The sequence below is a fragment of the Homarus americanus genome, unplaced genomic scaffold (genome assembly GCF_018991925.1).
Source record: "Homarus americanus isolate GMGI-L3 unplaced genomic scaffold, GMGI_Hamer_2.0 scaffold19318, whole genome shotgun sequence".
Lineage (NCBI taxonomy): Eukaryota > Metazoa > Arthropoda > Malacostraca > Decapoda > Nephropidae > Homarus > Homarus americanus.
Window position 1 is genome coordinate 8,009,390 of NW_024732238.1, and position 57,421 is coordinate 8,066,810.

General features: G+C 39.2%; 1 protein-coding gene across 1 annotated transcript; it reads left to right on the plus strand.

Annotated features, from left to right (window-relative positions):
- Positions 1-21,373: 21,373 nt before the first annotated feature.
- On the plus strand, positions 21,374-28,768 carry LOC121868230 (endoribonuclease LACTB2-like). Its single transcript, XM_042368541.1, has 3 exons — positions 21,374-21,478; positions 21,865-22,092; positions 28,125-28,768. Exons 1-3 carry the CDS (start codon positions 21,374-21,376, stop codon positions 28,254-28,256), a joined length of 465 nt encoding a protein of 154 aa, XP_042224475.1. The 3' UTR covers positions 28,257-28,768.
- Positions 28,769-57,421: the final 28,653 nt, after the last annotated feature.

Here is a 57,421-nt window from a genome sequence, read left to right on the forward strand (position 1 = left end):
GACCAAATTTTTGGCAAAAGTTGGGGGTCAATTTCATACGGTAATAGTTTCGTTTAGGGTTGAAAAATATTTACTAAATTCACTTCAGTAAACAATGGAAACGACGCACCAAATTAATTCACCCGCCAGAGTGTCGGTACAGTTACAGGGCACCCTTTATGTAATCATAGCAAGCCTGAAAGTAGCCAAATGCATGGTATGGTATGCACAGGAGCATGTAAAACATAAAGTATTCATTTTAAAAAGTTTATTTATAGATACATAAATTTGTTAATTAAATTTGAAACATCAATCTTTTATTAATTAAATTTGAAACAAAAGAAAAATACGAGCATTTTATTTATAAATATTTTCAATAAAATATTACATCACAAGTATATTTTTACCTAACTGTGCCTGAATGAATAGATTCTCGGTGAAATAAATATGGAAATGCACATTTTAAGGAAATGACGAGATTACAGTGGAAAGTGGATAAAATTCAGATTTAAAAACAATGACTTTCTACTTTTTGCTCTTTGCTCAAAAAGATTTTACCGTAATCGCTTAATGGCTTCAGTTAAAAACTGTTGTATTACAACAATAAGCTCCCATCCTAATTGATCGAATAAATACTACTTATACCATATTTCTGAATATTTTCATTAAAATCCATCAAAATCATTTTCCTTTATCATCTGCAGCAGCACCAAACAGCTCCTCCCAGTCCTCTCCTTGAACACATCGCTATATGGATCAACACCATCATCAGCCATAGATCATCAATATCTTCATCCTCATTCACACGCCTCATTAGCTCCTTACATAATCCCACAAGTCAAGCTTCGCCTTCTGTCTCCATCATATATTCAAACTCTACATTTCATAAAAAGATTTCACCACAATTTCTTGGTCTGATTTCGTATCCCAGGCCTCTACAATCCATTCATATATAATGTTGCTAGTGATGAGCTTGGATGTTGCCTCCTTGTGTAAGTCTTATCGCCTCTACTATCCAGTTGGTTCCACTTCACTCCACTGCAGATTCAATTGGTTTGTTTATGGAAATGGATCCAGTGGTTGGACAAGACTTGTTAATCCACCAGGAATCACAGCTGTATCAGTGTTTTTCCCTTCCTAATCCCAGCAGTAACACTGTCAACAAGATGTGACCGAAACATATCCTGGCATACAAGAAGATTCTATTTTCTTTGGCAAGAGTCCCCTGGTCTAAAGTTCCAGACTTTTGGTCATATTTTATGTCTCTTCATCCATCCATCCTCGTGCACATGGATGATTAAAAAATGCTGTCTGACTTGGTAACACTGTTGGTGGGGGGCAGGTGGTTCCCACAGCACCTGCCACAGGACCCGTAATCAAATTTATAACAGTGTCTAACCTCAATTACTGTAGTTTATCTGATGTAGGCAATATGAAGTAAAAATAACAACAAAGTGAGAAATCAGAAGAGAATAAAAACAAGAAAGATGTTGTTGGGCTATTTTTGGTAGGGTTGAGGAGAGAGTACCAGCTGTTTGGTCTTTTTTATATGGAGAGCTAAATAAATCGTGAGTACTGCTATTTGTTTAGTGTCTTCTGTATTTTAAAAATGAATACTTGTAAATTAAAAGTAATTTGCACATTGTATTATATACAAACTTGTCATATTTCTGGAAAATAAGAATATAATGCAAAACACACCAACGGTGACGCTAAAATTATTAAAAGTTGCTGAAGAAGCGGGCCGATGCAAACACAAAGCCTCCGCGACCAGCTCTCTGTCAGATTGCTTAGACGGTACACGTTGTTTTTCTAATCAAGCCAGTTAAAAACTGTTACATCTCATGATAATATTGTAACAGTTTTTTATTCGAAATTTCAGTTTATTACGTGTAATATCTTTTCAACGAAGAAAAGTTTAAGTAATTGTTTTCGTTTTCAAGCAGATTTTATTCCACTTTCCACTATAATATGCACGCTATTTCAGCAAAAAATATTACATTTCCATATTCTTTAGAAATAAATAGTAGTTTTGCCGAAATGATGTATTTCAATGTAAATTAGATAAACTATACATGATGAAAAAACAAAAGACTTTTACCAAACCTTCCGATGTTCAAGATATAAGTTATCGCTTTTTTTAATAGTTTTCAGTTAAAATACTGTTATATTAGTGATATTCTATTTATACTGTGGTTGATATAATACATTCACGGAAAATGTAATATTTTTTATGAAATGACATACGACACAGTGAAAGTGGATAAAATTGTGACTAAAACTTTTGCTTTCTTTCGCTCAAAAATATGTTACCGTAATCGCTGAATGGTTGTTTTCAGTTAAAAACTATTGTATTACAATAATATTCCTCCTAATTGACTTCTGAATAAATACTTGAATGAAATATACAATATTTTTGTTGAAACTACCGCAAGCAGTGTAAAGTGTCGTAATAATAAATGGTAAAACAAGTTTATAGGATGTAGTGTTTTTTCAAAGGTTTGTTTGTTCCTTTACCCTCAAATACAGTCAATCCTCACTTTACGTGGTTAATGTAACCCACAGGGTACCGCGGAAAGTGAGAAACGCGTAAAGTGAATAACATAACATATGGGATTAAATGAAATAGAGACCAGCTGACCCCCAAACTCCACTTTTTCCAACACAATACCTATGTTCTAGTAAAAATAACATCTTAATTTTATGATGGTACATGCACACAATTAATACTTAAGAGAAATAGAGAAATACAGTCGCCAAGCTAATGTCCATTCAAATAATGGACTCAACTCCCTCCCCCTCTTCTCACACTACACTCGCTGGCTCTTCCCTCTCTGAGAAATTTTGGGGGGAAAACCAGGTATAGTAATAAATAATACCTCAAAGTAAAGTTAGGATAATATAATTGACATTGCTGGATTCCTTGTAAGACCAGGAATATTTTGAATATAAATGTCATATATTTTTCACAAAAGATAACATATTTACTCAGAGTTAACATTACATCTAAAATTTGTATGTGTAATGCAAAATCTATGATGTTTATATTCAAAATGATCATCAAATTGTAAGAATTCCAGCAATGTAAATTATATTCTGGCCGGGTAATTTGTATGAATTTTATGAGCTAAAACAAATATCTTGTTAATAAAAAAAAAATATTCTTCACGACACTATCTGTCAATCAAAGTACCCCACCTTGCCTCCCCCCTCTTCCAACGAGCCAGATGGTCAGTCTGTCCCAACCCTCCCCCCCACCTCCCACCAACCCTCCCTTCAAGAGAAAGAGTGGGTGAAAAAACTAGATTTTAACATTTAGTATTAAATAATACCTCAGATTAAAGTTAGGATAATATAATTGACATTGCTGGATTCCTTGTAAGACCAGGAATATTTTGAATATAAATGTCATATATTTTGCACAAAAGCTAACATATTTACTCAGAGTAAACATTATATCTAAAAATTTTATGTCTAATGCAAAATCTATGATGTTTATATTCAAAATGATCATCAAATTGTAAGAATTCCAGCAATGTAAATTACATTCTGGCCGGATAATTTGTATGAATTTTATGAGCTAAATAAAAAAATTATACTTCACCCGTGTAAAGGGGTACACCCACTGCGGAATGTGAGCATCCTGGGTTCTGGCAGGGCACCGTCCATGTAAACATGGAAACGCGGAATGTGGGACCACGTAAAGTGAGGGTTGACTGTATATATATATATATATATATATATATATATATATATATATATATATATATATATATATATATATATATATATATATATATATATATATATATATATTTATTTATTTATTTATTTATATACAAGTAAATCACTGTGATGCGTGATCTAGGTATATGCTGATATAGGAAAGAGAAAGACAGAAGTTTAGGCTTTTTGTTTCACATCTTCAGGTGAGTACAGACTAGTCTGTACTCACCCTGATTTTCGCTTTTATATATATATATATATATATATATATATATATATATATATATATATATATATATATATATATATATATATATATATATATATATATATATATATATATATATATATATATGTATATATATAACACAGGTGTACCCACTTAACGCGGTCAATTGAACGAGGGGTCCTGCGTTAAGTGAACAACTTAACATATGGGATTAATTCCAATAGAAACCGGCCCGACCCCCAAACTCCACTTTTGAAGGCACATACCTATGTTGTAGTAAAAATAACATCTTAATTTTATGATGGTACATGCACACACAATTGATACTTAAGAAAATAGAGAAATACAGTCGTAAGTTAATGTCCATTCAAATAATGGACTGACTCCCCTCTCCCTCTTCTCCACACTACACTCGCTGGCTCTTCCCTCTGAGAAATTTTGGGAAAACCAGGTATAGTAATAAATAATACCTCAAACTAAGGTTAGGATATTATAATTGACATTGCTGGGATTCCTTGTAAGACCAGGAATATTTTGAATATAAATGTCATATATTTTTTCACAAAAGATAACATATTTACTCAGAGTAAACATTACATCTAAAATTTGTATAATGTAATGCAAAATCTATGATGTTTATATTCAAAATGATCATCAAATTGTAAGAATTCCAGCAATGTAAATTATATTCTGGCTTGGTAATTTGTATGAATTTTATGAGCTAAAACAAATATCTTCAGTTAATAAAAAAAAAATATTCTTCATGACACTATCTGTCAATCAAAGTACCCCCTGCCTCCCCCCTCTTCCACACTAGACCAGATGGTCAGTCTGTCCCAACCCTCCCCCCACCCCCACCAACCCTCCCTTCAAGAAAGGGTGGGTGGAAACAGATTTTAACATTTAGTATTAAATAATACCTCGAATTAAAGTTAGCATAATATAATTGACATTTCTGGATTCCTTGTAAAACCAGGAATATTTTGAATATAAATGTCATATATTTTGCTAAATGATAACATATTTACTCAGAGTAAAGTATATCTAAAAATTTATGTCTAATGCAAAATATATGATGTTTATATTCAAAATGATCATCAAATTGTAAGAATTCCAGCAATGTAAATTATATTCTGACCGGATAATTTGTATGGATTTTATGAGCTAAATAAAAAATTATACTTCACCGGCGTGAGAATTTCCACCTAGCGGAATGTGAGCATCCTGGGTCCGGCAGGGCACCGTGGCGATGAAGCGAATGTGGGACGCGTGAAAGTGAGGTTGACTGTGTATATATATATATATATATATATATATATATATATATATATATATATATATATATATATATATATATATATATATATATATATATATATATATATATATATATATATATATATATACAAGTAAATCAATTGTAGGTGCGCTATAATTACAGTGCTGTGTTCACACCAGGTGAGGTACAGTCTGCACCACCCTGGTTGTAATTACATCTTTGGGAACTTGCAGGTTTTCTTCTTTCCTTTGTGATTAACATAGTTATATATATATATATATATATATATATATATATATATATATATATATATATATATATATATATATATATATATATATATATATATATATATATATATATATATATATATATATATATATATATATATATATATATATATATATATATATATATATATATATATATATATATATAACGTTGTGTCTTTCACTCTTAACGCTGTCAATTGAGCGAGAGGGTCGCGTTATGAGATGCAATAGAACATATGATTAATTCCAATAGAAACCGCCCACCCCCAAACTCCACTTTTTGAAGGCACATACCTATGTTGTAGTAAAAATAACATCTTAATTTTATGATGGTACATGCACACAATTAATACTTAAGAGAAATAGGAGAAATACAGTCGTTAAGTTAATGTCCATTCAAATAATGGACTCAACTCCTCCCTCTCTCACACTACAATTCCCTGGTTTTTCCTCTGAGAGAAATTTTGGGGAAAACCACTAAATTTTAATAAATAATAATTTAAACTAGTTAGGATAATACAATTGACATTGCTGATTCTTAAGACCAGGAATATTTTGAATATAAATGTCATATATTTTGGACAAAAGATAACATAGTTTGCCTAGAAACAATTTATCTAAAATTTGTATGTTTAATGCAAAATATATGATGTTTATATTCAAAATGATCACTAAATTATAAGAATTCCAGCAATGTAAATTATATTCTGACCGGTTATTTGTATGAATTTTATGAGCTAAAACAAATATCTTCAGTTAATAAAAAATAATTCTTCACATAATTATTTGTCAATCAAAGTACCCCACCTTGCCTCTTCCAACCGCGCGGTCAGTCCCAACCCCCCAACCCCCACCAATCTCTCCCTTCAAGAGTTTTAACATTGTATTAAATAATACCTCAGATTAAAGTTAGATAATATAATTGACATTGCTGGATTCCTTGTAAGACCAGGGAATATTTGAATATAAATGCATATTTTGCACAAAAGATAACATAGTTACTTTGAGAAAATTTTTATTCTAAAAATTGTATGTTTAATGCAAAATATATGATGTTTATATTCAAAAAGATCACCAAATTATAAGAATTCAGCAATGAAAATTATATTCTGACCGGGTAATTTGTATGAATTTTATGAGCTAAAACAAATATCTTCAGTTAATAAAAAAAATAACTTCAGGGGTAACAGATGGTTGTCGGTCCTCTCTCCCCCACCCCCACCAACGGTTCCAAGGAGATGTGGGAAAACCACTAAATTTTAATAAATAATACCTCAAACTAGTTAGATAATATAATTGACATTGCTGATTCTTTGTGTGAGGACTAGAATATTTTGAAAAATGTCATATATTTTGCACAAAAGATAAATATAGTTAATTTTAGGAGAACAATTTTATCTAAAAATTGGTTGTTTAATAAAATATATATGTTTATATTCAAAATGTCACCAAATTATAAGAATTCCAGCAATGTAAATTATATTCTGGCCGGGTAATTTGTATGAATTTTATGAGCTAAAACAGGCAGGGTGGCGGTGGGGCAAATCTAAAAATAGCGTCTCGAGGACACCACCACGGATATGTGGAAAAAAATCCGTGTTAAGTGAAAGTTCAGCTCTCAGGCACGCGATATGATAAAAACGCTGTTATGAAACCGTAGGCGGTATCAATAATGTGTGTTTTTTTTTTTTTTTTTTTTTTTTTTTTTTTTTTTTTTTTTTATATATGTGTGTGTATATATATATATATATATATATATATATATAGTCAATTCTCATTTCACGCTGTCCTGCTGGGGACTTCTACATACAATCAACACCTCAACCCGCCAGGATTCGAATCCCACGGCCCACAAGCCTATGATCAGGATCAGAACGCTAACTGCTGGACCACCAGGATACTAAAAGCAGTCCTAGACTTTGTTATTTTTAAAGCCTGTTCAACGAGCTTATGGCGCCGTGAAACTCTAATGGGGACCACCCGTATCACGAGGTGGTCAGAGTAACGCTTACCAACCGGGTCAAACACGAGGATCCATATAAATTTATTAGGCCCAATAAACGCTGGACTTCTACATACAATCAACACCTCAACCCGCCAGGATTCGGAACTCCACGGCCCACTAAGCCTATGACTGTGTTATTCAATATTTTGTTGCTGCTGGACAACGCGACCAGGACACTCGCCCTACTGTTAGATCGTTCCAGAAGGTCGTTTCGTTAACGAAACCATTGTTTCAATGGGTTTTGGGTAATGGTTCCAGCTCACCGAAAATTTCTAAATTCAAACAAAATGTAGAAAAGTTCACTTACTTGAGGTGTGTATGTAGAAGGCTCCTGGATGATGATGATGATGGGATTTTGAATGGGGGTGGAGGAGAAGGAGAGGAGAAGGCATTGGTGGAAGAGAAGTCACCCCATGGCGTATTTCACCCATAAAATTTTAGCTCTCTGGGTAATTCAAGATTATTTTTTTAAATCAACACTGCACTGCATTATATTGTCAATATGTAAAATATATTTCAAAATGACCAATAATTGCTTTGAAAACACAGAAAAAAGCGTTTAGTTGAAGAGAGTCTCAAGCAAGATGTCATTCCAGTGAAAACATGGAGAGACTAACTCTGTTTGCTGTGTTAAGAGGCTGACCGAAAATTAAACTAGTCATTTTATCTTCAATTATGTTCAATAATTGTTAAAATGACTAAAAATTGAATATTAAACTTTTAAAATTATTGAATAGTATAAACTCTTGATATTTACTAAAATAGTAAGGAATTTAAGCCCTAGAACCGATTAATGGCATGACTGATACTAAAGCTGGTTGCCCGGTCAGTGCAAGCGAAAAATGTTGAGGTCGGGTTCAAGAACTGTTAACGAATTTTTTTTCGCTAACCGAATTGAAGATCCCTTATGGGAAAGCAGTTCGTTAATCGAAATTACATTAACCGAGGTGTTAGTTAAGCTAGGGTTACTGTATATATATATATATATATATATATATATATATATATATATATATATATATATATATATATATATATATATATATATATATATATATATTTTTTTTTTTTTTTATGTATAAAGTCCAAAAATCCGGACTGCTTGGGGATTGGGTCGGTCCGGATTTTCGGATTTTCCGGATTCTCAGGCAGTACTTTTAAAATTAAAATTTAAGGAGGAATAAAGAAGAGATGAACAGGTACATTTTGATAGTTTATTCATTAGCAAATATAGCATGCTTCATTTATCAAAACGAGCAGTTTTAATGAAAAAGCTGTGAATTCTAGAATTTTATTCTTTGCCTTTTTGATATCATAAATTGTAGACTTTCCAATGTTGTATTTTCCATTAGAACAGTATTGCTCACACCACGTACTAGTTTCTTAATTATTTCAAGTTTGTCACTCAATTTCAACGTGTTCTTCTTTCTCTTCACACAACGAAGTTTATCTACTTTAGGAGCCATTATTATGGGCTTGTACAGTAATCTGTAAATGGAAAGAGTAAGACTCAAAATATTGTTCTATTCATACTGTGCTTGATATAATGCATTCACGGAAATGTAATATTTTTGCTAAAATGACGTACGTATTACAGTGGAAAGTGGGATCAAATCGTGACGAAAACAATGACTTTCGCTTTCTTTCGTTCAAAAGATGTTACCGTAATCACTTTTCGAATGGTTTAGTTAAAAAACTGTTGTATTGTATTACAATAATATCCTAATTGACTTGAATAAATATTACGATACCATATTTCTGAATATTTTCATTAAAATCCATCAAAATAATTTTCTTTGTCATCGTCTGCAGCACCAAACAGCTTCTTCTCCCAGTCCTCTCCTTGTACAGGGCTAGAGGGTACGTGTTTTTCGAATCGTTTTCAGTTAAAAAACTATTACACCACACGTATATTTTACCTAAACTGCGCCTGAATGAATATATTCTCGGAAATAAATAGTAGTTTTGCTGAAACGTGATGTATTTCAATGTAAAATAGGATAAAATACATGTCGAAAACAAAAGACTTTACCTTAGCTTCCGATGTTCTTGAGATGTTACTCGTTTTTTTAATAGTTTTCGGTTAAAATTCTGTTATATTACAATGATATTCTATTCATACTGTGCTTGATATAATACATTCACGGAAATGTAATATTTTTGCTGAAATGACGTACGTATTAAAGTGGAAAGTGGGATAAAATCGTGACGAAAACAATGACTTTGGCTTTCTTTCCTTCAAAAGATGTTACCGTAATCACTTTTCGAATGGTTTAGTTAAAAAACTGTTGTATTACAATAATATTCCCTCCTAATTGACTTGAATAAATACTTGAATGGAAATATACAATATTTTTGTTGAAACTACCCGCGTGTCAGTGTAAAGTGTTGTAATAATAAATGGTAAACAATTTGCCTTCGGCACTCGTGTTTCAGTTTATAGGACGTAGAGCGTTTTTACTGAAGGTTTTGTTGTTCGCTTACCCTCAAAAACGTGGGTCGAACTATAAACGAGGAATATCATAAATTAACGATTTCTTGGTCAAAAAATCAGGGTCGACAGATAAACGAGGGGGGGTTTATAGATGAGTATATACGGTATGTTGTCACAGTTTGATTGCTCGTTTTAAAGTGGAGACCACGTGGTCGCTTGTTGTCGCTGTGGCGCTCACGCATGCGCACATACACACAAAAGCCCGCTAAAAAAAAATAATAATAATTAGTTTTCCAAAAGTCCGGATTCTCGGGTGGTCCGGATTTTTGGCATCCGGATTTTTGGACTTTTACTGCACATACATACACATAGATACATACATACATACATACATACATATATATATATATATATACATATATATATATATATATATATATATATATATATATATATATATATATATATATATATATATATATATATATATATATATATTTATATTATATATATATATATATAAATATATATATATATTTATATATATATATATATTTTTTTTTATATATATTTTTATATATATATTTATATATATATCTATATATATATTTTTATATATATATTTTTATATATATATTTATATCTATATTTATATCAATATATATATCTATATATATATCTATATCTATATCTATATATCCATATCTATATCTATATCTATATCAATATCTATATATATATATATATATATATATATATATAGAGTTAACCCTCACTTTACGCGTTAATGTAACCCGGAGGGTACCGTGAAAGTAGAAACGCAAAGTGAATAACATAACATATGGGATTAATTGAATGGAGTCCTGCGATCCCCAAACTCCACTTTTGACTCTACAACTATGTTGTAGTAAAATATTATCTTAACTTTATGATGGTATGCACACACAATTAATAATTAAGAGAAATACCAATAATATTAGGTTTTTTAACACTTACATTAGAAAATGGCTGGGCACACGGGATGGGCGGTTGGTTCCGAGGTAGAGGGCAGATTATTGGCCCTCACCTGTCACTGGTATCAATTGTATCACTATCCACCACAGAGGCTTGCAGGGCCTCTTTGTCAAATCCCAAAGTCCATATAAGTCCATATCCTCACCATAATTATCACTATCACTGACTTGGGGGCTGTGGTAGGTGGGGGTGAAGAACTGGTAATGTTTTGATGACTGGGCGACCTTGTGCGCACCATGTTTATAGCTTACACAACATAGCGGATGGCGAGGTTTGGATCCATAAACATGCTGCTCGGCCAGCCTCCAAGGTAGTGGGGGTACACCACCATGCGGAATGTGAGATCCTGGGTTCGGGAGGGCAATCACAGAACGGGAAACGCGGAATGTGGGAATAGCTATATATATATATATATATATATATATATATATATATATATATATATATATATATATATATATATATATATATATATATATATATATATATATATATATATATATATATATATATATATATATATATATATATATATATATATATATATATATATATATTGATTTAAGGGCGATTTAGGGGAATTTTAGGGGTGTTTCTGACTTTATGCATTTTTGGCTTTACTTTGTATATGCTTTTCTGTGAGCTGGAACCAATTACAATGGTTTCGGTTAACGAAATTTTTGGTTAACGGACGACCCTCTTGAACGAACTGAGTTCGTTAACCGAGGGACCAGTGTATGTTTTAAATAATATGTATGAATGTAAAACTAAAATTCTATTCACCAATGCCGGTAAAATCTAAAACATAAGGACAGCCAATGAATATTGTGTGAGTTTTTACTCAGATGACGAAGTCATCAGGTTCAACTCTGGCTGAAGCTGTAGTTTTCCGTAAAGCTGTTGCTGAAACTGTTACTGAACCTGAAGTTGATGTTGAAGCTACTTATGATGCTGAATTTGATGGTGTAGTTGAAGTTGATGGATTAGGCCTTCGAATAATAAAGCTCTCGAAAGAACCTTGCACAGCTGCTTTCTTTTCTCATTATACATCTTTATGTAGAGGTAATTTGCATTTATTAAATTTTAAGGCTTTGTTCTGTTAATGGATCCACTTCAGAAAATATGTTCATTGCTTGCTCCATATAATATCCACAGACCTCTCGCCTTTTTCATATCGTTTTAACACATGTACGTAGTTTCTCAACTAAGCTTAGACACTTCTATTAGCTTTTGAAACAACACTACCATCACTTGCTCATGTTGAATAGGGATACATAAATGCTGTAAGAAACCTGAGAAAGTTTTTCTCCTGTTCCTGTTGAGATGTGTGAAAACAACAGGCCCGCCAAGCTCCGACTGTTGTTTACTGGTGATGCGCATTACCACTCATTAGCCAGGCAGCTTCTTTGCACAAGGCGCTCTTCATTTTTTTTTTCTTTTTTTTATAATACATATCGGGATTTAGTTATTATATGAAAACAATTTTATTTTATTTTTATTATATTTTGGTTGTAAATATGAATGAGATAAGGATGTAAATTGAATTGGGTCCTAAATTAACTAGGATCTTAAATATGAAAAGTTGTTGGTCGAACCGTTGTTATCGGAGGCTTTACTGTAGTGATTAATTTGAGTACAAATATCCCATAGTTTCCACTCGACAAAAATTTTAGTAATTAACTTTGTACATTTGAGTACAGGTTTGCCCTAAGGACAATTATTTCTTTTACTTTTTCACAAGATGTATTTAGGATGGTGTGTGCATGTAAATGAGTAAAAATAAATGAAGAAAGTTACGTATATCTACCTGAAATTACAATTTGAAAAACAAAAATAACGCGTCACAGCTGTGACTAGTCTAACTTATTTACAGTGTTCCTCAGTTTACCTAGCTGAGTAGAGGAAACAAGGTTTTGACTTGGTCTGTGATGTCTCTTGTTACATAGATGTGCAGAGACGTGTTTGTGAGCCACTCAGCCTGGCCGTGCACCCGTCCCCTACCTCCCTACTGTCCTTCCCCCAGCCATATGTACAGAGACATGTTTGTAAGCCACTCAGGCCAGGTCACACACCCCTCCCTACCATCCTCCCTCAGCCACCCTCTCCCTTCTCCAATGTTTGAACCTGCTATTGCATTTATTTACTGTCATCACTATACTCGGTGCTCGGGAATGCATCCCTATTTAACCCATGTATTATTCCCTCCTTTATACGAGTTTTCACTAAACAAGCAGAGTTCAAGGAATGTATCTACTCATATCATAGAGATTTTACTGCAATTTCAAAATTCCATAAGGGCAAAATTTTTTAACCATGGATTCCATAACACTGGGGATTCCTGTACTCTAATATGGCTTAGAAGTAAAAAAAAGTATGAAATAAAACTAAAATAAAAAATGTAGAGTATAGCTGTACATGTGTGGAGGCAGTGAGCTGTACTGCATTGCTGAGGACTGCCAATTTACCCGTGTCCCTCCCCCCATTGTGATGTCATAACATACACACACACACACACACACACCTACTACTACTACTGCTAATAATAATAATAATAATAATAATAATAATAATGATAATGATAATAATAACAATAATAATAATACTTTAACGTGGCCTCCATCCTCCCCCTATAGCCACACCTTCGCTGCCATTTTATTACCTTAAAATTAAATTTCCTAATATACATAAGTAGCTATCCTAGCTGTGTTGAGTTAGTTGAGCCGCAGATCTATGCGGCATTCGGTGACTGTTGCCTCATAGTCAATATCTGCAACTGTTGTCGGCTTTGGGGCCGATGCTCTCGTTCCCCTGAGGCAGAGCAAAGCCGACCTAAGGAGAGAGAAGGACAGTCGACATCTCATCCAGGCTGTAACATAACTTCTGGGCTGCTGCTTCTGTTCGGAAATCACCTCCGCGAGTCTGGCGTAGAAACATCTTGCACTTAGTCCCATCCCACCAGAGGTTGTGAACACTAGAGGGGTGAAGCTGCCTTGATCAACGTTTTGAATTCTCTCCCCATATGCCCTTATCTTGTCATTCTCGTTCCTCCTGTGTGCAGCATCGAGAGCTAGGTTACGGTGACATGCGGCCATGGGATAAAAAATCCTGATGTCGAGGAAGGCTCGCTGTCCCCGCGTCCAGAATCCTTGAGCACTGACATCAACACGGGCTTCGTTGGATGTGTTTGAAGTCCTATGTTGGAAATTCTCACCGTCCAATGGATGGAGGATCGGTTCTACCCTGACATCACGGCAAATTTCCTTCAACATATTTGCTGTGAGATCCCTTACTTCGTCATGCCTCATGCATATGAAACCCCCTTTCTTGCACACCATGGCATGATCGACGTCATAGGAAGAGCCACACACGCATTGGGAGGGCAAACTTTCTACTGGCCTACTGTACCTTAGAGCATTGGCATCTGTAAATTCATGTTTATTGAGACTGAAACCATTTGCCCTTATCGGTAACGTAGTTAACCAGTTCGAGGCGCCCTTCTTTTAAATCATCTCTTAAAAAATATCTATTGTCTAGGTATTAATATTTCTTGTAACACCTACTATATTTACAGTACCTGCTTTTATTGTACCATCAAAACCGTTTTATCGGAAATTATCATGTAAATAGATAAGTAATTACCATTGCAATAAACATAATTGCCAACTAGACATAATCCTGACAGCTCTGTCCTCTTGTTCAACCTTATTACTGCACAACCCATGTTTTACTGCTCCCCCATTATGCTTATGTTTTTCTATTCCACTGTAATTTATGTATACAGTGGTCCCTCGGTTAACATAACTTCTGGGCTGCTGCTTCTGTTCGGAGATCACCTCCGCAAGTCTGGCATAGAAACATCTTGCACTTGGTCCCTTCCCACCAGAGGTTGTGAACCCTAGAGGAGTGAAGCTGCCTTGATCAACGTTTTGAATTCTCTCCCCATATGCCCTTCTCTTGTCGTTCTCGTTCCTCCTGTGTGCAGCATCGAGAGCTAGGTTACGGTGACATGCGGCCATGGGATAAAAAATCCTGATGTCGAAGAAAGCTCGCTGTCCCTGCGTCCAGAATCCTTGAGCACTGACATCAACACGGGCTTCGTACTACTACTACTACTACTACTACAACTACTACTACTTTGCTGTCATTCGGAATCGAGTATGACGATCATCCAGCCATGATACAATGATATGAGTTATTATGGATGTCACCTAGGTTGGTGAGTTTTGAGGAGACAAAAGAGGCTGATACGGGACCAGCAGAGTCGTTCACATTCGTTGCACATGTGGAGGGCTGCATCTTGTGCGGGAGGGGCGGCAGCAGCGTTCCTATGGCATTGGCGCTTGTCTGCCTCAGTTTGCAGTCGGGCTAACTCGAAAGTATTGACACCTTCTTGTGTGGTGCTCCTCCAAGCGTTACGGTGTGGAGTAATTGACTGCCAGATGAGGGGGTCGATTTGGCACACTTTCAGGTTTGTCTGAAGACTATCCTTATACCTTTTCAATTGCCTGCCTGCTTTACGTTTACTATTCGTTATGTGACTGTAAAGTAGCTGCTTTGGCACTCTACTGATGTCCATGTGGGTAACATGGCCAGTCCAGTGTAGTTGTTTGTGGATAATGGTAGCCTTGATGCTCCTACAGTTGGTGTCAGCAAGAATACTGGCATTTGTTTTCTTGTCTTCCCAGCAAACATGGAGGATGGAATGAAGACTCTGTTGGTAAAAGTTTCCAATTGCCTTGAGGTGCCTCCTCTATGTGAACTATGTCTCTGCCATATTGCAGGGTGGGGAGGACCACTGCTTGATATACGTACAGCTTTCTAGATAATTTCAGCTCCCTGCAGGTGAAGACACGGTTTTGGAGTTTGCCAAAGCCTTGAGATGCACATCTGATTCGATGCTAAATCTCTTCATCAATGTCTGTGGTGATGGACAGATGGGAGTCAAGATACCGAAAGTGAGTAACATTAGAGAGGGTAGTACTGTTAAGCTGGATGGATGGTGGAGGTGTGGCTGAACCAGGAGCAGGTTGAAAGATAATCTGAGTCTTATGTACATTCACTTCAAAGCCGAAGTGTGCATACGCATCTGCGTATGTGTTCAGGATTTCCTGTAGGTCGTGTTCAGTGTTTGCAACAAGGGTGAGGTCGTCTGCATACTGTAGCTCAGTAATGGAAGCTGTCGACACCTTTGTTTTTGCCTGGACTCGTTTTATGTTGAAAAGACCCCCCTTCACCTGGTACTCAATGTTAACCCCGCCGGCTAAATTGGCACTGGCACGAGTAAGGAAGGCAGCCTAGAAAATGGAAAAGAGAGTTGGTGCCAGTCCACACCCTTGTCTAACCCCTGTTTGGATGGGGAAAACTCAGACTGGGTGCCATTGTGCAGGACACTGCCGTTCATGCCACAGTGGAGTTTTTTATTTACAGGAATTAGCCTACCCGGGCACAGGTCGAACGACCCACAGCGGGGCCTGGGGGAAAAAATTAAGAATAGAAAAAAATATAAATAGAAAAGAAAAAGGTTATATTAATCTACACCACGAAGATGCTGGAAAACCAGCTTTTTAAAGTGAGACAGATTGTATGAGTGTGGAAACAGAAGAAGGCAGAGCATTCCACAGTTTGGCTTTGTAATGAAAGAAGGAGGTACTATAACGGGTTATTCTCGTGTGACCGACATCCACAGAAAAACGGTGGGCACCGCGGGCAAGACGTGTGTTACGAGCCCACGGCCTTGCCGGCGGTACACGGGATGCCAAATCCACCGAACATTGCCCATTAAAGTACCTGTAAAAGAGAGAGTGAAGCAACATTGTGGCGAAGAGAAAGGGAAGAGAGATTATCAATAAAAGAAGGAGAGTTAATAAGACAAAATGCCTTTGATTCCACCCTATTTAACAGTTGGACAAGAAGAGCCACCCCAGATATGAGAGCAGCACTGCAAGTTAGGACAAATGAATCCCTTATAAACTTGAAGCAACTGCTCAGGAGTGAAGTAGCTACGGCATCTGTACAGCATTCCCAACTTTCGGGAGGCAGCTTTAGCTACAGTATGTTGAGGTTGTGTGGCTTCCATGACATATTAGAGGAAATGGTAAGGCCTAGCATATCTATTTTAGAATTTGGCAGAATTATAGCGTCCTGCAATGTAATTGGTGGGAGATCATCTAATTTAGAAAGTGTAGTTGGTAAATACTGAGTTTTATTACAATTGAATTTAACCAAGTTTCTACTTCCCCATTCGGAGATGCTGCACAGATCCGCATTGATAGATGTAATGATATCAGCTCTAGAAACAGATCTAGTTTGAGAGTTAGGAGGAAGGGGAAAATGTGAAGAAGAGTGAAGAGTAGAATTATCAGCATAAGAATGGATAGAATTAGTTATAGTGTGAAGTAAATCATTGATAAAAAGAAGGAAGAGAGTAGGTGATAGAACAGAACCCTGTAGGACACCACTATTGGTAGGGAAAGAGAGAGAGAGAGATCCCTCGACAACAACAGCCATGGCTCTGTTCTCAGGGAAGCTAGAGCTTAGAGAACAAAGTGGGGGAGAGAAACCATAAGAGGGAAGTTTAGAAAGCAAAGACTTGTGCCATACCCTGTCAAATGCTTTGGAGATGTTGAGGGCCACGACAAAAGTTTCCCCATAATTCCTAAGAGAGGATGACCAAAGATGGGTGCAGTAGGAGAGCAGATCACCACTAGATCTCGCCTGGCGATAGCCATATTGGTGATCCGACAAGAGAGAATGGCGAGTGGAGATTATAGGAAAGTGCATAGGTTCAGCAGGAGGAGCAGGAGGGATTGATTTGGAATCGTCTAAGGCGGAGTTAGAAGAGAATAAAGTGCCAAAGTGATTGGCTTTATTAGGGGAAGAGTTGGCTATAGATTTATCAGGTCGGAAGAGAGGAGGAAAAGAGGGAGTGAAGAAGTTATTACAGATGTTTTTGGTTAAGGACCAGAAGGATTTACTAGAGGAAGAATTAGTCAGGACAGTGATCTTTCTTTTTATAAAATTCCGCTTGGCCCTACGAAGAATAGCCTTACAACGATTCCTAGCTTGATATGCCCTATCTCTCACTCTGCATGCAAGATAACAGGAGCACTCAAGCCATGATTATAAAGTGAAAGTTTTGGTAGAAGATGGGATAAATGCACTCCTACCACCCAGTATAACCCCAGCAATGCAGTCAGTACATACCGAGGCATTCCAAGTGGAAAAGCAACATTCATCCCAAGGAAAGTCGGTGAAGAATTCTCGCAAGGATTGACAGTTTGCCCTACGATAGAGCCATAGTTGACGTTTAGAGGGGGGTGAGGGAGGTGGTCGTGCCCAGTTTGATTTAATAGAAATAAGATTGTGATCAGCAGATCCTAAGGGGGCAGAAATTGAGTATGAATAGTGTGAGGAGTTAGAGGTAAAATAAGGATCAAGAATGTTAGCAAGTTGATCGTGTCGATCAGGAACGAGTGGAAGGTGTTTGATTATTTGTTCCAAATCATTAAGTAAGGAAAAGGAGAGTGCCTCAGCCCCACCTGAGTCATCCCTTGCAGAGCCAAGTCACTCTCTGTGATGTACATTGAAATCCCATAAATAGAGGATCTCGGTGTTGGGGTGTGTGGATAGCACCGACTCATGGCAAGAAGTAGTAAGGGGTCGGGGGAAGAGGTTAATAGATGGTGCTCCATAGAAGGAAAATTGGATCTCAGGCCGTGAATGTTGAAAAAATTAAGTGTGAAAAAAGCCAATCCTCCAACAACTGCGGTGGTGTCAGTTGCGGCCCCATTTGTTTGATGATGATCAGATCAGCCTTGAGGTCCACAACCTTTCCGACCAGTGGGACCCATCCAAGAAGGCCCCGCTTCAATATTAATATCAACTGACACTGGAGACTAAAATAGAATGAATAAAACAGATCAAGAGTGTGTACGGTTATATTTGTTGTGTTGTCAATAGTAGGAGAGACAATTGAGACCCTGCAATTGTGTATAAATGTGGCGGAAAGATAAATCAGCAACGTGGGACTTGATCACAATTTTTGTGATGCCAAATGGTAGCAGGGTCTATCATTAGACAACACGTTATGCTTTCAATATTTTCCCAGGCGGTAGTACCTCCCTGTTTTGTAGCTGCCTACTACCTATGGCGATGAATTTTGGTGGGCAGCCAAAACGGCTGAAAGTTCACCAGAGGGCTTCCCTGTTGACTGAATCGAAGGCCTTGGTTAAGTCGATGAAAGTCATGTACAGGTCACGACACTGTTCTCTGCACTTTTCCTGTATCTAACGGGCAGTAAAGATCACGTCAGTGGTGCCACGTGATGGTCTAAAACCACATTGAAATTCTGGGAGGAAGTTTTCCGCCTCAGGAAGGTGTCTGTATAAGAGGACTCGGGCGATAATCTTGCCAGCAATGGAGAGCCCTGAGATCCCACGGTAGTTGCCACAGTCTGACCGGTCTCCCTTGTTCTTATAAATATTGACAAAGGTGGCCTCTTTAAGGGTTTGGGGGATTTCCTCCTTTTCCCATATATTCTCCAGGAGAGAGTGGAGACGGTTGGTAAGCAGAGGTCCTCCTGCTTTATACACCTCGGCTGGGATTCCATCAGGCCCTGAGGCTTTGTTATTTTTCATCTGTATGATGGCAGTAGCTACCTCATCCAGGGAATGAGGATAGCTGAGGTGGGTCTGCTCTGGATGCTGAGGGACATGCTGGGTAGTTAGGACATCCACATCGGTGTTTCGATTGAGCAGTGAATGGTAGTGCTCTTACCAGCACTGAAGGGGGCCTTTATCGTCTTTAAATATGAAGTTACTGTCAGATGGGCGGAAGGAGGCTGCGCCACAATTGATTGACCCAGAAATCATTTTATTGGAATTTTTAAATTTTTGCATCTTGTGCTGATCTGCATAATTTTGTATTTCACATGCTTAATTTTTAAGCCAGTCGTTCTTTAGATTGTGAAGTTCCTGCTGGGCCACCGCTTTCTTCTTGCGGAAGGTATCAGCTTTGGTCCGAGGCTGAGGGTTGCTCTTCCAGTCAGGAAATGCAGCACGTTTATCATCGATGAGTACATTGATTGCCGGGTCATTTTCATCAAACCAGATGTGGTGTATTCTGTCGATCTAGCCGGGGGTCTCTCTGCAGGTTTTTGTCATGAGTGTTGAGAATATCCTATTCAGCACTGGGAATTGCATTGTTTGCTGTTGGGTTGTTTATAAGCAACACTTTGTATTAAAACCTCTTCTGGAAGCTTGCTGCCTTTGTCTTTTGGGGTAATGTGAAGTGAGAGCTTGGCTCTGACAAGTCGACGATCAGTGTCACAGTGGTCTGAGCCACGCATGGCACGGGTGATCAGGACATCTTAGCGATCTCTTTCTCTGACAATGATGTAGTCAATGAGATGCCACTGTTTGGATCGTGGGTGTTGCCACGAACCCTTAAACTTGTCGGCCTGCCTAAACAAGGTATTGGTGATAGTGAGGTTGTGTGCAGCACACTTGCTGAAGAGGGTCAGGCTGTTGAGATTACACTTGCCTAGTCCATTTTCCCTATGGTTCCCTGCCAAATGTTAGGATCTCTATCAACTCTGGCATTGAAGTCGCCAAAGAGCACATCCTTGTCTTCTCTGGGAATAGAGGTTAGCACTCTGTCAAGGTTGGCATAAAAGGCCTCCTTGATGTCATCCTCTGTATCCAGTGTTGGGGCATATGCGCTGATGAAAAGGGCATGATGTGAGTGATTCAGTGGGACTCAGAGCATCATGAGGCCTTCGCTGATCCCAATAGGCATTTCAATTAGCCTGTGTAGGATGCGTTGGCGGATGGCAAAGCCAACTCCATAAATCTGATTTCTCTCCGCAGCAGGCTTACCCTTCCAGAAGAAGGTGTAGCCAGACCCCTGTTCTGTGAGTTGACCCTCATCTGGGAGCCGGGACTCACTAATGGCTGCTTGTCGATGTTATACCACACACACACACACACACATGCACACACACACACACACACACATGCGCACAAGCATCTTGGAGTCAACTGGTTGACTGCTTGGCTGAACTGTGTGGTGTCCCCCAGATGATGGTTTGAGTGTGGAAGGAGCTATATTTATTTTACATAAAATATGTGCTTTTATATTTTATGATATGCTATGTATCAATTTTATTGTTTCTCCTAGCAATTTATGTTAATAAAGTAGTTATAGCGCTACTGGTGGCAAACACATGAATGAATGAATTCAATTGCATTTGGATTGTTGGACTAAATTAAAATTTTTACTGAACAAAACCAAAGGGGACAAAGTTCAGATACTGTACCTGGATGATTCAGATAGTTGGAATTTGGATAAGATGAATTGCATTGTAAATTAAATAAAGTCTATGCTATTGGATTTACTGTAAAATTGTAGATGTTCTGCATACAGTGGTCTGGCATGAATGGGGGTAGTTGTTGGGGGCTACTGGCTCAATACCGCCATATCCAAATTTTACCAGGGAATGCTGAATATTAATTCTGGTTCCCTAGATACTCTGTGGTGCAATGTATACTGTCTTTTACCCACAATATTGAGGTGCTACAGTCCCCTCCCTTCCAACGTCCATGTACCTAGTAGAGTGAGAGGGGTAGGACGGTGTGGCACACACGAGAGATCTGACAAACCTCAGAGTGTGTGCGGGAGATGCTCATCTGCCAATGGTCGGTCAAAAAATTGTAATAGCCTCACGGATAGCTGAATTTTGATCGCGAATCATGAATAATGGTGTTACTAATATTTTTTTTGTGGATAGGTGAATTTGCAAATACGTGGGGTAAGTGTACAGTATATGAAACTTCGTGCAAGTCATGGTGATGAACATTTCTCAAGATGGTTTTGCTCCATCCACATTCTGCAGTTATAACTTTTTCTTATGTAACAACCAACAGGTAGGGGCAGTGTCTTCATTGGGTGAATCCTCCTCTATTTTTTCAGCTAATCTTGGACTTGCAACCAAAAGTGCTCTACCCTGGACATGGGCCATTGATAGATGATCCTGTGCCCAGAATTCAGCATTATATTGACCACCGTAATGAAAGAGAGCGCCAGATCCTTAAGGTTCTTAGTGACAATCCCAAGAAAAATATGACGTCCATGGAATTAGTCAAGATAATATACAAGGTAAGTGGAACAGTTAAAAAAATATAACTACAGTAATACTGTACCTCTCTGTACCAAAATAATTGGTCAGCCAGTTCCATATAGAGAGTTTTTCAGTATAAAATTAATAAGAAAAACAACCCCACCTACCTACCTACCTTCTTTCCACACAACCACCCCACCTACTTACCTTCTCCCCCACACAGAATTCATTTTCCACTCTTTATTTTTCCTAATCTGTGGTTTTTGTTAAATTTTCTTAATTTCAAGTTTCATTACAGCTTTGTACTACAATATTATACAGTGAACCCTCACTTTACGCGGTTAATTCAACCCACAGGGTACCGCGGAAAGTGAGAAATGCGTAAAGTGAACAACATAACATATGGGATTAATTGAAATAGAGACCGGGCCGACCCCCAAACTCCACTTTTTCAGACACAATACCTACGTTGTAGTAAAAATAACTTCTTAATTTTATGATGGTATGCACACACAATTAAGAAATATCAATAATATTAGGTTTTTAACACTTACATTAGTAGAAAAGATGGCTGGGCACACGGGGATGGGGGGTTGGTTCCGAGGCAGAGGGCAGATTATTGGCCCTCACCTGTATCACTTGCATCAATTGTATCACTATCCACCACAGAGGCTTGCAGGGCCTCTTTGTCAAACTCCTCAAAGTCCATATAAGTCCATATCCTCACTATAATTATCACTATCACTGACTTGGGCCGGCTGTGGTGGGTGGCAGGTGAAGAACTCGGTAATGTTTTGATGACTGGGCGACCTTGTGCGCACCATGCTCGCGCCGCATACACAACATGACAGATGGCGGGACAGGGCGGGAGAGATGGTGGGAGGTTTGGATCCAAAAATGGCGCGGCTCACCAGCCGCTCTCCGCGTAAAGGGGTACACGCACCGCGGAATGTGAGCATTCCGGTTTCGGCAGGGTACCGCGTAAGCGTGGAAACGCGGAATGTGGGACCGCGTAAAGCGAGGGTTGACTGTATATGAATAGGGGGTCCCCGGGTTACGAACGGGTAGCATTCCTGAGAACTTTCTGAAGTCGGATTTATACATAAGTCTGAACACATGCTGTGTGCATACCATACTTACAGAGCAATGCTTAAAATCCCACTATAACATAGAATAAGTCTTGCATACAGCTGTACAGTAAACGCTCGATAACTCGGCATTTGATTACTCAGAATTTCATGTAACGCAGCATGGATATTGTCAGGGCTGTAACGAGCAGGATGGTTGTCCGCTGCTCATTTTCTACTTCGCGACCCCCACTTGGGGGGGTAGACGGAGGTGAGAACGTGACTGCTGCCTCGACACACAAATCAGACACTACCCAGCCGTCAGCACTGCTATACTTGCACCTCGCTGCTCATTCAAATTCTGGTTGTGTTCTCATCTGAGGCTCTGGACTCGTGGGCTGTTTCCCCAGACCTTCACAAATCGACTGTCAATCTCCGGACACCTACCCCAGCTACTACCGTGGCTGCCTTGTCATCGCCACTTCATCCACGCCGTCTGTGCCATGGCGACTCTCCTGTGTGGCAAATCCTCGCCCACCAACGCCGACACCAATTGAGAAAGCTGCCTTGACCTTCCCCTTGAGAGGGGATCCCCGCTCTACGGAACCTTCCACCAGACCACCGCCGTAGGAATTATTCTATATATTGTTTGATTCTCGTAATTATTTGACACCATTAATTGTTGACTCCAGTAATTGTTTGATTCCCTTAATTGTTTGACTCCCGTTAATAAATTGATTCCCTTAATTGTTGGCTCCATTAATTGTTTGATTCCCTTAATTGTTTGACTCCATTAATTGTTGACTCCGTAATTTTTATTTGATGTTTGTGTGAGTGGTGTCAGAGTCTTGTGTTATTTTCATAGTAAAGAGATGTCAATCTCGAACGGTTGTTTGTTATCCCTCAGAAAACCATGGTTCTTGACTTTCCTCTAATAAGATCCTCATTAGGCTGGCAAGGGATTTCTATCCCTAAGTCCCAGGTCTTTACAGATATGGTCTCGGAATGCATTAGTGTAACTCGGGAAATGCCGAGATATGTAAAATTATCTGGGAAAATCTCAGCATATATGGCCACCTGTATCACCTACCACAGCTCTGTGTCACCTACCATGGCTCTGTGTCAACTACCATTCCTCTGTGTTACCTACCATACATCTATGTCACCTATCATGCATCTGTGTCACCTACCATGGTTGTTACCTACCATGGCTCTGTCACCTACCATGCATCTATGCCACCTACCATACATCTGTCACCTACCATGGCTCTGTGTCACCTACCATACATCTATGTCACCTATCATGCATCTATGTCACCTACCATGGTTGTCACCTACCATGGCTCTGTCACGTACCATGCATCTATGCCACCTACCATACATCTGTCACCTACCATAGCTCTGTGTCACCTACCATACCTCTGTGTCACCTACCATGCATCTGTCACCTACCATGCATCTATATCACCTACCATGGCTCTGTGTCACCTACCATGGCTCTGTCACCTACCATGCATCTATGTCACCTACCATGGCTTTGTCACCTACCATGCATCTATGTCACCTACCATGGCTTTGTCACCTACCATGCATCTATGTTACCTACTATGCATCTGTCACCTACTATACATCTATGTTACCTACTATGCATCTATGTCACCTACCATGGCTCTGTATCACCTACCATGCATCTATGTTACCTACCATGCATCAATGTTACCTACTATGCATCTATGTTACCTACCATGGCTCTGTCACCTACCATGCATCTGTGTTACCTACTATGCATCTGTCACCTATCATGGCTCTGTCACCTACCATGCATCTATGTCACCTACCATGGCTATGTCACCTACTATGCATCTGTCACCTACCATGCATCTGTCACCTTCCATGCATCTGTCACCTACCATGCATCTATGTCACCTATCATATCTCTGTCACCTACCATGCATCTATGTTACCTACAATGCATCTATGTCACCTACCATGCATCTATGTCATTTACCATGGCTCTGTCACCTACCATGGCTCGGTCACCTAAAATGGCTCTGTCACCTAAAATGGCTGTCACCTACCATGCATCTGTCATCTACCATGCATCTATGTCACCTATCATGGCTCTGTCACCTACCATGCATCTATGTTACCTACTATGTATCTGTCACCTACCATGGCTCTGTCACCTACCATGGCTCTGTCACCTACCATGTATCTATATCACCTACCATGCCTCTGTCACCTACCGGGAGGGGTGTAACTGACGCGGGTAGGTCAAGGGGCTTCATTGCTCCCGCGGCAGGGCACGTCATATTACATTAAACCAATCACAGCTAGCGTGGAGGGAGGTAAGGATGCGTGGCCCAATCACAGTCCGATACGTCATATGACGTCACCGATAACGCAACGAAGACATACACTGCGCAACCTACTTGTGCCGCTTACTCAACATGGCGGGAGGTTTAAATCCAAAAATGGCGCGGCGCGAGATGACCGCAAGCCGCTCTCCGCGTATATGAGTAGATGCACCGCGTAAAGTGAACATTCCGGTTCTGGCGGGGTACCGCGTAAATGTAGAAACGAGTAAAAATGAAACACGTAAAGCGGGGTATTACTGTATAGTCTTTTAAGCCTTAATTTTAATTTGGCGACATATGTCCTAAGCTGTTGCATTGCAAGGGATGTAATTACTGCAATGAATCAATCCTGAAATGAGGGAGGAAGGAGTGGTGGTCGAGATCTTAGCTGCTACAGTTTCCCTCATCTAGTAAAACTATTCCCAAAATACAGTGCTGTATTTTTATTTTATTTTATTTATTCCTCACATTTATTGGTACAGTACTACAGTATACACAAGAACCTAGTCCCGAACAGCCTCGGGTCATGAGGAGTATACAGTACAGTATATCGAAAAATATGTAGTGAAAGTTGCAAGCTGGGAATCCACCCCCCCCCCCACCATCTATTTACATTAATCCTTATGAAGATTGATTTAATGTTTGTGGTAATTATACCCCTAGCGATGCAACAGGTTAGGTAATATGCCGTTGAATTAAACTAAAGCTTAGAAGGCTAAAAAAAATAATGCAAGGCCAAAAAAAAACATAAATAATATAAAACATAGAACTTATAAAAACATTTAAACATTAATAGATAAAACTCAAAGCTTGAATAGAAGGCCGGCAACCTCCACGAAGGAGAGGACGCCCCCTCCCATGCTACCCACTCCCCCCAGCACCAAAGACAGATGGTAAGGTGCGTCTCCCCTCCCCCCCTCCAGCACCTGGAGAAGTGGTTACGACGAAGGTCTCTAAGACTGGGACACTCCCACAGGAGGTGTTGAACAGTCAATGTGGCCAGAAAAGTCATCACAATGGGGAGAGGGTGCCCTCTCCATTAAAAAACCATGAGTGAGCCGTGTGTGGCCAATACCATGGCTGGCCAGAGTAGTCTTCCAGCAGCCTGGGGATATCAGGGACTGATATCCCCAGGCACCCAAAGCAGGGTGGATGCCATGGAGCATGTTTGTTCCAACGGCATCCCATCAGCATTGCCAACTCGAGTGGATGGCAGCTCTGACTATTAGCTTCATAATCCCATCTTCTACGTCATCGTTGCACAGACATGTTTATTGGGGTAAGGATCTGGGGATTTGGGAGGATGAAGCAGTAGCAAAATTTTGGGGTGATTCCAAAACCATGCAATAACAGTGTGACAGGTGTGGATGGGGCTGTTGTCTTGCACCAATGTAAAATGGTGTGGGCTTAGGAAAAATCATTGCACTCACCAAGGGTAGCAGGACTTACTCTACAATTTCCATAGATTTCAAGTCGGTTAACCAGCCCAGCCTGACATAAGCCAGCTCCTTGATACATCTTGCATGCATCCATCCAAACAAACTAACACTAATTCTTCCACTCCTTTAGCTACCAAACACATGCTCTGATGCATATCAGAAAAACAAAAAAGGAAAAAGGACTATTTTTCAATTAGTAAACTTACTGTGTGCTCTTATTGACACTTGAAAACATAATTTAACTAGGAGAGAGAATTACCTTGTATTCATTTTGCACCACACTTTAGTAGTCATAGACCATTTGTTTTGAACCGCTTCTTGTCGCAGAAGATTACTTGGTCCCAGAATCTATCTTTGTCTGCATACTCAAGAGCATACGTCATTCTCTTTTCCATGTTAGCTTCACTTGGCTCGGATTACCTCGATGGCCTGTTGCTATTGAGGTTAATGGAGTGCAGTCACTTGTAAATTGTCTGCTTACAACACCTTATACTGCTAACATCCAAGAGTGAAGGGATCTATTAACAGCAGCTACTGTGGTCTGATCCAGGGTTGTAAAAAATCAGTATAGTACAGTATTTAATGTAATATTGGAAAATTATCATCTAAAAAGATAAATTTTCACAATACGTATCCTGATTTTATGAGTTGTGCAATGAGGGTGGCCACTCCTTGGTTTGTCATCAGTGGCACCAGTGTATTCTTAACACCTAGTCTACAGACTTACCATGGGCTTAGAGATGTCTGCTCACTTAGCAATTTCACAGTTGCTGAGGCCAAGACTGTAGAGCGTAATTGCAGCTGCTCTGGTTGTTTCAGAAATCTTCATAGTGAGTGACCAGGTCATGATAGAAGTTTACACCATCAACTCTTGATATTAATCTCATGTATAACAAGATTTCTTACAAAGACAAACTTCCTACCTGATTATTTTATAAATTGACCTTTTTAATTTTTTCTTCTAATTTTTCAAAGAGGAATTTGTCCTATTTGGAGTTGTACAAAATATGATTCTTATGTTTTGAAAAACAAAGATAAGGGAAATGATGTTGCAGTCATACTTACTAACCCTATCAAGACAACAGGAAAGGTAGTGTTCAGTTTGAAATCCATCTCACCCAGATGTAAAAGTAATTTATGGTCTGACTGTACCACACAAGATTGCTTGAGTTTTCATGTAAAACAGTAACATTTGATTTCTCAACAGGATGTTCCTGGGCATCTACACCTTGCAGCTGAGGGTAATGTGAACCACCATCTTCAGAAACTTTTCAAAGACCATTTAGTTCATAGGCAAGAAGGCAGTTGGTGTTTGAACAATATGAAGAATCGGTTGTAATGCTAATGGGACTTTAAAACTTGGATTATCCAGTAGCACTATGCAGTACTAACACTTTTGGATATTATTTTCATCAGCTGCCTGGCTTTATGATGTGTTAGAAAAGGGGATTTCTGGATCAATGTTCCACTTGTGTATTCACTATGTATTTATAGATATTATTTAAATTATCAAGGTAACTATTTTTATAATTCAGATACCTTAGATATACTTATGAAGAGGAAGATTTGACTAAATAATAATATTGGATTGAATCGAATAATAATAATTAATAATTGATATTCAGTCAATTTGACTAAGCACAGCTGACAAAGCAGCATTCTGTATTTGTAGGGCAAGTACTCGCCAGACCCAACGATGCTTAACTTCATGATAGTACAGCATATGAATTATTGTAAAAGATAAAATATAATTACTTTCAGATGTTTAAGTAACTCCTTTATCTATTTACAATACTGTAGTATATGAAATATTGTAAAAGGCGAAATATAATTATTTTCAGATGAATGACAGACATTGTATTTTTCACCTTGCTCATATTTGATTCATAATAAATTACATACCAACTTTTTCACATCCCAAAAGTTATACCTGTACATCTATTCCAAACCAATAATAATTATTTTTAAGTTACATTTTTTTGGGAAGAAGGTGCTAGACCATTGTGTCCAGATCTTAAAAGAGGTCATAACTCTCACCAGGGGAGTAGCATATGTCTCAAGCACCCCTCAGCCACTTTTGCCTTTGGTGCCCCTTCCCTTACAGTATTTCCGCTGGCAAGCTTATAATCTCGATAGTTAGACTGATAGATAACTGATAGACAGACATGAAACAAATACTTGCTGTTGGTCGTAATTCAAGCTGATTATTGAGATAGTTTTCTAAACTTTGGAATATACAATCTCTCTCCTAAGTTTATGAAATAATGTAGTCTGATGTTAGCCATCTAAGGATTAAACTACTTTACTGTTTATTACAAGCTGTAATACAGGCATATGGTTAACAGAAACTGAGAACTACAGTGTGTGCATAATTCTTTATATCAAATGAAACTAAATAGGTGTCCATTTTCAAAATGTACTGTACAGGTTGAACCTCGATTTAACGGCATCAACGGAACCTGGACCATGCCATTAAATTCAATTTGCCGTTCAAGCCTTAAAGGTCTGACGCCCTCCCAGAGCGCCCGACGTAGTAGGGGTCTGATGTTGTCATTCTAGCACTTCATTTTTTTATTTAACCACGTGAGTAGCATGACTATTAAGGTGTTTTAAGATGCCCAGAATAGCTAACGCATTAGGTGATCCCAGACTGTCATTAAAAAGTGCGACATTGTACCACGTCTTGGGAATAACTGTTGTACAACACAGTCTTCAGAAAACAATAAAATTGGGAAAACTGTTACTTGGACACAATACAGAAAGAAATAGTGAAGAAAATGTATAGAAAAAGGAAAAAAAAGACAATCAGTCAACAATAAATAAGAATAACACAAAAAATTGGGCCCGTTGTAAAGGTGTTTTCCCCCGGACTCTGAAACCACACGTAACAACGAGAGCAGCTGTACGCTTCTTCTCTCGCGGCTAGGTGTTCGCATATTTATACATGGAATACGACAAATTTCAGGTTCGTTTAAGTTTTAATTTTTGCACTTACAGAACTGTAATCAACTTTATTACGAAGCTTGATATAGAATATGCTCGAGGACCCGACTGGTACGTACCTGACCACCGACCCGTGTTTGTCCGCTGCATGACCACTGCTCCACCCCCGTTACTCGATCCCCCATCTCGATGTTCCGGACCTCGAGTCATGGATCAGAGATACATTGGATGGCCCATAACTCGGGCTCATGGTTAGGCTCTCCGGAGCTCCGTATCTGTGCTGTTCAGATCTTGAACGGAATTATAATGAAGCGGTGCACCAGGGAGGAGGGCAGAGCATTCCGGGACGGACGAGGGTGTGGAGCTGGTGGTCGGCGGAGCCTGTTGTGGTTGATAGCAAATTGTGGTACTCTGGTTTAGAATGTAACATAAGTTTGTAATATTTATGTACATTTCTATGTGGTAGGATTAGGGTGATTGTTAGGGTATTGTTTGTATTTATGTAACTGTTGTAAAGTGTGGCGATTGTTAATGTTTATTATTGCTGGTAGCAATAGGCTAAATATGAGGTGAAATGTAAGTAAACAAAACGTTGGAGTCTGTGGGGGTCGGTTACCGCCCGGTTTCTGATAAGGTGTCCAGCTCAGGAACAAAAGCTTGTAGCAACTTGTTCACCCTTATGTAAGGTATCTTCTGAGTAATGATATTAAGGTTTCAATCATATTTGAGTAATTATCAATATTGTCACACCAAAGTCACCAACGGCTAATGAAATCGGACAGCGCCCGTTTAAAAATGGGTGGAGCCAAAACTGGTTTCAACTAGGCGCAATCCTTTTTAATTCTTTCACGCCATACTCATTTTTTAGGTCTTATCCAATATACTACCGTATATAGAATTATTTTTATTGCCTTACATGCCTCCAACTCTTCAATATTAATCAAACTATTCTCCATAAGCATCCATGATTCACATATTTTCAGTGGGAGAAATCGCTGATTGGTTGTTAGCTATTTGGGCCGCTCAGGCGCTTCACAAGGCTAATGCCTGATCAAGGTGTTTGTTTTTCCCTCTTAAGGTGTCATGCGCACAACTCAGCAGAAGCGTCTGTGCAGACGGAATAGCTAATGCATTAGCTATTCCGTGCATCTAAAACGCCTTACAATATATGCCTTTCTTGTTGCAATAACTCATCCCCGCTCACCCACGCTTGTCCTTGACCACATGTCCGCATCTTAAGCAAATAATTAGTATAACTGTTGTCACCATGGAGGAAGGTCGTGCATCTACCTCTCTGGATTACCCACTTGAAATGCCAATTCCCAAGCCCTGCCACTCCAAGCCACAGTGGTGAATGTACTGTATATGCTGTAGTGTTATAAGGAACCATATGAAGGTGTTCATAAAGTTGTAAGAACATGGAGTTAGTTGGCAATGCACTACCGTTCACTCACAAATGCGCGATAACTGCTTGAGGGGTGCTGAGGTACGCTGTCTCGCTGACTTCTCTAACTCACCAATAACCATAGGTGGTGAGTACAGTAATAATTATGTTATTTCCTATTGACTAATATGTATGTCTAACATTTCCTAAGACGAGAACATTCATTTTATAATTTTCGTTTTTAGCCTACTATTCAGTTTCTGAAGGGAGACTTCCCAAGATTCGTCAGACCTTTAAGGGTTATACTCGAAGAATAGAGTGTGGATGGTGGGTGAGGGGGAGTCACTGACGAAACCATTGCATCAAGGTACCAAGATTATCATAATTGTCATAATATTTTAGGTTAAAAGTGATAAATGTTTCAGAGATGGTGTTGATATTTATATGGAGTAAGTTTTTTGTCATAAAAACTAATAAATTTTAGCAAATACTTGTTTCCACAATGTATAATTCAAGTCTGAGTACTGTATGTAAATAAACATGGGCAAGGTTATTATTGAGTATAATCTTGTATGATTGAATTATCATTTATTAATGCTTTTTTTCATTTATCTGGTTCAGACATTATGCATTTAGCAAAAAGATTATAATACTCTCATACCTCTGAACAAACAGAAAATGCAATAGTAACTGCCACAGTTCACCATGTTGGAGGTGGCATTGTTACTGGTGTCATGGAATATATGCATGGAATACAAATTTTTCTACAGCAAAACACTTCCATTGAGAATAGTGAACAATTAGTAGATCAATTTTTTGGTGATTTACACCGTACCCAACTTAGGTCAGGTCGTATGTACAACACAACACCTCAGTATGTATCTGTTCATTCTCCTTAACCACCAATCCCCAGTGTGTCAGGACAGTACACTTTACCTCCTACATCCTCTATTCCTTCAGTGACATCTAAGCTGTTTAACACCCAACGAACAATGGCTAGAGCAGGCTCAAACATATTTGCTAACACTTCCATTATATTTCAAGTGTTGCTGCAGAATGACCTCATTCACGAGTTCACAGCGGAAGATGGTTATCACATACGCTGTAGTTACATTTTCAGGTTCAAGTGAGGATGTTGTGCAGAACATTGCAATTGCAGAAGATGAGGATCACAAGGACGGCACCATATCATTGAATAGTTTGCACTCATTAATGAAATTGCAACTGTTGTATTGTGTTTACAGGACCCTGCGTACGGTCAAGCTAAGACTGATGATTATGCCCCGTCTGATACAATGCTTTCTTATGCACGTAAGATCACACTTAAGTTAGCCTGTACCTCACTGGCCAGTACAGCTACACCTGTGGTGCCGGTTCATTACAAGGTTTCCAAGGATACTTGCACGAAATCTAAACAGCAACTGTTAAGGAAACACTGTAACACTAATGGTCATGTTATTGACTATTGTTACCGGCTCCAACAAGGTGGTAACATACCCAAACACCACACAACCCCGACGGCAAATTCAAGACCACCACTACATCTACCTCCGTCCTATTCAGCAGTTGTTCCGACCAAGTCACTACTGTACTGACATGTGATATGTGGTGTATATTACATGACTTTGCCTCACGTAATTCCCAGCACTTTGTAACTCCACAATGGTGTAAGGATTCGAGGTATGATAGACAGCCACGATGGCCATGTCGTCACTATTATTATAAGCAGTTGGGGGAAAACCACCGTCTTGTTCAACAAGACGCGGGATAGGTACAACTGTAACAACGCAAAGCAACACTGCAGCTTTGTTAATAGTGGCATTGAACAAATCAGAAGTGTTGTCTATTCCGGTGATGATGGATACCAACACACTTTCCTTAGATATAGATAAGGATGTGTGTGTAAATGTACTCTCATTAGCGTCCTATCAAGAACTAGAGCAACGTTCACCTCACCAGCTGAACATTACGGGAGTGGTAACACTACCTCTACGTTTTTCTACAATTGGTAAACCATTTCTGGAAGTGTGTTACATAGTCAAGGACTTTATCTTACCAGCTGACATATTATTTGGTCTTCCAACGCTTAGACACAACATGATAGATGTTCAGCCAATCCAACATACTATCACTGTTGGTGCCGTTACCTATTGTGCCATGCACAATTCTGTACCATTGCTCACCACCAGGGTGAATGTTTTACCCAACTCTACGAGGAAGATGGATCTCGAGTCTCAGCGTGTCTCAGGCCCCACCGACTCATTTACCCAGGGTGATTTTAGCAGCAAAAATTGGATAGTAGTACCTGCAGTCTTAACAGGTACTCTCCATTTTAAGAATGGGGAAACAATCAGAGCCACTGTTCGCGTACCTGACGTCTTCACTGGCACTGACGTAGTCTGTTTTATGGAAATTTCCCGGATTAAAGGTCTTGCATGTAAATCTACATTGAATATGATTCGTCCTGGTGATTTAACAGATGTCCTCGTTCTCCACATACCAGGTGCTCCCAGAATATTGAAACTGGGATGTTGTTTGTGTGATAATCTGGTTTACCACACCTACACAGTTTCTAATTGGTAGTGTTACACATACACTTACATAAACCAGACAGGAGAGGATTGATCGATTAATACCACATTAAGGTAATTGATCACCCTCAAGGCAAGACTAGGCTCCTCTAGTTGCTTGCCGACTGCAAAAAAATTATAGCTTTACCTGGCAATCCACTAGGTCAGACGAGTGTCACTTCACCTCACATATCTTTAATAACCAAACACAAACCCGATTTACATACCAGCTTATTGACTACCTCATAGCCAATGCACTATAGTACAAGACATGGTTCAAGATATGCTAGAACAGAAATTGCCCATGGTTTTTAGTCCCCAAGAAGGATGGAAGCTGGCCCCCAGTCATTGATATTCGGCGAATCAACGAAGCCATTATCCCAGATAGGTACCCAATGCTTGTTCTGAGCGATATATTGCAATCTTTATTCAAAGATAATACTGTATTTAGCACTCCTGTGGGGCATTTTGAATTGCTACATATGCCTATTGGCATTCAAAATGCGCCATTGACTTTTGAAAGGATAATCAACACTTAGTTTGGTGATTTAATAGTAACACGACATGTGCCTGTTTTGATGATCTCATCGTAGTCAGTAAAGATGTAGACAGTCATCTTGTCAAACTCCATGAAGTTTTCCAGAAACCTTCTACAGCGGGACTTGAAGTTAAACTTTCTAAATGTGAATTATGAAAATATCCAGAATACAATTCCTTGGTCATGTAGTTGACGGAGATGGCATTCATACAGTTGAATGTATGGATATTATTTATGTTGTATGTATACTGTGTATGTACCCCATTTATATACATTACTTATCTAGTCAGTAGCGTGTGGCAATGCCCCTTTTCCATGTCACCACACGCATAGATAATGTGCCTGGCGACATCTGGAAGCTGCTAATGTACTACTTGCCACATGTTGCCTGAGAGATCAGAGAGAGGTCAGTTAACCCATAGTGATTGTAGGGACTACCGGCGCTGGGATTGCGCACCTCTGTACTTCCTTCAAATAGAACCTACAATACTCTACAGGTGTTTGTTCGCTCCTGTAGTTAGAACTGAGTACCCAGAACCCCTACATGGCGCAGTGAGTTGATTGATTGGAAATATAAGTGCCGTTCTGTATAGTTAAGACCGGTAGACCCCCTCCCCGCTCCGTCAACCGTCGCCCTCCTAATCGCATTGTCTCCCACAAAAACTCGTTTGAATTACCAACGAGTTTTGAGCAGTGTTTCAGTGACAGCAAGTTCATGTGAAGTGCAATAAGTGCCTCGTGTGTGTAGTGCTTAAGTGTGACCTTGTTTTAGGGATTCCCCAAGGTGGAAGGCTTGTTCAGGGCATTTGTGAGGAGCAGTGTTAGCTCATCCTCCTCCGGCCACATCTAGAGTGTAACTGACTGTGAGCTGGCCGCGCGCTCCTACCTACCAGCCACACACTGCCCGCGCACACATACACACACACGCACAAACACACCGACCGCCGTCATTCTGTTATGTATATTTTATATATATAATCTACTTAGCTGTGTATTAATTTTTTTTTGTTTTCTCAGATCTTGTTGATACGACGGGCTGACCAGTCAACATTGATTTGAGATACAATATACAGATTAAGTGATTATGTTTTGTTCCTTATATAGTGGTGCAGTTGACACCCGGATGACTCCTCAGACGGATGACAGCTCTACAGAGATGGATGACCAGTCAGAGCGCAACGCCCCACCCTCTCCCACCACATCTCGAAGTCCTTCACCTCGATATTCAGCCTTGTATCCAGAGGTAATGGCTTTAATGAAGTTTATGAGGGAGGAAAGGCGTGAGGACGAAGCGAGAAGACGTGTTGAGGACGAAGAAAGGAGACAAGCAGAGGCAAACAGAGACCACCAAAGGAGATTGGAAGATAGTGAACGGCTTGCAGCTTTGATATCTAGCTTCACTACTAACCAAGCCCCTGGCTCTCCCACTGCTTCGGTATCGACTGGCTCAGATCCCTCGTCAACACCTTCTGTACGCCCCCCAGCCCCACCCAAAGCGGCTGCTCAACCCCCACCCATCTTGAAGCCTGATGTGACTTTCCAGACTTTTCGTGAGTGGTGGCAACGGTGGATTGATTATGCTACAATGGTGGATCTCCAGAGCTTGCCACAGCCTAAACAACTCATTCAGCTACGCATGTGCCTGTCTTTGGAAATGCAGCGTGTGTTGGAACATACATTGCAGGTGTCCCCGACTTCTTTGTTGTCTGTAGAGAAGGTACTGGATGTTCTACAATGGCACATCAAAGGTCAGCGGAATGAAGCTCTACGCAGGAGGGAATTGTTTAGCTGTAGACAGATGGAGGGCGAGACTTTTGACGCCTTCTATGTATGACTCAGGAGAGCCTCAGAAGAGGTAGATATATGTCCCGGTAATCGCCAGCAGTGCGAGGAGACCCAGTTGAAGCAGGTGATCCTGATGGGTGTTAAGGACGAGTAGCTTGTCCAACGCCCCACCTCCCTCGACTCTTCCTCTTCTCTTAAGATGTTGACAATATATAGCTCATATGAGGCTGCCAGGGTGTGCCACCTCTGCCATCCGAGCTCCCTATAGCTGCAGGGCTATGTCCAAGTACAAGTCTGCCCCCAGCACCCTCGCCCCTGCGCCTCATGCGGCTCCTTTTTTTAACAGTGTGTCCAGCTGCTGAGTCTACCTGCAACAGTTGTGACCGCAAGGGCCACTGGTCACTTACAGTACGGTGCCCAGCCAAACGCGCCCAGTGCAATGTGTGCGGTCGTCTGGGCCACTACGACAAGTGTTGCCCGACCAACAAACCCTAGGGACAGGGTCGGCGGAAGCAGCAGCGCCCTTCCACCAGTGAGGGCCGCCCAGTCGTCAAATCAGAGGCATGACGACCCTGGACAATGCCCAAGCCATATTAGGAAGGTGTACTCCCCCTCGCGTCCCAGGACCAAAGTTCCCCAGCACATCAGCGTCATCGTGACCTACGGCAGTGTGTCATCCTGTCTCGAGATGCTGCCCAACACCAGGGCTGATGCTACAGTCATCGGTCTCCAGCATTTGCAATGTTTGGGGCTCTCTCCAAGTGATCTAGGACCGCCTCCCAAGGACCTCTGCTTCACAGCAGATGGCTCACAGATGGCCCCAGCCCTAGGCTCACTCCAAGCACAGGTCACCTTTGGCAACAGGTCGTGTCAAGCCTGGATTGATGTGCATAATGGTGTCCTGACTCCTTTGCTGTCCTACAGACATTGCCAAGAGTTGGCCATCATCTCCCAGGACTTCCCAAAACCTATTCTCGAGGTAATACACGCCAACAGGGTGCACAAAGGGAGCAACAACTACCCTGCTGTCGCCCTACCCCTACCTCTTGCCAGTGACACCTCTCCTTCGGATGCTCGGAAGTACTTCCTGAAGGAATTCAGCGACGTTCTGGTGACCAAGTCCGCTCTGGAATCCAAGCGCCTCAAGAAGATGGTATGCCCCCCATGAGGATCCACTTGAGGGACGACGCGAAGCCCTTCGCCATGTATACACCCCTCGACTGGTCCCCCTGGCCTTCCGTGGTGCGGTCAAAAACGAGCTGAACTCCATGGTCGCCCAAGAAATCATTGCACCAGCCGGTGATGACCCGTCTCCATTGTTTCACCCTATGGCAGTCGTCGCAAAACCCAAAGGTGGTGTTCGGATCACCACTGACCTCTCCAAGCTCAACAGCCAGGTGTCTCGTCCTGCGCACCCTTCTCCCATGCCCTTTGCAGCTATCCGCAGTGTGGACCCGAAGGCGCGCTTCTTCACGACGATGGGTTCCCTGTGTGGATACTGGCAGATAGAGCTTGCCGAAGAAGACCAACCACTTACAACTTTCATGACCCCACATGGACGTTACAGTTATTGCCGTGGCCCCATGGGATTCGCCGCTACAGGAGATGCCTTCTGCCTTCGAGGCGATATGGCTCTACAAGGTCTGGCAAACTGCGTGAAAGTGGTCGACAACATACTCGTGTACGATGAGGACTACATGGATCACCTCTGCCATATCTACGAGGTACTCGACAGGTGCCGGAAGCACGGCGTCACCCTAAATGCCGACAAGTTTGTTCTGGCGAGCTCTTCAGTGGACTAATGTGGGTACACCCTCTCAGGGAATGGCAGTGCAGCTGACCCGGACAAGGTCCGCGCTATCACGGATTTTCCCACCCCTGCTAACCTCACCGACTTGAGGTCCTTCATCGGTCTCATTAACCAGTTAGCAGAGTTTTCGCCGGACATCTCCGCAGCCGCCCAACCACTTCGCCCCCTGATGAGCCCCAAGAGGACATCCCTGTGGACTCCCGACCACAACAAGGCCTTTCAGCTCGTGAAACAGGCCCTGTCTAGTCCACTTGTCCTCGCCACGTTTGACCCAGCCCTGCTGACGGTTCTGCAGACAGATGCCTCATGCTTGTAAGGCGTGGGATACTCCCTATTGCACTTTGCAGGATCATGGTGGAGGGCAGTTTCGGCTCTTCCAATGTGGCTCGCGTTTCCTATCTGACACCGAGACGCACTATGCCACTATTGAGCTGGAGCTGTTGGCTGTGGTTTGGGCGACGTCCAAGTGCAGGTTTTACCTCATAGGCCTGCAACACTTTCACCTAGTGACCGACCATTGCCCGCTTGTCCCGATCCTTAACCACTATACGCTTGACTCCGTTGAGAACCCTCGCCTCCAGCGTCAGAAGGAGAAGCTCTCGGCGTACATTAGGGGGCAGGGAAAAAACACTTTTATTTGAGTTGCAGGCTGCACTTTTCAGGCATCGTTTGTATGGCTGTAACAAACACCTGTGCAAAATTTCATGCCATTTCATGCATACTTACCCTGCCACATCGCGAACGACTTTTTGTCAACTTTTAGTGTATACCAAAAATTAGGTGTCATTTAATGTTTTCCAGGATAATGATAAATTTTACATGGGTGACATCGATTTAATTCACATGTTATTTTACAGGTATACCGTATAGAAAATCATTACAAGTTCATATTGAAATTCTTTTTTGTGCGGAACCTTGGCATCATTTTCCTAGAAAATAATCTTTGCCTAATATATCCATCTCTCGATTCGTATCCCGTCACTTCAGTGCAAGCTTCAGTCATCACTTTTATGCCTCTCTCGACCGCCTGAGTGCTGTTTGGCCACTTGGGCACCACTAATGGTGTCTCAAGAATGTCATTAACCTGTAGATTTGACAGAGAAGCAATGTAAGGAGGCTCAGTCTTGAGTTCATTCCTCCAGTTAATCATGGAATGATAGTTTTTGCTTGCCACTTTAGTTTCGGAGTCACCACCTTTCTCATGTTGACTACAGGAGGCACATCCTCATTCCCATCTCCATCTTTACCCTCCCCATCAGTATAGTTTAACAAATTCTCGTCAACAGCAGCATCAGAATCTTCCTCCTCCTCTTCAGATCTGCCAGTGCATTCTTCCTTTTGCTGATTCTCCTCTCTAATTTTTCTTATCATTGAGACAGCTTTTTCTCTAACAGTCATGTCCTCATCTGCACACATACCAAGAAGAAGTTGATCTGTGTGGGCGAAGTATGCATTTCTCTGGACAGCCTTCTTCACTATCGTCTCCTCCTCACTATTCAGGTGTTTCATATATAGCAGGGACTGGAATACGTTCCTTGAGCCGTGTGTTACGTAAGGGTGTATCTTGATGTAAAACCACATTGGAGCACTGAACTTTATTATTGTAATGACAATTCTTTTCAACTCATGGCTGGGGTCTTGATGTTGCTAGATACAGCCTGAGGATTCTATTCTATAAGGTGTTCCACCTTGACACGCAGGGAGGACCTGGCTCAATAGCAGCCAAGTCATCTTCAACAACACCTGTGATAACTCCTTTACAAATCCTATACAGGTATTTCTGATCCCAGGACAGATCTTTCTCCACTTCATCATTAAACACAGGGAAATCAGGGAAACTGACTGGCTGGAAGGCGACAACTGGAAGCTCAGACAAAGACTCCTTGATCTGCTTTCCAATGGGACCACGCCAATGCTCAGGACCACTTGGTTTACCATCATAGTGATAAAAAACTGCGCGGAAAGGCAGCTCATTTCCGTGAAGCTGACATATGAAATAATGGAGCGGGTGACCAAGTAACATTTCAAGATGATGAATGACTCCATTTTCTGATCCTACATTTACATTGGTTCCATCACAACCAACACACACAATGGGCTGCTGGGTTAGATTTTTCTCCACCAGAAACTCGTGAATAGTTTTGGCAATCTGCTTTCCGTGTCCAGTCTTGGGAGTCACATGTGTGAGATATTCATTGCTAGGCTCAACCATGATGACATAATGATCTTTCACCATCATCCTCGAACTCCATTTCTCGGTCTTCTCATTCTTTATCATCACACGAGTGGCGGTCTTCTTACCATCAAAATAGAGTGACGTCAAATTATCTAAACTAGCCATCTCAATTTCTTGCCTCTTAAATCGGTATTTTTGTCTCGCATCCTGCAGCTTATGTGGTCCAATAACCTGACTCTTGTCATCCTTTGTGATAATGCCATAGTCAGTTAAGGTGGCAGTAGCAATGGCAGCTCCAGCATAATCACTAATCAAGTATCGGTCACAAGCGGCAGCCAGTGTAGGGAGTCTTGTCCGGTTCTGTGAACTGGTGTCTGTCAGAGCCCTGATAATCAATATAGACATAGCACCATACTCATCTGCAACAAGACAACTTAAATGAAATAAGAGATATGAAAAAAAAGTTGATAAACACTGAACAGAACATTGCACCGCCACAGCGGCTGTTTGGCTAGTACTGTAGGTAAATTTAAAAATTTCAGTAGAAAATGCGGCAGACTAAACCTCGACATATCAACTTCAAATTTGGCATGGAGTCTTAGATATGTATAAGGAACAATGCCTGAAGAGTGCAGCTTTGAGCAAAATTTCACTGCCCCCTATAGTACAGGTACCTTAAAAGTCATTAGGCAGAGCTTGAACTCTATCCAATCTTTATTTGAAAACCAGTGCAATTCGATCAAAAATGGGGTGGTGGGAGAGTTAAAATAAACCTGGCAACCTTGTTCAAAACTGAACTTTCTTTAGTAGATAATTTGGTAGACAGACACATAAAGAGTTACAAAAATCATCCCGAGACAAAAAAAGTGAAATAGTGTCACAAGACATTGTACCCAAAACTGTTAACAACATAGATTTCAAATATGAAAGTTGCAAATAATAACCAGTAAATCTATATGTGTGTATCACAGGCACAGCAATGGTAGGCAATACCATGAGCATCCACCAGAGATGCAAGACTACTGGCATAGACTGGAAACAAAAGTGGTCCCCAAACTGCAAAGGGACCAGGTCTGAAATGGTTCCATCAACCATCACACATTGAGATTCCTCTGTCAAATATGTAGTGGTGGATACAAGGTTTCCACATAAGACTTATCTGGCGTGAGGTATGATGTTAACTCCTGCCAAGACCAACTCTTACACATTCATGGCTAGTGGTGTAACACTTGTCATCAGTGTTCTGGGATTAATGACCTTTGATAGATGCAGGGAATTTAGCTGTACATTAGGAATATATATATATATACTGTCTTGAATTGATATGTCTCTGGAGTCATATGATGAGTTTTACAGCCAAAAATCTAAACATGAGGTCAGATCATAATGATGTCATCCACTAATCCCCACACCAACACACACGTAGAGGAGCTTAAGAAAACGGGGAGGTGACTTGACGAGTCAGGTCAGGTCAAAAATAAGGGACCCACAAAATAACTATCATACAACTATATCAAAGGTTTTTAAAGCATTTTTAACCTTGGGCCACTGACAAATAAATTTATGTAACATCAGTTTTGAACTGACCATCACTAAGGTTTATTGATTTCAATTCCTTAATCAAACTTAGTCGAATCAGAAGTACCATGTTAAAAAAATGCTTCTTTGAAAACCCTTGGTATAGTTAAAGTGATAGTTATTTTGTGGGTCCCCTTTATTTTTACCTGACCTGACTAGTCACTTCCAACGCCTTTCAAAGCCCCACGTGTAAGGTGTGGGGATTATGGATGACATCATTATGACCTGATCTCAAGGTTTCAAGGTCACCCTGCATATTTTAAGCCTCTCTCTGTCCATGTAATCCAGTTGCTCTGAAGATGTCTTAAATCAGCATTGTGCCAAGGCGCGCCCGTTGTTTCCTTTTCCCGTGATTTTATCAAGATTTATCTTATCCACGTTTTCATTAGGATCTATGATGAATATATATATATATATATATATATATATATATATATATATATATATATATATATATATATATATATATATATATATATATATATATATATATATATATATATATATATATATATATATATATAGATCCCGACTTACGACTACGTGGACTTACGACCGTCGGGACTTACGACCGCCGCAGATTTTTTATTAAAATTTTTTTTTTTCTTTTTTTTCTTTTTTTTTCAAATGACACACGCATTTTCTATAACGAAACGTTTCCAGTTAATGTAGTCTCCATGTATAATTAGAAAATTATGGGGGCCCCATGTGCATTCAGCTGACTACATTAAAGGTTAAGTGCTCATTCACACTGTATCCATTCCTTATTATTTATTACTTTCACTGTACTGTATCCATTCCTCATTATTCATTACTTTTACTGTACTGTATTTCATTGTAGATTTTTTATTAAAAAAAAAAAAAAAATTTTTTTTTTTATCTATGTCGGACTTACGAACGACCTGGATTTGGGTCCCTAACCCCGTCATAAGTCGGGGTCTAGCTGTACAGTCAACCCTCACTTTACGCGGTCCCACATTCCGCGTTTCCACGTTTACACAGTGCCCTGCCAGAACCTAGGATGCTCACATTCCGCGGTGGGTGTACCCCTTTACGCGGGTGAAGTATAATTTTTTTATTTAGCTCATAAAATTCATACAAATTATCCAGCCAGAATATAATTTACATTGCTGGAATTCTTACAATTTGATGATCATTTTGAATATAAACATCATAGATTTTGCATTAGACATACAAATTTTAGATATAATGTTTACTCTGAGTAAATATGTTATCTTTTGTGCAAAATATATGACATTTATATTCAAAATATTCCTGGTCTTACAAGGAATCCAGCAATGTCAATTATATTATCCTAACTTTAGTCTGATTTATTATTGATTACTAAAAAGGTAAACAGTCTGGTATTCCCACACATTTATCTGGTAGGGAGGGTTGGTGGGGGGTGGGGGGAGGGAGGGAGGGACCAGCGACCGACCACCTGGAATGTGTGAAGAATATTTTTTTTTTATTAACTGAAGATATTTCTTTTAGCTCATAAAATTCATACAAATTACCCGGCCAGAATATAATTTACATTGCTGGAATTCTTACAATTTGATGATCATTTTGAATATAAACATCATTATTTTGCATTAGACATAAAATTTTTAGATATTATGTTTACTCTGAGTAAGTATGTTATCTTTTGTGCAAAATATATGACATTTATATTCAAAATATTCCTGGTTTTACAAGGAATCCAGAAATGTCAATTATATTATCCTAACTTTAATCTGAGGTATTATTTAATACTAAATGTTAAAATTTAGTTTTTTCACCCAACATCTCTTGAAGGGAGGGTTGGTGGGTGGTGGGGTGGAGGGTTGGGACGGACTGACCATCTGGCTCGGTTGGAAGAGGGTGGGGAGGCAAGGTGGGGTACTTTGATTGACAGATAGTGTCGTGAACAATATTTTTTTTTTATTAACTGAAGATATTTGTTTTAGCTCATTAAATTCATACAAATTACCAGGCCAGAATATAATTTACATTGCTGGAATTCTTACAATTTGGTGATTATTTTGAATATAAACATCATAGATTTAGCATTAGACATACAAATTTTAGATGTAATGTTTACTCTGAGTAAATGTGTTATCTTTTGTGCAAAATATATGACATTTATATTCAAAATATTCCTGGTCTTACAAGGAATCCAGCAATGTCAATTATATTATCCTAACTTTAGTTTGAGGTATTATTTATTACTATACAATACCTGGTTTTCCCCCAAAAATTTCTCAAGAGGGAAGAGCCAGTGAGTGTAGTGTGAGAAGAGGGGGAGGGATTCAGTCCATTATTTGAATGGACATTAACTTGGCGACAGTATTTCTCTATTTTTCTTAAGTATTAATTGTGTGCATGTACCATCATAAAATTAAGATGTTATTTTTACTAGAACATAGGTAATGTGTTGGAAAAGGTGGAGTTTGGGGGTCAGCTGGTCTCTATTTCATTTAATCCCATAGGTTATGTTATTCACTTTACGCGTTTCTCACTCTCCGCGGTACCCAGTGGGTTACATTAACCGAGAAAAGTGAGTGTTGACTGTATATATATATATATATATATATAAATATATATATACTGTATATATATATATATATATATATATATATATATATATATATATATATATATATATATATATATATACAGTGACCCGTCGGTTAACGAACTCAATCCGTTCAAGTCGTTCGTTAACCGAAACCATTGTTTCAATGGGTTTTTGGTAGTGGTTCAGCTCACCGAAATTTCCTAAATTCAACAAAAATGGTAGAAAAGTTCACTTACTTTGAGGTGTGTATGTAGAAGGCTCCTGGATGATGATGATGATGATGGGATTTAGAATGGGGGTGGAGGAGAAGGAAGAAGAGAAGGCATTGGGGTGGAAGAGAAGTCACCCCATGGCGCCATTTCACCCATAAAATTTTAGCTCTCTTGGTGTAATTCAAGATTATTTTCTTTAAATCAACACTGCACGTATATATTGCCAATATGTAAAATATATTTCAAAATGACCAATAATTTGCGGAAACAGAAAAAAGCATTTAGTTGAAGAGAGACTCAAGTAAGATGTTACCTCCAGTGAAAACAGAGAGAGACTAATGCCTGTTTGCTGTGTTAAGAGGCTGGATGCCGCGCATTAAACTAGTCACTTTCACCTTCAATTATGTTCAATAATTGTTAAAATGATTAAAAATTGAAAATAAACTTTTAAAATTATTGAATAGTATAAACTTCTTGATATTTACTAAAATAGTAAGGAATTTAAGCCCTAGAACCGATTAATGTATTGGCGGACTGATATAAAGTTGGTTGCCCGGTCAGTGCAAGAAAACATGTTGAGGTTCGGTTAAGTAAGAAATCGTTAACGAATTTTTGTTCGTTAACGAATTGAAGATCCTTATGGAAGGCAGTTCGTTAACCGAAATTTCGTTAACCGAGGCGTTCGTTAAACGAGGGGTCACTGTATATATATATATATATATATATATATATATATATATATATATATATATATATATATATATATATATATAAAGACCTATATATATAGGTATATATATATATATATATATACAGCTAGACCCTATATATATATAGGTTATATATATATATATATATATATATATATATATATATATATATATATATATATATATATATATATATATATATATATTTATATACAGCTAGACCCGACTTACGACTACGTGGACTTCTTACGCCCATTGGCATTTTGACACCATGGACTGTGACGTCTATACGGGATGATAATGACTGCACTGGCCGTGACTTCAAAAATTTTTTTTCAAATGACGCAAGATATTCTATATACTCTAAACGTTTTCATTCCCGGCGAGGAGGTGTCTTGGTCAGCTTGCAGCACCCCCACTCAGTGGAGGCTTTTGTTTGTGTTTGGCTATCGTGATCCTATACTGATCGGGCCAGAACTTTCGTTATTATCGTATTTAATTGACTTTATAATGACGGAAAGCTTAAAAGGAGAGTGCTGGTGTTGCTCCATGAAAGGAGAGAGGCAATTACTTTTGAGATGAAACTGAAGATAATAACATGCATGACAATGGGAAAAACAGTATAAAAATCTCACGCTACCCAGGTTTCTCACACTCGACGATATCCACTATTCTGAAGGACAACGATTCTCGTAGTAGTAAAGGAACAACACCTATAAAGGCAACTATAATATCAAAGAAAAGACAAGGTCCCATCCACGATATGAAAAAACGACAGTGATATGGATAGAAGACCAGATACAGAAGCGTGTACCCTGTTGCCGAACCATACATAGCCAAAGCAAGAAGCTCTGTTCCAAAGCCTGAAGGAGCACAGGCAGGAGATGAATGTGATCAAACATTTACAGGGAACATGTGGTACCGATGATTTTAAAAAAACGCTACAGTCTAATACTAAAAGGTGATGGAGATGTTTTGTTGATGCTGGAAGCTGCCGATGCTTTTGGCGATAGAGTTAGATGATGTGATTAGGAAGGGAATTACCGGCCCATAAATATTCAATGTATTGAGATTTGATTAAGGTGGGAAACGCATGCCTGAGCTGACATAATCCACAGTGAGCAAATGCCTGGATTCAAGGCATTCATGACAGAATTATACCTATAAGTTGCTGGTTTCAAGCCAGCCCTGCCGATCTATCATTCAGAGAACCCCAGGCTTTTAAACATGTCAGCAAGCACACACTGCCAGTGTTTATCGCAGTAACAAGAGCCTGGATGACCCTAGTACTGTTGAGATTGTCTATGACTGTTTCTATCTCTGACTTAGCCAAGCAGTATTGTTCTGCAACAAAGGATTCCATTCAAGATTTCAATTGATTCTTTTGGATAATGCTCGCATACCCACTACACCTTGGACGACATGCACCCTACTGTTATGTAGTGTGCATTCCAGCACCAATGGTCACCAACTGCGGATCAAGGTGTTATTGCTGCCTTTTAAAGCGATTATTTACGACGACCGCTTTCAGGCTGTTGTTGCTGGCACAGAAAACGTCAGACAGTATTGAAGGAGTACATCATTTCGGTCAGTATAAAGAAACATTAGTGCAAGGAGTATGGGATCAGGTTACAAAAACATTTTACATTAAATGATATGGAAGAAAACTCAAAGATAAAAGCAATAGTCAAAAGGATTTAATTAAAAAATCACATGGAGATGGCAATAAGATGGAAAGTATAGGTAAACAGCTGGAGTTAGAAAATTGATAATGAAGATGTTTGTTGAAACTGTAGCAGAAGAGCCTAAAATTATGGGACCCACAACCAAAATGCACAGAAAGTTGCAGAGGAAGAAGAGAGACAAAATGTAGAAGAAGAGCCTGCACCCCCCAAAAAGTTTTCAGTGAAACATATGGCAGAGGCATTTGCTACAATTAATAAAGGAATGCAAATGTTTGATGGCATGGATCAAAATTATGAGCGTTATGCCAAAGTTGACAGAATGATCCAAGATGCACTTGCTTGCTACAGAGAAATTTATAATGAAAAGAAAAAACAAACTGTGCAGTCTAAATTGGACATCTATTTTAAGAAGTCCCCCATTGCTGTCTCCTCACGCCCCACCAGTGCTGCCTCTTCACTCCCTCAAGATGATCCAATACCTTCAACCAGCAAGTTTCCACAGTACATAAACCTGTCTGAAGAAAGCAACATTGATGACCCACCCAGCCCTGTTTCCTCCTCTGCTTCATCCAGTTAATGTAGTCTCCATGTATAATTAGAAAATTATGGGGGCCCTGTGTGCATTCAGCTGACTACATTAAAGGTACCATACTGTATATCTCGGCCTACAAGGCGACGGGGTGTATAAGACAACCCCAAAAATTTCCATTTAATAAGTAGGTTTTGAGCTCTATTCCCTGTGTAAGACCAGTACCGCAAATGTGACACTTACCATTGGGAGCTTACTGACCCAGTAGTCCTTTACCAACCATCCCATTGACCACTGCTGTTTACACATCCTTGGTTTTTTTAAATACAGTCGACCCTCGTTAAAACGGACTAATAGGGGGGGAAGGGTGTCCGTTTTAGCCGATTGTCCTAATTAACCGATTTAGGGGTTAATATTGCATTATACAGCTATGTGTATGTTTATTTGAGTGCCCCGTCATAGGAGTCCGTTTTTTCTCACTTCAGCACTCCTGAGTCGTCCGTTTTCTCTTAATCTTAGATTGCACCAGAGACTGTTATATCTTAGTAGTGACACAGAATTTGATATTGCAACTGGGGTTGCAATTGTTGAGGCAACTTAGGTATGTCTGATTACAGTTTGAATATTCAAGATCCATTGTGAGTGGTTTAAAGCTTCAACTGTCTTTATGGTTGGTAAAACTTGTCAAGTCTGTCAGTCTGATTGGCATGTGTGAGGCCTTGTGTTTGTACAACCGCTAAATATATAAATATATAATGTTATGATAATTATCAGAAACACATAGGCATAATGAGGTTTATTACAAAGTGATGAAAGGGATACTGTACAGTGGCTAGTCCACAAAACATGTAGCCATGTCTCTTTATTTGAGTGCCCCGTCAGAGGAGTCCGTTTTCTCTCACTTCAGGACGCTTGAGTCGTCCGTTTTCTCTTAATCTTAGAGTGCACCAGGGACATTGTTATTTCTTAGTAGTGACACAGAATTTGAAATTGCAACCCCAATTGCAACTGGGACAATCCCAGAACCAGAAATTTGATATGGACAGTTCAGATTTCGTCCGATTTATCCGAAATCCGGATTAAAGGGGTCCGAATTAACGAGGGTCGACTGTAAGGCCAATTCACTTCACGTAATGGCATCAAATGTTACCGGTTTGTGTAGTGCAAGCAGTAGTGACGTCACTTAAGCATATGTTATTTAACTGGAACTAATGTCGGTGTCAGTAAAATTTTTCCATTTACAGGTATACTTGAAATGGATTTACCGATGTATTTGTTTATTTATTTACTTATTTATAATATACTGTAGTATATTAAACACACTGCAAGTATTTTCTTTAATTTATAAGCTTGCTTCACGAGAGACAATCAGTGGTGGGACTGTTCCGACTGTTTACACCAGCTACCTTCATTAGTGTTTCATTAGGATTTGAGTGAAAAAGATTACTGTACGTACTTACTACATACATTTATTACACAACTATATATATATATATATATATATATATATATATATATATATATATATATATATATATATATATAATATATATATATATATATATATATATATATATATATATATATATATATATATATATATATTGTTACGAGTTGGGGATTTAGAATATAGTTAAAAGTCTACCCAGATCCCAACAGGCAACAACAAAAAAAACAAAGACAATCGGACTATAAAAGGGTAGACAAAGGATGCGAGTTTTTGTTGTGTATAATAAAGTACCATAAATTCCTTAACAAAATATTCAGCTTTCTATAATTTACCCTTAACCATACTTAACCTAAACATTCACAGTATATACATATTTATACAACATACAATAATTTGAAGCAAAGTGGAGGTGGGGGAGGCAATATAAGATTACAAATACTTAAGTGCGGAGCTGAGATGGCTGACGAGCAAGGCTGAGTATTGTAGAAGACGGTAGATAGTCACTGTGCTGTAGGTTTCCAGGATAGGTGATCCTGTGGTCACTTCCCAGAGTGAACTGAACTCTCCTCGAACTCGAGCTGACAAAGAAGACTTGGAGGAGGTGATGCAACAACCAGGATATGGAGAAGGGAAACCCCGGAGTGGTAACTAAGAGTAGTCATACTCGGGTTTCGTCCCTAGATGGCATTGCTCGTGGTGTTGGGTAGGTAGATCAGGACAATAGATGGCGTGGTTAAGTAGTGCTGGGTAGGTAGATCATGACAATTGGTGGCGTGGTTCGTAACAGTATATATATATATATATATATATATATATATATATATATATATATATATATATATATATATATATATATATATATATATATATATATATATATATATATATATATATATATATATAAATATTTTTTTACAGCTAGACCCCAACTTCGACTGCTTCGACTTACGACGTGGGACTTACAACCACCGCAGTTGTGACAATTTTTTTTTTTTCAAATGACGACGATTTTCTATACGAAACGTTTCCAGTTAATGTAGTCTCCATGTATCCTGTAAATAGAAAATTATGGGGCCCTGTGCATTCAGCTGACTACATTAAAGGTAAGTGCCCAGTCACACTGTATCCATTCCTCATTATTTATTACTTTCACTGTACTGTATCCATTCCTCATTATTTATTACCTTTACTGTGCTGTATTTCAATGTAGATTTTATTAATATTTTTTTTTCTTTTATCATCTATGTCGGACTTACGACCATTCGGACTTACGACCTGGATTTGGGTCCCTAACCGTCGTAAGTCGGGGTCTAGCTAACTATATATATATATATATATATTATATATATATATATATATATATATATATATATATATATATATATATATATATATATATATATATATATACAGTTAACCCTCACTACTGGCGGTTAATGTAACCCGGAGGGTCCCGCGGAAAGTGAGGAACGCGTAAAGTGAACAACATAACATATGGGATTAATTGAAATGGAGTCCAGGCCGATCCCCAAACTCCACTTTTTGACGACACACAACTATGTTGTAGTAAAAATATTATCTTAACTTTATGATGGCATGCACACACAATTAATAATTAAGAGAAATATCAATAATATTAGGTTTTTTAACACTTACATTAGTAGAAAAGATGGCTGGGCACACGGGGATGGGCGGTTGGTTCCGAGGCAGAGGGCAGATTATTGGCCCTCACCTGTATCACTTGTATCAATTGTATCACTATCCACCACAGAGGCTTGCAGGGCCTCTTTGTCAAACCCCCCAAAGTTCATATAAGTCCATATCCTCACTATAATTATCACTATCACTGACTTGGGCCGGCTGTAGTGGGTAGCGGGTGAAGAACTGGTAATGTTTTGATGACTGGGCGACCTTGTGCGCACCATTTTCGCGCCTCTTACACAACATGGCGGATGGCGGGAGGTTTGGATCCAAAAATGGCGCGGCTTGCCAGCCGCTCTCCACGTAATGGGGTACACGCACCGCGGAATGTGAGCATGTTAGGTTCCGGCAGGGCACCGCGTTAACGGTGAACCGCGGAATGCGGGACCGCGTAATGTGAGGGTTGACTGTATATATATAACTGGTCGGAATTTACTGGATTTTAATTTCTCACTTGACTTGGGGTTTATTAAAAATTAATAGATGGTAATGGCAGTGGAAGCGCCCCTTTGAGAAAAATCCCGAACCGACATAAGAACACTTAAATCTACTAAACAAAATGAATTGTCCGTGACCCGTGGAAGGATAGCGTCTGTGACTGGGATGAATGAGACACACTGTAAAATTTAGACACTTATATTCCCTCCAACACTACAAACACAATCAAATAATGGTACACCAATATGCCCACCTCTTAACTTGAACTTAAAACACTATTCTGGGGAATAAAAGTTATACATGATATAGAAAATATTAGAAACTCAGGCAACAATAAATTTGAAGTATTAAGAAATGTTGCTTGCACACATGAAACAGGCCTTAAGGGCTTTCACAGAATAATATCCCCCACTGCGGAGGTGGTATAAAAATAAGAATTTATTAATTCCACCATGAATGGGCCTAAAGGGCACTCAACAAAATAATATCAGTAACTGAGGAAATGGTAATAAAAAATAAGAAATTAAATACTCTACAATGAATAGGCCTTAAGGGCTTTCAACAACATAATATCAGTCACTTAGGAAATGGAATTAAAAAATAAGAAATTAGATACTCTACAATGAATAGGCCTTAAGGGCACTCAACAAAATTATATCACCCCAACAGATGCACACTTCCTAACCTAACTTAACCACTACTCTGGGGAACAAAGGTTATACCTGAGATCAGAATTATGAAGAAAATTCAAAAAACAATACTATCAAAATTATTTAAGAAATATTAAACTACACACGTCAAGATAATATCAGTAACTGAGAAATGGTATTAACTACACCCAAATATATTCACTATTATTAATATGTTACTGGGTCCACCAATACTCGTGAACCATGCTCCACCCAACTCAACATACACCCGTAATAAGGGAGATAAAATGTTCCTCTAGGTATCTCCTAGAGTCCTAGACTCATGGTCTCAGTGTGTGACCATTAATTTACTCAGATAGCCTCAGTGTACTCCCAGTGCGTCCATAAAGCGGAAGGGAGCGTGCCAATCAGACCTTGTACAGTTGAGAGAAGCTTTAGCTTCCCGTTAGCAAGAGGGTTTCACTAAGCTGCTCGAGACATGTGGTGTTGTGAGCCGAGGGAGAGGAGAGCTGCTGACCCACGATCGTCCCGTCGTCAGCTGGGCACCCAGACGGCTAGATTCCCTCAAGAGATCCTTTGATACCCCGCTAAACAGTGACAGGCCTACACTGATCGGTCCAATGGCGACAATCGCCACCCTCAATCATCAACGGCAGTCTCAAACGGCAGTCAATCTCTCGCAGTCAAACTCCGGTCAACTCCGGTCAAGTGGGTTCTGACGGAAACCCTGAAATGAACTCACTGTTAGCTCTAGTTTACTTTACCACTGCCCTATCTAACCCTGTCTGAGATCGAATGAGACTTACTTGTTATACTGCAATAGCGCAGCACAGGTGACTAGGCCACGTGACTATTTCTGTGACGGACGCGCAGGGACGTCTTGTTTGTCTGAATGCTCCCCGTGACTGAGGGAGAGCCAGCGTCGCGTCTCTCAAGGCGTTAGCTTAGGCCTACGTGACATATTTTCCGCCTAACTAATAACTCCTTGGGACACCCGTAACATTATTCAGACTGATAAACGATCTATAATAATTTCAAATTCAATAATAGTCCCTTAACTTCATGAATCGCATCATTATTAATTCGGCAAATTACATTTAATATCACTTAGGCCTAGTTCCATAACCTCTCGCTATGGGCGGGGAGCGCTCTCTTCCCTCAGACGACCTTGAACGCTCAGTATCGCTAATGGCGGGGCATTTGAAATTTCTGAATATTATATATATACAGTGACCCCTCGTTTAACGAACGCCTCGGTTAACGAAATTTCGGTTAACGAACTGCCTTCCATAAGGATCTTCAATTTGGTTAACGAACAAAAATTCGGTTAACGAATTTCTTACGTACCGACCTCAACATGTTTTCGCTTGCACTGACCGGGCAACCAGCTTTAGTATCAGTCCGCCAATACATTAATCGGTTCTAGGGCTTAAATTCCTTACTATTTTAGTAAATATCAAGAAGTTTATACTATTCAATAATTTTAAAAGTTTAATATTCAATTTTTTAGTCATTTTAACATTATTGAACATAATTGAAGGTAAAGTGACTAGTTTAATGCGCGGCATCCAGCCTCTTAACACAGCAAACAGGCGTTAGTCTCTCTCTGTTTTCACTGGAGGTAACATCTTGCTTGAGACTCTCTTCAACTAAATGCTTTTTTTCTGTGTTTCCAAGCAAATTATTGGTCATTTTGAAATTCATTTTACATATTGACAATATATAATGCAGTGCAGTGTTGATTTAAAGAAAATAATCTTGAAATACACCAAGAGAACTAAAATTTTATGGGTGAAATGGTGCCATGGGGTGACTTCTCTTCCACCCCAATGCCTTCTCTTCTCCCTTCTCCTCCTCCACCTCCCACTTCAAATGCACATCATCATCATCATCCAGGAGCCTTCTACATACAAACCTCAAAGTAAGTGAACTTTTCTACCATTTTTGTTGAATTTAGGAAATTTTCGGTGAGCTGGAACCAATTACCCAAAAACCCATTGAAACAATGGTTTCAGTTAACGAACTTTTCGGTTAACGAACGACCTTCTGGAACGGATTGAGTTCGTTAACCGAGGGGTCACTGTATATATATATATATATATATATATATATATATATATATATATATATATATATATATATATATATATATATATATATATATATATATATATATATATATATATATATATATATATATATATATATATATATATATATATATATATATATATATATATATATATATATATATATATATATATATATATATATATATATATATATATATATATATATATATATATATATATATATATATATATATATATATATATATATATATATATATATATATGCCGATAACCACAAGGAAAGAAGAAAACTCGAAGTTCCCAAGCGCTTTCGTTTAATTCACATCTTCAGGGGTGAGTACAGACTAAGGAGAAGTACAGAACAAGGTACATATATACAGAGGGTGAGGTCAGGTTCACAATGGTCAGGTATTAAGTAATGACCCTACTAATATTAAAAAACACCGCCACGGTCGGTAGTCAGGTTAGAGGGTAAGGTGACCCAACCTTCTCACCTGGTTATAAATCTTCTTAATTACAAATTTGTCCAGTTTGTACATACCATTACTCAAATTCATGTTTACTGCTTCGGTTTGTTTAATGAGACTAGATTCTATAATGTTCCTACTGTCAATTGAATTACAAGGTAATATTGAGGAGGCATTATCCCAGTCAATGCAATGCTTGTTATCCCTCAAATGAACAAACAGAGCATTGGATTCCTGACCTGTCCTAACACTGTATTTATGTTGTTTAAGTTTAGTTACAAGATCTTTACCTGTCTGGCCTAAGTAAAACATATTACATTCCTTGCAAGGAACCTTATAAATGCAACCAATTGTGTTGTTGGGGGAGTTCTTGATTAACATTTGTTTAACAGTGCATGAGTTTTTAAATGCCACATTGACGTTCCAGGTTTTTAGTTGTAAAGGAATTTGGGAGAAATTTTTGTGAAATGGTAATACTAAGAGATTCTTATGGTCTTGGTTGGGCTCGGGATCAGTTCTGTTGAAAGATTTCTTAGTAATGTTCAGGCATTTGTCTATGAAAGATGTAGGGTACTTAAGGTTTGAGCCAATATTATAGATATATTTATATTCCTCATCAATGAATTCCGGGCTACACATTCATTATTTACTCATTCTTTAATAAAATTGGATTTAAATTGTGTTATTTATCATTTTGACTAAATTTGTTGTAAAAACTCTTATCCAGTCTCAACAACGTATGTCGTTCATTATAAGAATTATGCTAGCACTGTAGCAGGTAGTTCTTAGTTCTAATTTGGGTAATACAGTATTACCCCGCCTAACGCGGTTTCACTTAGCGCGTTTTCACATATACGCGGTGCCTTGCCAGAGCTGAACTTTCACTTAACGCGGATTTTTTCCACATATACGCGTGACCTTACAATGAAGTGCTATAGACCAGACTTCCACAGAGACCTCTCATATTATCAATAAAACACTCTGATTGGCGACCCAAGTCATGACCTTCCCATAATGTGAGCGAATGACAGTAACTGGTTTCGTAATTACTGTATTTTGTTAAATGTAATAAAAATAACAAAGTAATTTATTGACCCAAAACAGACAGCAAACTGGCGTCAACTAATACTTTGTTTACAGATGCGGTTATTCAGCCAAAATGTTGATATTATCTGCTTAGCTGATATCGAATGGTGCGTCCCGGTATTGTACGAGTACTAATGCTATTAATATTTACACTTAGAGAGGGATTAACTAGACAAAGGCGGTCTATGGGTTACAATTGCTGTACTTTGTCAAGAGTTTGTAGTGAAGAAACCACAATGAGATGACCTGTACTGTACCTAACCTGACTTGTGTCTCTGGTGCATCATGAGTCTGAGTCACCAGAAGAACTCTTGTGGTCATCCATTTCCTCCATCTTCAAGTCATGTCCTGGAATGATGAATTATTACAACTCTCTTCTAATATATTAAATAATACCCCTGCAGTACAGTACACTGCCTATACTTATTACCAGATATCCATAATATACAGTACATGATAAACAAGTTTCAACAAATAATACTGCACCTATAGAAGCAAACAAACAAACCAAATCCCATTTTGTTGTGTTTTGTCAATGTAAACAACTTCCTCACAGAAACATATCACAATATAAATTACTTCAACTTAATTTAGTATTTCCGGGAACAATATTTAGTATATGAAGGAACATAGCAGACTGGTTTACTGAGTACATGAAGCATTACACAGCACAATAAACATCAGATATGAAAAGTGGAGAAAAACGTAAAGTAACTTTTGGCCTTATTTTACCATAGGTCTAACAGTAGTGACATAACGTTGATAAATAGCATTGACACGGTGTCACAGTAATGTCTTAGTCATCTCCTGATTATACTGTAACTGCCCTACAATGTTTCATGCAACTGTACATTTTACGCAGCCTTTATGCAAGGTATCTATTAGTGAAAGAAAACGTAAGAACTCTTGGTAAGAGTAAGGCAGAGTTACATTCAGCACTTTCTCCATCAATTTATTGTAAGAATGTGGCAACATTAACAAAAATAATTAGAAGTCAAATGTTGTTGACCAGGGCTGCAAAACCTCCATGTGTTTGAGAGTAACAACGGACTTATTCTCAGTCAGAGTATTAAAACAAATCATGCAACTAAAATTGTACATAGGACCCTGATTGGGAGCTTCAGTGTGTTAGGAGCTTGGGCAGTGAGCTGATTCTCTAAATCTTGTTGTATAGAAGCATACTTGAGCAAGCCCAATCGTCAAGAGTGGGGCGCAGCTACAGAATCCTGCTAAGTGCCAAATAGGCTGGCGCCGGTCCTGGAAACCAGTACATGCCAGCAATCGTGACAGAGGCCGTGCACAGTGCCAGCAGTACATAACAGAGAGAGCCAGTACGCAACAGAGCGTAACAGGGCCAGTTCAGAATTTGACCTAATAGGGTGTACAGTATCATCATCTCCAGGGCACTACTCGGTCATACTTGGACACTTGGGCCTGAATTGGCGTGAAGCTCTTTTCTCTTTGAATTCAAGTTCAATATTGACCAATTACATCAAGGCTGGTTAACAAAGCTAACTAGCCATACAAGTCTTATAGAGTTCTTTAACATTCTATTAATCATAAATCATATATGTATATATGACAGATGTGTATTATTCTCTGTTAATTTAGTGACTTGAAATATATTGTGTTGAGGAGACCTTATATAAAATTATTAAGTCATTATTTATTATTAAACAACGCAGTGACAAAGTTTACACAGTTTAAAATAATTAATAATATTATATAGTAATTATATCATTGTTGTTAGATGGTTTAAATAATAAATATAAGTTAAAACTATTGCCTGGTGTAAGCCTGACTGATGGGTCATGCATGAGGTAAACAACAACAGCTGCCTGAGGTAAATCATGGCAGGGAGGCAGACCTTGTTGGTGACTTGGCCGGTGATCTAGGCCGGTGATCTGGGCCGATGATCTGAGCCCAGTGAACTGGAAGCAGGCAGATACAGGCGGTGAACTAAGCGGTGATCTAGGCCGGTGATCTAGGCCCAGTAGACGCCTAGGCCGGTGATCTAGGCCGGTGAACTAGGCCCGGTGATCCTAGGCCCGGTGATCTAGGCCCTGTGAACTAGGCCAGTGATCTAGGCAGTGATCAGGCTCGGTGATCTAGGCCTGTGAACTAGGCCGGTGATCTGGG

What these genes read in the sequence shown, in the direction of transcription:
- LOC121868230 (XM_042368541.1), top strand. Translation starts at nt 21,374, where the DNA reads ATGGGGGTAGTTGTTGGGGGCTACTGGCTCAATACCGCCATATCCAAA. An exon ending in TAGATACTCTGTGGTGCAAT is followed by an intron (nt 21,479 to 21,864) that starts GTATACTGTCTT and finishes ACCAACAGGTAG; the next exon opens with GGGCAGTGTCTTCATTGGGT. An exon ending in TAGTCAAGATAATATACAAG is followed by an intron (nt 22,093 to 28,124) that starts GTAAGTGGAACA and finishes ATTTCTCAACAG; the next exon opens with GATGTTCCTGGGCATCTACA.